Consider the following 72089-nt stretch of genomic DNA (forward strand, 5'->3'; position numbering starts at 1 on the left):
ACGGGGAGCCAGGGAGATAGAGGAGGGGGAGATGCCGCTGCAAACTTTTGCTATGACCCAGACACTTTGTCACTCTGCATAGAGACTTTGCTGTTTGGTTCGTCAAATCAACTTTGTCCTTACCTTGCCCGTTTTACTTTACCTCCTTATGAGGGGAGTACCTTTTACCCTGCCCAACCGAACGTTGCCGAATTCCTGGCTGATGGCAAATCAACTGATGTCCTGAGGACAAAGACTATACCTGTATGCTGACCTAATACGGAGGGTAACTATATGACCATGAAATTGTAATTGTCTGTTTGCTTTTCCTTTCTAGGTACCAACTGCTTCTTTTGACAGAGACCATAGTTAGATGTTTTCCAAATTGGTGTTACTAAATTGTTTTGCATGAAGCCCAACATGCCAGTGATAATGATACTCTGCTAAGGATAACCTATGTTGATGTCGTACTATGTTCTAATATTCGTGATTCTTGCTTTGATGAAATCTTATCAGAGTTGCCATATTGTGACTATGCTAATGTATTTCTTGGTTTTGAGATTAATAAACTTACTAGTAGAATTGTAATCAATAGGGAATAAATATCACAAACTCGTACTAAACTGGTGTGGTTATTCGTGACTGAAAGGTCATGGTGGTTTCTGAGTCCTATTAATGTCTTTGACTTATCAGAATTGTCTTATTATGGTAAACATTGATAACGATATTGACATACTGATTGACGTTGATTAGTTATCTCGTACTATGGTGTCTTCAATCAGGGTCAAAAGATTAATTGGTCTAAAACGAGTCCCAGAGTGAGTAAATTAGTCATAAAGGGAAGCGTTAACAATAATAAAATTCTCACTGCTTAACCAAGCATGTTCAGTATAATGAATAATGTTTGGATCAAAAGCTGTTTGTAAATTGAATTTCACATCCAGCATTTCTACTACATTTGTACAGAGTCAGTGCTCTTATGTTACTGTTCTAATGGTGCAACTTCATATTGTTAAGTAAAATTCAATACTGTGTGTTGTGTTGGTGGCCCTTCATCTAATGGTCTAAAGTGTTTTATTAATCATATAAAGTAGGAAGAATATTCAATAATTTAAAAAGCAGGTTATGTGTTCCTAAATTTGCCATCCACATGCCTAAGGTTTTAAAAGATGTTTTGTTAAATTCTGTAGCTCTTTCATTGAAAACCATCTATGATTTGTTCTTTTTTAAGTACATAGTTGTCACAGTTATGCCTGTCCAAGTCCTTTTTGGGATAAAGCAGAAGATGAAGCTTGTGAATTTACCAGTAACCACTCCTAAGAATTTGTACTTGATGGGTACGTAATACGGCAGAGGACCCATGTATGATTTTTTTATTTAATTTCAGCGATACTGTTTGTACTGCAATCAATATTTGCATCCTAGGCCAGACGAATGAGTTACTTACCTTCGGTAACGACTTTTCTGGTGGATACATTAGCTACCTGTGGATTCCTCACCTATTGAATACTCCCCTTGCGCCAGCATCCGACAGAAATCTTCTTCCTAACTTCTGCACGTCGACGAGGACGTCACAATTGCCCACACAACGGCGTCTAATGTCATACAGGCAATAAGAGGTCCTCGCCGACGTGCCGACGTCAGTACCAACATTTTTTACGTGCCTGAGACTAATAGGCCATTGAGACAACCAATCAAATAACAATATTTAATAATATCGAAGATAAACACATCATTCCAAAAACTCAAGATATATATATATATTTTTTTAAATAAATAAATACATAAATAAATATATACAGTATATGTACAAGCCCTCAAGTACCAAGAGGAGCACACCCAAGAACAACTTGGTTAGACCAGACAGGCAACGGGGAGGCGGGTGGGACCGTGAGGAATCCACAGGTAGCTAATGTATCCACCAGAAAAGTCGTTACCGAAGGTAAGTAACTCGTTCTTCTGATGGATACAACTACCTGTGGATTCCTCACCTATTGAATAGAGTCCCAAAGCAGTACCGCACTCGGTGGAGGGTGCCTGAATGGTCAAACCAAGAAATCCTGCAGCACTGACCGTGCAAAATGGCCATCCCTCTTAACCTCAGAATCCAAGCAGTAATGCTTCGCAAAAGTATGGAGGGATGACCAAGTTGCGGCCTTGCAGATGTCGACCACAGGAACACCCCTAGCCAAGGTCGGAGAGGCTGACTTAGCTCTGGTGGAATGAGCCCTTATACCATCAGGGGGTTCCTTCTTTGCTAGAGAGTAACACAGTTTAATGCAAAGAATGACCCACCTGGAGAGTGTTCTCTTGTGGACTGCCCTTCCTCTCCTCTTTCCCACGTACCCAATGAAGAGTTGATCCTCCAACCTGAAATCCTTTGTTCTGTTCACATAGAAGCTCAACGCTCTCCTCGGGTCTAAGCGGTGTAGTCTTTCTTCTTCTTTCAAAGGATGAGGCGGAGGATAAAACGAGGAAAGAGTAATTGTTTGGGCCATATGAAAGGGTGAAACAACCTTCGGTAGGAAAGCAGCCTTGGTCCTCAACACCACCTTATCCCCATAAAAAGAAGTGTAAGGGGGTTTAACAGATAGAGCCTGCAGCTCACTCACTCTCCTTGCGGAAGTAATTGCAACAAGGAAAACAGTCTTTAGAACCAATAACCTTAAAGGGCAAGAATGCATAGGCTCAAACGGAGAACCCATAAGAAAAGTCAAGACTAGGTTTAGATCCCACTGAGGCATAATGAAAGGAGTGGGAGGAAATTTGTTAACGAGACCTTTTAAAAATCTTAGTACTATAGGGGATTTAAATAGAGAAGGCTGGTCCGGAAGACACAGAAAGGCTGACAGGGCAGAGAAATATCCCTTGACTGTAGCCACTGCACAACCCCTCTGTGCCAGGGACAACGCAAAAGACAAGATATCTGATAAGTGGGCACGTAAGGGATCAATTTGCTTCTCTCCACACCAATTCACAAATTTAGCACACCTATTAGCGTAGATAGATTTAGTGGAGTGTCGCCTGGCCGATAAAATAACATCCACTATGTCAGGTGGGAGAGAAAAGGAACTCAGGTTGCCCCATTCAATCTCCAGGCATGAAGGTGCAGGCTCTGGAGGTGGGGGTGTAGAACCTGCCCCTGCGACTGTGAGAGGAGGTCTGCCCTGAGAGGGAGACGGAGCGGAGGGCACAGAGAGAGTTGGAGAAGGTCCGAATACCATACCCTCCTTGGCCAATCCGGAGCTATTAAGATGACTTGGGCCCGGTCTTGGCGAATTTTCCTCAAAACTCGAGGAATCAAGGGTATGGGGGGAAACGCGTAAAGCAACTGGTCGCACCACGTCATCTGAAACGCGTCCCCCAACGCTCCTTGTACAGGATACTGGAGGCTGCAGAATAACGGGCAGTGCGAGTTCTCCCGAGTGGCAAACAGATCTATTTGAGGGACCCCAACATCTGGAATATTAGACGGATTTGATCCGGGTGGAGACGCCACTCATGATCGGTCGAGAAATGACAATTGAGACTGTCCGCACGCACGTTCAAGACTCCGGCCAGATGATTTGCTACCAAGCAAATCTGATGGTCCTTTGCCCAGGACCAAAGCCGTAGAGCTTCTCTGCAGAGAAGATATGACCCTACACCTCCCTGTTTGTTTATATACCACATCGCAGTAGTATTGTCCGTCAGGACCTGAATCGACTGACCGCAAAGGGATAGTAGGAAGGCCTTGAGTGCAAGACGTACAGCCCGCAACTCCAACAGATTTATATAAAACATCTGTCCTACTGGAGACCAAAGACCTTTGATCTCCAGGTCCCCCAGATGAGCTCACCACCGTAGAGTGGAAGCATCCGTTATTACTGTGGCCACAGGAGGAGCTTGCGAGAACGGCCTTCCTCTGGAAAGATTGCCGTCCGCAATCCACCATTTTAAATCCGTGGCAGCATCTCTGGAGATCTTCACCGAACCCTCGAGATCCCCTTTGTGTTGAGACCACTGCTTTCGGAGGCACCACTGAAGAGCCCTCATGTGCCAGCGAGCGTGAGTGACCAGCAGAATGCAAGAAGCAAACAGACCGAGCAGGCGTAGGACCTTGATGACCGGAATGACCGCTCCACTTTGAAACATTGGAACCAATGCCTGAATGTCCTGAATCCGCTGAGGCGGAGGAAAGGCGCGACTCAATGTTGTATCCAGTACTGCCCCTATGAACAGGAGGCGCTGAGAGGGCTCTAGGTGAGATTTGGGTACATTCACTGAAAAACCCAGGTCGAACAACAACTGGGTTGTCGACTGAAGGTGATGCAACACGAGCTCCGGAGACTTGGCTTTGATCAACCAGTCGTCCAGGTAAGGGAATACTGCTATCCCCTTCCTTCTGAGCTCTGCCGCAACCACCGACATCACCTTTGTGAAGACTCAGGGTGCTGAAGTAAGACCAAATGGAAGGAAAGCAAACTGATAGTCCTGCGACCCCACTACAAACCGGAGATACTTCCTGTGCGACTTGAGTATCGGGATATGAAAGTAAGCATCCTGTAAGTCGACAGACACCATCCAATCTCCATCGTTCAGCGCCAAAAGCACCTGGGCTAGGGTCAGCATCTTGAACTTCTCCTGTTTGAGGAACCAATTAAAGATCCTCAGGTCCAGGATTGGCCTCAACCGACCATCCTTCTTGGGGATCAGGAAGTATCTTGAATAACAACCCTGACCCCTCTCCTGCTCTGGAACCAACTCCACTGCACCTTTTGAAAGGAGGACTTGAACCTCCTGTTCTAGCAACAGGAGATGCTCTTCCGAACAGTAGGATGGGCGGGGCGGGATGGGGGGAGGAAACTCCCGAAAGGGAAGGGCATAGCCTTTCCACACAATACTGATGACCCAGGAGTCTGATGTTATAACCTCCCACTTGCGGAGAAAGCCCAATAACCTCCCCCCTACAGGAGTGGTGTGAGAAGCAATTGGTGGAAGGCTAAGGCTGCTTCCCATGCTGCACCCCTCCAGAGGAAGAGGAAGAGGCAGAGTGCTGCTGGGCGGCTCCCCTGCTTCGGACCCTCCCCCTCCCCCTGTAAGATCTATAGGAGAGAGCAGAGGCGGGTTGTTGCTGAAATCTCCCTTGAAAGGAGGAGGAGGAACCACGACCAAATCCTCGAAACCTTCTAAAAAGTCTGGAGGAAACAGAGGAGGAGGCCTGCAAGCCTAAAGACTTCACCGTGGCCCTACTCTCCTTAAACCTCTCTAGTGCATAGTCCGTCTTGGAGCCAAAAAGTTTATCGCCATCAAAGGGAAGGTCCAAGAGGGTTGACTGTACATCGGACGAGAAACCAGAGCTACGAAGCCAGGCTTCCCTCCTTGTAGCAACAGCAGTACCCATAGCCTTGGCTACAGAGTCAGTCGTATCTAGTCCAGATTCAATAACTTGGGTTGCCGCTGCTTGAGCATCAGCAACTAGGCTCATAACCTCTTGGGGAACTTCAGTATGAGGCGACTTTATTTCGTCCATCAGGGCGTAAATGTATCTCCCTGAAATACAGGTAGCATTAGTGGATTTTAAAGCCATGCTACATGACGAAAAAGCCTTTTTTGATGAAATGTCCATTTTCTTAGAGTCTCTGTCCGAGGGCACAGCTGGAAATGATCCTGGGGCAGACCGGGCTGAACACGAAGCTTGAACCACCAGGCTTTCAGGAGTAGGGTGCCTGGAGAGGAAGCCTGGGTCAGTAGGAGCCACTCGATATCTTCGAGCCACAGATCTGTTCACTGCCGAAGACACTGCCGAAGACACCGGCTTCTTCCAAATTTCCAGGATTGGATCCAACAAAGCCTCATTAAAAGGCAGAAGTGGCTCTGCAGTAGTTGAGGCAGGATGCAACACTTCCGTTAAAATATTCGGCTTAGGCTCAGACACCGGCGAAGGGAGGTCTAAAAAGTCAGCTGCTTTCCTGATGACTGAATGAAATGTTGCAGCCTCCTCCGTATACTCTCCAGGTGATGACAAGTCCCATTCTGGAGAGGTGTCCAGACCACTAGCCGTGTCTAACCCATGGAGGTCTTCTCGAGATTCCTCAATCTCTCCTTCCTCTAACGCCTGTCTCCGATATTCTTGTTCCTCAAGGAGGCGAAGAGCAAGCCTCCTCGAGTGTAATCTTTCCTCAATCCTCGGCGTCGAAATGGCTTCAGCAGACGTCGAAGCTTGACGTCATTCCTCGGATCCATGATACACCGGATCCATCGGCGCCATGGATTTCTTCGGCGCCGAACGAGGAGAAGGGCGGACAGGAGACTGTTCCGGTGCCAGAGCCACAGGTCTACTCAGCGTCACTGGCTGAGATGCTGACGCCATAGGCGCCGGCGCCAAGCCCACATTTCCCATGGGAAGGAAGGGCATAAAAGGTTCCGGTCGTAACTGAGCCGGAGCACCCATATTGAAGGCCAAAGGGCCCGAAGGACCAGCTGGTCCACCACCTGGAGCCATGTGCTGAAAAATCGAGAACATCGCATTCAAGAATGTGGAACTGTCGGCTCCAGGGGCCGGGAAAGCCGGGTACTGAGGAGCCTGGGTTGTAGGCGACATCGACGCCGGTCCCGATGTCTGTAAAGCTGGAGAAAACTCCTGACGCCGAGGAACCTCGAATACAGAAGGAGGATTCACAGGCGACGTCGGCGAAGTCGGGGATGTCGGAGATGCCAACGGCGTCTACGGTTGGGGAGAGATGGTGGGACTCACTTCCCATGTCTTCCGGCGTCGAGTTGAAGGCGACCTCGAACGCGATCTCTCCCCACTCGACCAGCGTCGAGATTCTCGACGGCACCGGGAGTCACGATGACGCCGATGCGACTTCGGAGAAGATGACTTGTGATGATGTCTTTGCTCTTTTTTCTTCCATTTTTCCAAAAAGAGCTTTGCCTCACGCTCCTTTAAGGCCTTTGGATTCATTCGTTGACAAGAGTCACATTTGTCAACGTCGTGGTCGGAGCTAAGACACCACAAACAGTCAGAATGTGGGTCCGTAACCGACATTTTGCCACCACACTCATTGCAGGGCTTGAATCCAGATTTTCTTTGCAACATTTTAACTTGTCTCAAAGAGAAAACAGCAAAAATAACTGTAACTACGTGGAAGAGTAACAGTAGCTCCCTCGAAGAATAACCGTCGTTCGAATGGCACGGAAAAAAGGGAACTGACGTCGGCACGTCGGCGAGAACCTCTTATTGCCTGTATGACATCAGACGGCGTCACGTGGGCAATTGTGACGTCCTCGTCGACGTGCAGAAGCTAGGAAGAAGATTTCTGTCGGATGCTGGCGCAAGGGGAGTATTCAATAGGTGAGGAATCCACAGGTAGTTGTATCCATCAGAAACCTACATTGTTTGTATATTGTCAAGTGGATAACCCAACTGTTTTTGGTGCTTTTGCTGGAAAATGCAATAATAGATCCATTAGGTTTGCATTTAAGAGGGGCATAAATGGACAGTTTGCTTCAAAAACTGGTGGCATATCGTTTTTCATGAATTTAATTCTGCCTTTAAGTCTTCACACTTTTTCTTATTGGCCTTTGGTATCTATATTCCTTAAATCCTTATATCCTGGGTCTGTCCTCTGTATTCGATACAGTACAGCATGAACTGCTCCTGAGGCGGATGCGATCTATGGCCCATGTTTCTAACATGGCGCTCATGGACTTTACATCCTGGATCTTTCCGGTGTATTCAATAGTGCTCAGACAGTCGGGGTCTGCTGAGTATTAAGGAGACACTATCCATGACAAGCACAAACGTCGAGTATGGAACCTTGTAGATTACTATTGCTACGTGATTTGAACGGCATATGTTGCTATTGATTCACTCACTCTGTAAAGGTTTTGAAAAGGATCAGATTAAGGAGAATAAGAATACTACACAACCGATGTTCACAGTTACTGCTAGCTAAAAGCAGAATTATTATTTCCCTGAAAGTTTAAATTGAAAGGTGATTTGACTAAATTAGGGATGAACATAATCTTTGTGTACTGACATAGGGAAGTTTGTAGACCCCACCTTGAAACGTCCAAGAAAGGAATGATTGCTTCAATTTCAGCAATGGGTGACTTTCCTATTCCAGAAGTAGTTCTGAGGGGCTCATGAATAGGCGAGTTCCTGTAAGTTGTGATATTATGTTAGGTTCAGTTTCTTTCACTGGAATAACTGGATGAGAAACACCAGCAAACCCTATTTCTGGAGTCTTGAACTTTATTAACTGTAGGCCCATTCTCTGTATTTGGAAGCATAGTTAGGAACAGAGAGGCAGGGTCTTACCTGACTTCAATGGCCAACATAGTATTACTGCTATGAGTTCGCTCTAATAATACCCTACCAAATGTATTTGATATGGTGTTTATTGCTATGGTCTTGAGGAGTGCTTGCAACGAGACGTTTGATTCAATGATTGATTTTTCTGGTCTGCAAAATGAAGTCGATCAGAACAACAGTTGACTTTGTTTCTGCAAAAATACATGTAGAGGAGAAATAACATGAATAATGCTGTGAGAGGTTTACACAGAGTACAGCAGGAGACCTGTTTCAAGTTTTCAATTGTGCTGCACTGTGGTCGATGCCATACTCCTAAACTGAAAGGAGTTGATCCTGCTTGCATACAAAACACAAAAATTAGATTGATAAGCAAGACTAAAAGGGACCGGGCTGACAAAAAAAGATCCAAACAGGCGTATCACACTTCTCTGAGGGTTTGATTAGGCATGTAGCAAATAAGCTTAGCTTGAACATTCTGTGATCCATGCCCTTTGTATTCAATCAAATACGTACCATCACCAGTGGTGTGACTCACAGAGCCATTGAAACATTAATGTACCGTAATAAATGTACCACCATCCTAGATTCTTCATTATGGACTTTGGACAAGCTGGAGGTTTTGTACCCAAGAACTCTATTACATTCTATTAGAGTTCTAAGGAAACAAATGCATTGACTACTATGATGTGATTTGGAAGGATTAAGTAAGAAAAGAGCATTCTCAAAATTTGTGGTGTAGAAACCTCTCTTTGTTACTTCTTAACTTCGCACACGCTGTTAAGTTAGCATCAATGATGACTCTAAGGTTATGGATTTGTTTAAGAGTTCTTAGCTAGCACCCACAAATGGAAGGTCACAACTTGGATGCATGGTAGCCCACTGTGAAATTAAAAACCAGACCCTCCATTCTATTGAAATTGAGCTCTGGTATATATGATTCAGTTAGTCACAACCGAGGTTAATATGCCACATTATTGAAATCAAATCACTCTATCAGGTACGAGTTTTGTCCACATTCAAATGTCTTTTAAATACAAAAAATTATCATATCTGCCCCTTGTACATATATTTAATAAAGTGGTGAAAGGCTCGCTGGCTAAGGGATGCTAGGAACTGCACTGATGCATAACCAGGAAGAGCCATAGATTGACGAATTTCCTGGAAAGTATGGTTGATTCTAGTAGAGAGAGGTGTCAGGGATACCAATAACTTTCTCAGGGATACCAATAACTTTCCCCCCAGTTCAAAAGTGTAAGATTAGTGGAGCGAGAAGCCACCAATAAATGAAAGTAATTCAGCATACTATCCCTGCTTCACCCCCGAACCATCTTGTATCCCCAACCACAGCTCATTTTCCTGGACAAAATGCTAGTCTGAAAGCAATCCAGACTGTTATTAGATTATATAAAATACTGCACCTAAACATTTACTTACGTTCTGTCCACTCTTAAAGTAATTGAAGCCTTGACATTGGTCCGAAGTAAACTGGACCCATGCTCTGAAAAGATGGGTTTTTGTTAGTCAAAGAAATACTACTTTCTTTACTACATCAGACACAGATTCCGTCACAAAAAAAAATGTATGATTGCAAGCAGGAGTTGCTAAGAAGTGTCCGTAACCTGATTGGGGCAGATGGCTCTGGGTAAGCTAGTGGAGCACCTGATCATAAGTGCATCTTTGGTTCTGTGCAACAGAAGACTGGAATAACCGAGTGGCTGGTACAAAGTAGACTACAAAATGGGACAGGCCCTAACAAAGTGTGGCAGAGAAACTCCAAGAATACTGGAAAAGCTTATTGGGTGATTTGGAAGTGGTACTGAAATTGAAAATCCCTCTCATGCCTCAGTTTGTGGTCTTGGGTATTCCAAGTATTACAGTTGTCTCAAAGAAAATACTTCAGTTTTGTATATTGGGCCTTGTTGTTGCCAAGAGAGACATACATTGCAAGACAGTGGGGATCCTCACAAATGCCGACTACAAGAATGTAACAGGCGGGAAATGTATTGGTGCATGAGGGCTGAAAAATGTTGTATGAAACTAGAGGATGCCTAAGCAATTTTGAGAGGATTTGGGGAAGATGGAGAGATGTCTGGGGCCTGAGAGAGGATGATACAAATGCTGCTTGCTTGACTATGGGGGTAATTCTGACCCTGGCGGTAATTACCGCCAGGGCGGAGGTTGGCGGTAGCACCGCCAACAGGCTGGCGGTGCTCCGCCGGGCATTCTGACTGCGGCGGTACAGCCGCGGCCAGAAGCGGAAAGCCGGCGGTGTACCGCCGACTTTCCGCTGCCCATGGGAATCCGCCATGGCGGCACAGCTTGCTGCGCCGCCATGAGGATTCTGACACCCCATACCGCCATCCTGTTCCTGGCGGTTCGCCCGCCAGGAACAGGATGGCGGTATGGGGTGTCGAGGGGCCCCTGGGGGCCCATGCAGTGCCCATGCCAGTGGCATGGGCACTGCAGGGGCCCCCGTAAGAGGGCCCCACAAAGATTTTCACTGTCTGCTGTGCAGACAGTGAAAATCGCGACGGGTGCCACTGCACCCGTCGCACCCCTTCAACTCCGCGGCTCAATTCTGAGCCGGCTTCCTTGTTGATGGGGCTTTCCCGCTGGGCCGGCCGGCGGTCTTCTGGCGGTCGCCCGCCGGCCCCGCGGGAAAGCCAGAATGACCGCCGCGGTCTTTCGGCGGGAACCGCTTGGCGGGCGGCGACCGCCGACCGCCGCGGTCAGAATCACCCCCTATATGTTTTGACTGTATTTCCAATGCTTTCTGCACTACATTTGATAAAATGTAACAAAATGCAGATATTCTTCTAAATAAACAGAGGACACAGCCTCTGAGTACAATACCATGGACATTTGTAGTGCTAGGAGGACACAGAGAGCTTGTTTCGCTGTATCAGTAGATTAAAAAATGTGTGTGGATGATCACTTTTTGCAGTTGCTCTAGTTGCTGTTACATACAGTCTGACTAGTCTTAGAGCCTCACGGGAATTTTTACATAATTCAGTTTTTTGTGAACCACTTAAATGAATTACACACTATTTTCCATAATTTACACTGCGTTTATGGCACTGAAACTTTAGCTGTTTTCTAGAACAAAGAAATCTAGATGTTTAGTTTTAGCGGGTCAGTCTTTGGGCAAGCCCTTTGGGCCTGCTGTTTTTAAACAACACACAATCCTCAGAGTCAATTATCTTTTTAGGTCTGAGATTTGTGATTGAGGGGCACCAGCCTCGAGGATAAGCTAAGGGGGTGGGTAACTCATGTATCATAACAAATGCCTTGTGGTTAGGTAGCAGTTAATCCTGATTTAAAAAAAGAAGAGGGCGAGTACTTTGGATTGCAAGCAGCGTTGCTGAGTATTTGTATTTGTCTTTCATGATTATGCATTAAAATATGTCATTTAGATTTTTTTTAAATATATTAGCATGGCATTTCTAACCAACTTCGCATGGAACTTGAACTTCACCCTTTATGTAAACTTTAAACCATTCAAAATACCACAGTGACTCTTCTTTTAGATTAGTGTGGTTTCTTTCAAATAAACTAACATGAAAAAACCCCACATCCCCCACAGTGTATAACTTACTACATTCAGATTCTATGTTTATCTACTCTTGCCCAAGTGATGAGATTATAATAAAGAAATTGGGGCACACAGACCACATACAGGGCATGCAACCACATCCATAAAATATATTCACCACAACATTCTAATCATGTTCTAAGGCTTCAGAAAGATCAATTTGGTAAACCATTTCACTCTGTGTTTTGAACTGAGGTTTCCCAGCTAGAAGGCCCAATCTTTGCTTACAGTTGCTGGCAGGCTTCAGCATAATCTTCAAATTTCTTCTCATATTTTCTACTGTAGGTTTTACTGCATGATCCCTGAAGAGTTAAATAAAAAAGAATCCTGCTTCTTCTGGACTCTGTCTGGGATGTTTCCCAATGTTAAACCACAGTGAGGCAGAGTTATAGTAGCACTTTCATTTCTCTGTCAAAAGTTCACTTGTGGACTTAATTTAGTTTTTTTCTTTTGACTTTTGTATCTTCTGAGCCCAATCAAAATTACTTTCAAGTCATGGTGGCACAAAGTTTCAATACTGTTCTCCCTCTAAATCACCTCAAATGTCCTATCATCTACTGAAGTGCAGTTTTCATTTTATTTTCAGCTTACGTATTGTAACCCTCCATCAGTTTATTCTACTTAATTAGGGCATGGATCCGTTTTTTTCTAAGATTTAATTTTTCTTAGCTTTCTTTTTTCTTTTTTTCCTTTTCTTTTTTTGTTTCTTTTTTCTTTTTCTTGTTTTCATGTTTTACTTTTCACATAAAACCATATACCCAAAAGTAAACCAAAATTCTAGCAAACTTTAACCCAACATCAATATCCCCTTGGACTTCAAATATCACGTTATTTGGAAGAGCGAACATCACCCCATAGTTAATACGAGTGTTCACACAATTCCCAATACCAATTGATTATATGTACAAAATCTTAAAATCTTATTCAAATTCTCCTTTCATACTAATAATTGACCTTGCATTACTTACTAAGATACATATTCAGTAATCTTCATCATAAATCTTTCGTTACCACATCATATTGGGTTCATCCACATTAACATTGTAGAAAGGAATGAATGCATTCAATCTTGCTGTCCGAGCCCTTTCATTTAAAACATATGTGTCATTATACATATTCTCCATAGTTCATCACATTAGTAAATGGAGTAAAGACCCGTCATGACTATACCCATAGACGACTCCTACCCAAATCCTAGATCTTTTATCCTGAATATTTACCGTTGCTAATTAGTCTGAACATTATAAAAAACATTTTTTCATAGGGAAATCATATTTTCATAGCTCATTCTGAACCAAATGTAATGTGACCCTGCTACTTTTTCTCAACACATCACTATCCTGTCTTATATTTACAGATCTTATTCAGTAGTCCTCAGTTTCCCCCATATACTACACACAAATAATCAGTTCCTTCCTTCGAGATATTCAATCCTCTTGAGGCCTTAGTCTTCTCTTTTTACCCAGTGCTAGCTCAGTAAAATACTTCCAGTGCTTCTGATAGCTGCCCTTCACAATCAAGCTCTTAACACCGCTTGCTAAGACTCTTCCAAGTTACCACGAATGTCACAGTCACTCATTCACTATTAACTTAAGCGACTCATGCGTGACTCCCCATGTACAAATGCTAGGCCGTCACTCACCTATAGTAATCTGCAGTGTTATGTTGAGCAACAGCACAGCATTTCCACACCCTACTCTTCTAAAGAAAGCAAGGTGAACGCTCTGGTTAAAAGCTTCTTGGTAGCTTGGCACAAGCAGTCAGGCTTATCTCAGAGGCAATGTGTAAAGTACTTGGATAAACACATACAGTAACACTCTAAACACAGATGACAGCGGGGTACAGGTCACCACACCTGACCTCTGTTTCCTACTTTATAACTAAGTCTAAATTTCTTTTGTGTGCAATCATTACCAACACCTGCTGTCAAGGTGCAACCCTTAATGAAAGAAACCAAGAACGCAACTTTAAATAGGAACGGTGCACCACAAATAACCATATGAATGTCCCATTCATTCATGCAGATTTTTTTTATCTTCTCTTTATTTTATTTTCTTAAATCAGCACACATTTACAACTGAAACCGCCAATACGTTCAGTCCTTAAAAGAGGACGTCAGGGATGCAATACAATAAATGCAAAAACCTTATAGTGTGCATAACTACAAAGGAATATATAGACATACACAACCAAACCTAACTTTTCTTTTTATATATAACTTTGATTTAATCTAAATCAAACTAGACCAAAACGGCAAAAATGTAACATACACAAGTAAAGAGATCACATTTTAAAATAAAAAGAGTCTTAACCTCTTTGCTGCTTGGCCTTTCCCCCCCCCCCAGTGCTGAGCCCTTTTTTGGCTATTAAGGGGTAGTTCGCGCTTAGGCCTTCATAACTTTTTGTCCACATAAGCTATCCACGCCAAATTTTCGTCCTTTTTTTCCAACATCCTAGGGATTCTAATAGTACCCAGGGTATGTGGTTTCCCCTTGAGGAGACCAAGAAATTTGCCAAAATACAGTGAAAATTTCGTTTTTTTAAAACAAATGGGAAAAAAGGGCTGCCGAAGAAGGCTTCTGGTTTTTTCCCTGAAAATGGCACCAACAAAGGGTTTCTGGTGCTAAAATCACCATCTTCCCACCTTTCAGGAACGGGCAGACTTGAATCAGAAAACCACATTTTTCAACACAATTTTGGCATTTTACTGGATCATACCCCATTTTTACTATTTTGGTGCTTTCAGCCTCCTTCCAGTTAGTGACAGGAATGGGTGTGAAACCAATGCTGGATCCCAGAAAGCTAAACATTTCTGAAAAGTAGACACATTTCTGAATTCAGCAAGGGGTCATTTGTGTAGATCCTACAAGGTTTTCCTACAGAATATAACAGCTGAAATAAAAACATATTGAAAGTGAGCTGAAAAAAACAGCCATTTTACTCTGTAACTTTTTCCTGCAATGTCAGATTTTTTAAAGCAATATACCGTTACGTGTGCTGGACTCTTCTGGTTGCGAGGATATATAGGGCTTGTAGGTTCATCAAGATCCCTAGGTACCCAGAGCCAATAAATGAGCTGCACCTTTCAATGGGTTTTCATTCTATACCAGGTATACAGCAATTCATTTGCTGAAAAATACAGAGTGAAAAATAGGTATCAAGCAAACCTTTGTATTTCCAAAATGGGTATAAGATAAGGTGTTGAGAAGCAGTGGTTATTTGCCCATACTAGCATGTGAATTACAGGCCATTTCTCAAATAGACGTCTTTTTTACACACTCTCTTACATTTGGAAGGAAAAAATGTAGAAAAAGACAAGGGGCAATAACACTTGTTTTGCTATTCTGTGTTCCCCCAAGTCTTCCGATAAAAATGGTACCTCACTTGCGTGGGTAGGCCTAATGCCAGCGACAGGAAACGCAACATGGACACATCACATTTTTACATTGAAATCTGACGTGTTTTTTGCAAAGTGCCTACCTGTAGATTTTGGCGTCTAGCTCACCCGGCACCTAGGGAAACCTAGCAAACCTTGGCATTTTTGAAAACTAGACACCTAGGGGAATCCAAGATGAGGTGACTTGTGGTGCTCTGACCAGGTTCTGTTACCCAGAATCATTTGCAAACTTCAATATTTGGCTAAAAAAACACATTTTCCTCACATTTTGGTGACAGAAAGTTCTGGAATCTGAGAGGAGCCACAAATTTCCTTCCACCCAGCGTTCCCTCAAGTCTCCCGATAAAAAAATTGATACCTCACTTGTGTGGGCAGGCCTAGCGCCCGCAACAGGAAATGCCCCAAAACACAACGTAGACACAACCCATTTTTTGACAGAAAACAGAGGTGTTTTTTGCAGAGTGCCTACCTGTAGATTTTGGCCTCTAGCTCAGCCGGCACCTAGGGAAACCTACCAAACCTGTGCATTTTTGAAAACTAGAGACCTAGGGGAATCCAAGATGGGGTGACTTGAGGGGCTCTGACCAGGTTCTGTTACCCAGAATCCTTTGCAAACCTCAAAATTTGGCCCAAAAAACACTTTTCCTCACATTTCGGTGACAGAAAGTTCTGTAATCTGACAGGATTCACAAATTTCCTTCCACCCAGCATTCCCCCAAGTCTCATGATAAAAACGGTCAATGTTGGTCCTTACATGAGGCAGCTGTTGACCCTGGGGTGACGCAGGCACTAGGTGTAGGCACTCAAGTGGGGTAGTGTTTTTATCAGGACAGGTGAGGAATCACTGGGTGGAAGGAATTTTGTGGATCCCAGCATATTCCTGTAGTTTGTGTGACAGAAATGCGAGAAAAATAGAGTTTTTATTCAACATTTCAGCTTTGCAGGGTATTCTGGGTAAGAAACCTTTGGGGAATCCACACAAGTCACACCTCTGTGGACTCCCCTGAATGTCTAGTTTCCAGAAATGGTTGGGTTTAGTGTGTTTCTCTATATGGCCTCCGAACCCAGGACCAAAAACATAGGTGCCTGCCTTACAAAACCAGTTTGTTTTGCGATAGATAATTTTGATGTCTCCACAATACGATTTGGGCGGTGGAATTTGGGGCTGAACTAAATTGGGGAGCTCCCAAGAGAGCACTCTCTCTCTCTGCTTGCCACCGCATTCACCTGCTCTCTGGGTTGGGCTAACCCACTATTACCCCGTTGCACAGACTGCTTGCGAAAGGACAGCAGGACTGTCCTCATCACCTCCCTCATAATGTACTGGAAGAGGAGTTATCGAATGGGACTCCTCCGACTGAAAAATCACTCCCAGAGTCTGCGCCATTGTCCTATCCCTCAGATGCTGTCTCAGTATCTGATGTCTCAGTCTCTGATCCTATGTCAGAGCTGTCCTCTATAACCCGAGTGACGGCAGCAGTCATCCATCAAGATGCCATCTCTGCTATTGGCTAAACTGTTGCTCTAAAACACTAGCCTACGTAGACAGTCACAAAATCAATGGTGTGTGTGAGATACGTGCAACAGTAGAGGCCACCTTACCTGCGCTTCTTCCCTCAATCAGCACGTTCTTTCAAGACACTCAAAAAACACCTTGTCACATATCATTCGTCACAGTCTTTACCACCTCCTGCGCCCAGTCCAACAATCATTATTGGTGCTCCCACTCCCTCCTCCTCGAATTCCCTCATTACCACCCAGCAAAAGTGCCCTTCATCTCTCCATAGCCGCCCTCCACCCCGCACATACATTTCATTTGTATTATAGTGCAGGTAATGGCTGACTTTACTAATGTACTCAGCTATTTACATAAAAAACAGATTTGCTCTTTGCAGTAGGCATATAAACCTTCTGCGCTTCTTTATGGCACTAAAACTGCCACTAGACAAGTCTGACCCTTTTGTAGCAGAAACATAATCACAATACTTACTTGACTTTTTTATTGCTGCCTAAAAGCTACAGTTGAAAAGCGTCAGTTGAAGTATGTGCATTGCTTTGAAGACGCAAGCTGCAACTGCAAGACAACTGGTGGCAAATATATATATATATATATATATATATATATATATATATATATATATATATCACTTTTATATGTGGGTCTGGTTTTCCTGGGGGCCGATCGCAGCCCCCAGGGAAACCACACACGTGTTGACAAAAGTGATATATATATATATTGTAGGAAGTTGGCTCTGTATGTGCTATTTCAAAGTAAGGAATAGCATGCACAGAGTCCAAGGGTTCCCCTTAGAGGTAAAATAGTGGTAAAAAGAGATAATACTAATGCTCTATTTTGTGGTAGTGTGGTCGAGCAGTAGGCTTATCCAAGGAGTAGTGTTAAGCATTTGTTGTACATACACATAGACAATAAATGAGGTACACACACTCAGAGACAAATCCAGCCAATAGGTTTTGTTATAGAAAAATATCTTTTCTTAGTTTATTTTAAGAACCACAGGTTCAAATTTCACATGTAATAGCTTGTTTGGAAGGTATTGCAGGTAAGTACTCTAGGAACTTTGAATCATTACATTAGCATGAATACTTTTGTCATAAAACACAATAAGCTGTTTTAAAAGTGGACACAGTGCAATTTTCACAGTTCCTGGGGGAGGTAAGTTATTGTTAGTTTTCACAGGTAAGTAAGTCACTTACAGTTCTCAGTTTTTGGTCCAAGGTAGCCCACCGTTGGGGGTTCAGAGCAACCCCAAAGTTATCACACCAGCAGCTCAGGGCCGGTCAGGTGCAAAGGTCAAAGAGGTGCCCAAAACACATAGGCTATAATGGAGAGAAGGGGGTGCCCCGGTTCCAGTCTGCCAGCAGGTAAGTACCCGCGTCTTCGGAGGGCAGACCAGGGGGGTTTTGTAGGGCACCTGGGGGGACACAAAGTAGCACAGAAAGTACACCCTCAGCAGCGCGGGGGCGGCCGGGTGCAATGTGCAAACACGCGTCGGGTTTCCTTCAGGTTTCAATGGGAGACCAAGGGGTCTCTTCAGCGATGCAGGCAGGCAAGGGGGGGGCTCCTCGGGGTAGCCACCACCTGGGCAAGGGAGAGGGCCTCCTGGGGGTCACTCCTGCACAGAAGTTCCGTTTCTTTAGGGGCTGGGGGCTGCGGGTGCAGGGCCTTTTCCAGCCGTCGGGAAATGGAGTTCAGACAGTCGCGGTCAGGGGGAGCCTGGGGATTCCCTCTGCAGGCGTCGCTGTGGGGGCTCAGGGGGGACAGCTTTGGTTACTCACAGTCGTAGAGTCGCCGGAGGGTCCTCCCTGAGTTGGTTGTTCTCCACCAGTCGAGTCGGGGTCGCCGGGTGCAGTGTTGCAAGTCTCACGCTTCTTGCGGGGAATTGCAGGGGTCTTTAAATCTGCTCCTTGTAACAAAGTTGCAGTTCTTTTGGAGCAGTGCCGCTGTCCTCGGGAGTTTCTTGTCTTTTTCGAAGCAGGGCAGTCCTCAGAGGATTCAGAGGTCGCTGGTCCCTTGGAAAGCGTCGCTGGAGCAGGTTCTTTGGAAGGCAGGAGACAGGCCGGTAAGTCTGGGGCCAAGGCAGTTGGTGTCTTCTGGTCTTCCTCTGCAGGGGTCTTTCAGCTCGGCAGTCCTTCTTCTTGTAGTTGCAGGAATCTAAATCTTTAGGTTCAGGGAAGCCCTTAAATACTAAATTTAAGGGCGTGTTTAGGTCTGGGGGGTTAGTAGCCAATGGCTACTAGCCCTGAGGGTGGGTACACCCTCTTTGTGCCTCCTCCCAAGGGGAGGGGGTCACATCCCTAATCCTATTGGGGGAATCCTCCATCTGCAAGATGGAGGATTTCTAAAAGTTAGAGTCACCTCAGCTCAGGACACCTTAGGGGCTGTCCTGACTGGCCAGTGACTCCTCCTTGTTATTCTCATTATTTTCTCCGGCCTTGCCGCCAAAAGTGGGGGCCGGGGCCGGAGGGGGCGGGCAACTCCACTAGCTGGAGTGTCCTGCGGGGCTGTGACAAAGGGGTGAGCCTTTGAGGCCCACCGCCAGGTGTTACAGCTCCTGCCTGGGGGAGGTGTTAGCATCTCCACCCAGTGCAGGCTTTGTTACTGGCCTCAGAGTGACAAAGGCACTCTCCCCATGGGGCCAGCAACATGTCTCTAGTGTGGCAGGCTGCTGGAACCAGTCAGCCTACACAGATAGTCGGTTAAGTTTCAGGGGGCACCTCTAAGGTGCCCTCTGTGGTGTATTTTACAATAAAATGTACACTGGCATCAGTGTGCATTTATTGTGCTGAGAAGTTTGATACCAAACTTCCCAGTTTTCAGTGTAGCCATTATGGTGCTGTGGAGTTCGTGTAAAACAGACTCCCAGACCATATACTCTTATGGCTACCCTGCACTTACAATGTCTAAGGTTTTGCTTAGACACTGTAAGGGCACAGTGCTCATGCACTGGTACCCTCACCTATGGTATAGTGCACCCTGCCTTAGGGCTGTAAGGCCTGCTAGAGGGGTGACTTACCCATACTGCATAGGCAGTGAGAGGCTGGCATGGCACCCTGAGGGGAGTGCCATGTCGTCTTACTCATTTTGTTCTCACTAGCACACACAAGCTGGTAAGCAGTGTGTCTGTGCTGAGTGAGGGGTCTCTTAGGGTGGCATAATACATGCTGCACCCCTTAGAGACCTTCCCTGGCATCAGGGCCCTTGGTACCAGAGGTACCAGTTACAAGGGACTTATCTGGATGCCAGGGTGTGCCAATTGTGGAATCAATGGTACATTTTAGGTGAAAGAACACTGGTGCTGGGGCCTGGTTAGCAGGGTCCCAGCACACTTCTCAGTCAAGTCAGCATCAGTATCAGGCAAAAAGTGGGGGGTAACTGCAACAGGGAGCCATTTCTTTACATATATATATATATATATAGATCTATCTATCTATCTATATTTTTATATATATATATATATATATACACATAGATATATCTATAGATAGATCTATACATATATATATACATATATCTATATATATCTACAGATCTATCTATAGATATATCCATGTAGATAGATATATCTACATAGATATATATATATATATATATATATATATATATATATATATATATATATATATATATATTGATTTTTTTAGTTGTTGTATGGTTTCCTTGAGGGCCAAAAAAAATATGCCCGGGGGGAGGGGCGGCCCGTTTTCCGAGGGGGCCGACCCCCCCCAAGTGAAATCCCTGGTGTCTAGTGGTGTGCTGCACAGCTGCGATCAGGGGCCAGGAAACACTTTCAGGAAGGCCTCGTAAGAAAGGGGAGACTCTCCCCTTTCTTACGAGGCCTTCCCGAACGTGGGGAAGGCTGTTTGTTGCCGTTTTCTGGACACTTCCTACTCCGATGGGGAAATCCACAAAGTGACGGCGCGCTGAAGTCACAAAGGGGCGGGTGGGAGGCAGGGGGAGACACGGAAAAGCTTGTATGTCTCCCGGGGAACAAAAAATAAATAAATAAATCCCCCTCCCTGGTGTCGGCCACTGGTCGTGACCCGCACCAGGGAGGTAGTGCGGGCGTCAGGCAGTGTCCGACGCCCGCATCCAAGGGGTTAATCCATAAGATTAAATGGATGTGTTGTTTTAGCACAAAGTACCTGGTATTCGTAAAAAATAAAGCCTCAGGTGCGTGTCAGAAAAGCAAGCAATGCCTCCATTACTTACTCTCAAGTGGGGCCATGCGTCGATTATTTTCCCGCCGGGTAAGCAATGCGTCAATTCTTTCCACGCAGGGAAGGGATGTGTCTATTTCTGGACAATCAACCTCGGGTCCGTGAGGTGATGGTGAAGACTTTGACGCCCGGGGACGATGTGTGGAAAATCTGGACGCAAGGCAGCGCTGAAGTCGCACTGAGCTGGCAATGTGTTGATTTCTGCAGCAGCGAGGTATGTCCGCATCGATTTTTACAGCTGCAAGGCGGGTGCCTCGTGTTTTTTTTTTTATGTTGCTTGGCTCCGGTGAGTGGATTTTCAATCCGGTTCTGCCAGCTTCTCCTTCCAGGCGCCAGGGGACGAGTTGTGGCACCACTTGGCAAGTCAGGGGATCTCAGCAAGAGAGCTCAGGTGCTGGCAGAAGACGTCTCTGATGTCCCTGAGACTTCTTAACAGGAGACAAGCTCAGTCTAAGCCCTTGGAGAAACTTCACAAGCAAGATACCTAGCAAAGTCCAGTCTTTGTCCTCGGGCAGAAGCAGCAACTGCAGGCCAACCCAGCAAAGCACACACAGCAAAGGGGCAGTACTCCTCATAACAGCTCTTCAGCTTTTCTCCTTGGCAGAGGTTCATCTTGATCCAGAAGTGTTCTAAAGTTTGTGGGGTCAGCATACGTATACTCATTTCTGCCTTTGAAGTAGGCAAGCTTTTAAGGAAAGTCTTTGTAGTACACAAGACCCTACCTCTTTCTTGCCCTGACCCAGATACACTCTCAGAAGTTGGAGACTGTATTGTGTGAGGGCAGGCAGAGCCCTTTCAAGTGCAAGTCCCAGCTCCTTCCTCCCACTATAGCCCAGGAAGACCCATGAGGATATGCAGGACACACCTCGGCTCCCTTTATGTCACTGTCTAGAGTGAATTCACAAACAGCCAAACTGTCAGTCTGACTCCGATGTGGGTTCAGCAACCAAGAAAAGGTACAGAATGGTTAAGCAAGAAAATGCCCAATTTCTAAAAGTGGCATTTCAAACTAACAATCTAAAAACAACTTCACCAAAACATGTATGGCAAACAAACTCCACATCTCTATCTGCTCCCAATGGGAAACCGCGCTTACAAATAATTCAAGGCAATCCCAATGTTAACCTATAGGAGAGATAGGCCTTGTAATAGTGAAAACCGAATTTGGCAGTATTTTAGGACATGTAAAACACATCAGTACATGTCCTGCCACCTTCTAAATACACTGAACCCTGCCCGTGGGGCTGCCTTGGGCCTATCTTAGGGGTGACTTGCATGTAGTAAAAGGGATAGTTGGGGCCAGGTAAGTGAGTGTATTTGCCAGTTCGAATTGGTAGTGCAAGACTGCTTACACAGACACTGCAATGGCAGGTCTGAGAAATGTTTAGCGGACTACCCATTTGGGTGGCAGAATCAGTGCTGCAGGCCCACTAGTAGCATTTAATTTACAGGCCCTGGGCACCTCTAGAGCACTTTACTAGGGACTTACCAGTAAATCAGAAATGCCAATCAGGGATAACCAATAATAATCACAATTTAGACACAGGGCATATGTACTTTAACACTGGTTAGCAGTGGTAAAGTGCCCGGATCCCTAAAGCCAACAAAAACAAGTTAGACAAAATAGGAGGAAGGAGACAAAAAGTTTGGGAATGACCCTGCAAAAAGGGGCTGGTCCAACAATACCTGACATCAATTCTAGTCATTCCTGACCGGCACCATCTTGTAAGAGGTTTTTTGAAATTGTTTGCTAATATCGGACCACCAAAACACTTATCCTATAAGACTATCACGTCCTATCTTCCAAACTTAAAAAAGCCTTCACCTATATATATTTTTACTCCATGATTCCACTAGTCAGCCATCTGTGTACATACTATCCCACACATGGTCATATTACGAATGTGTGAAGATTGAACTATAAACCCTATGTTCTTCATGGGTGTCATCTTGAAATGACTCAATATATTTTCATCTATTATTTATATGGAGTATATTCCTTAATTTACCTTCAAAACATTTACCAAATATAATCCCCTCGGGTTCGGTCTAATTTTTTGTATTCCACGAAAACAAAAGGTCACATTTTCCTGGTGTCTCACTTGCATATGTTGAAAAATAGGGCTTCTCACTTCACCATTTCTGATTGCCCTGCAGTGCTCTTGAATCCTCAGGAAAATGAGACCTTTTCTTTTCAAGGAATACAAAAAAGGGGGGGAGATCCGAAACTAATACTGTGACATCAAGAAGCAAAGTGGATAGCCAGATTTAGGGCAGTAGAGAGAGGTCTGAACACTGAAAATGTGTGTTTGATGAGATTGCCACTTGCGTAGGAAAATGCCTAAACAATCAGTCTTTCAAGCATTTTATTGCTCAATAGATTAGTTCCTATTTCTCAAATGTTACTTTATCCAGATTATTATGCATACTCCTCCAGACATACTCAACTATTGACACACCAATATAATTTATTTCCCAGAGCATTGATCTTATTTCAGGCTTTGTACTACTTTGTATGTGTGAGGCATGATGCCGTTTTTTACTGGTGTTATAGTGCTTGTGGTAGGTGGATTTATTTGTTATTTTTATTTTGTACTCCTCTTGGGCACATATCTTTACAATTAGTTTTTTTGAGTTCTATGTAAACAAAAGCATAGTATAACCTTTGTACGGCCCTTTTGGTCCTTTTTGCTGTATGATACAGTACATATATTTTATTACTGATTGTACATCGTGCTTAGTGTACAGGTAGTCTTGTTGCTAATTATGTGGATTCCTTTAGCCCGATTAGTAATTTATTTAAGAAACCAATTAGTTTAATCTATTTGAGTGCACTTTAATTCCTAATAGTTCCTTCTTGTATTTTCTGCAAATGCATTCGGCACAGATCTGATGGCTGTAATTTCCGCTCCTCAGTTTAGCTGTTACAAATGCATTTATAAAATATTCAGAATACCTATTGATATTTGCAGTTGTGGGCTATCAAGTCTCTGTTCCTTAGACGGAATAGCACAGCTTTTAATATTCCGTATTCATTATCGGGTACAAGATGGCGTTTTTAGATTGCGTCGATTTTATGCATTTTTCCACTTCACCCACTTCCCTACCTCTGCCCAGAGTGAGCAAAAGGGCGCCTGCTTCAAGTCTTCGTTTATCTGCATATGGACAGTGATAATATGAGTTCCTTAGGTGTCCCTTAGGTTTATGTCAGGGATGGGAGCTGTTACCCCTAGCTAGCTCTTGCTAACTCTTGCAGTGCCCGTGCTGTCCATGGTATCAGGGTGTTATCTCAGTAGCTGCCGAAACAATAAGCATTTTAAAGTCAATAGGTCTGACTTTGGCTGGCTGGTGCAATGGGTACTTTTTTATTTTTATTGAGAGTATATAAAAAAAAGAAGAAAACCTTCCGGCAGGTAAAAGTGGCCACCGTAGGTTGGCACTAAAATGTTAAATCTAAAAAAACATTCACAGAAGTAACTGTTTTGCTTGTGAATTTTTTTTTTAAATAAAAGATATTTTAGTTGTGCCAAGTATTTTCGTTTTTATTGTTTCTGGGGAAGACAATAGAGCACTAAATTCACAGGCCGCTACTAGCTTAGTCTCACTTAAACACTCTATAATAGCAATTATAAAGTGAGACAGAAAACAAATCCCCACGTAGCTGTGCACCTTACGTGCAGCCAAAATCAATAGCCAGAATTAAAAGCCAATAAAAAAAAAATTATAAAATAAAAAAGCACACTTTGAACCAGCTTTGTTGCTCAGGAGAAGGGAGCTATTTTTTAGGGGGATGTGAATAATGTGCTTAGAATTTGTGCTGTCGCTCAAAGTTAAGGGAGCCAATCGTGAATTGAGCTGACCGATTGTCATATGTTGTAAGTCTGAAACAACAGATTTCAAGCCTATTGCAACTGCAGGAAGCAGGTGTGAGTCACAGACCTGGATGAGGTGTGTTTTTGGTGTCTGGGCTCAGGCCAAAACTTTTAAGTCATGCGATAAATGTTTCCTTCTGCGCCAGAGCATATGAGAGCATGAGGCAAAGCTGTAAGTCGCTGAGCACAAGAAGTCATGGCCTTCGTGTAAGTCCTACTCCCAATCCAAGTCACAGATATGGACCCTATCCTGGTCCCAGAGCCGTTGCTGCAACCACTCAGCGTCGTGCACAAAGTCCTTCAATAAGTCCAAGCAGGACAAGATCCCATACCAACACTCTGACTTCAAAGAGAAAGTTCAGAAGCATCAAAATGTTATTCACACCCCTGTGACATCTTCGGCAACGGAACTAATTCCTTAGCTGATCTCTGCATCTCAAATTTCCTAGGCCATCATTGACCCTATACTTTTTGCCACACTTCCAGCTCCCTCTGGCATGCCTTTCGACCCCATAAAACTGCAGAGGTCCACAGTCTGTTTACTACCAGGGGCAGCTCCATGCCTGATGATGTATCCTCCCATGGGACCCCTTACAGGTCCCATACCGACTCTGGTGCAAATTTCTACTCTAGCCCTGAGATCCATACCAGTCCAATCTACACCAACACCACCACCAATAGTACTGGAGGAGGACCCATTGTAATGCTGGTGTCAGACCTTGAGTCATCTTCAGCTCATTACATTACAAAGCACAACTGGTCATTATGCAACCTGACTCTTACCCAATACCTCCTCCATGTAGCACATATCAACAGAGGCTCCCTTATCTTTTTGTTTCTGACTCTGATCGTAGGCCAGAGTAGGGGGAGTCACAAGATGATGATAATGGTGCTGGCGATGGCTTACTCCCCCTCTTCACTACTATATTCGTGAAGCATTATTCATTAGATAACAGAATGGCAGTGGGCTTGACACACTCACCTGAGATAGAACAGACTCACCACTTGGGCCGCAAACTGAAGAGAATGCCTCCTTTGTGGTCTGTAGGGACTAGATATGGCGCTACACTCCATTGTTATAAAAATAAATATCCGTACAGCTGGGGCCAACTACTTTTGAACCTTTGTTTCCCTTTAACAAATGCCCTCCCTGGTAGTCCTTCTGACAGAGGTTCAGTCACAGTTCCAAAAGTACTCTCTAAATGTGGGTGATAGCCCCCTATACTTAAAGTCATTTTGCGCAGCCTCCACAAAAGGGGATAGGGGTTCCAACCAGCACCAACCGGTTCCAGGAATGTCCCCTCTCTCCTCCAGCACTGGCTCCAGACATCAGTGGGGGATAAGCTAGCCCTTTGTGTGAGGCCTGGGCACAGCCTTTACAAATGCAGGTGTGCCCCACCTCTCCTTCTCCCAGCTCAGGAGGACCATTCTGCATGCAGATGCACTCTTGTGACACCTCCACCCTCCCTGTGTACAGGCTGTCTGAAAAGTATGCACAAAGGCCAGCTGTCATTCTGCCTCAAACGTGGATTGGGGGCTAGCTGCAAAACACCAGTCATAAGCACAGAGAAATGTTCACTTTCTAAAAGTGGCATTTATATAATGGTAACATAAATCAACCTACACCATTCCAACCATACCAAACATGCCCATGCCACCCCTCAGAGATCAGACAATACCGATTAGACATATGTTAGGGCATTTCCAAGACAATCATATGCAGGAGGAAGCACCCACGGTAGTGAGAAACTAGATAGGCTGTTTGTCACTACCAGGACATGTAGTAAATAAAGACATATGTCCTACCTTTTACATACACAGTACCTTGCCCATAGGGCTAGGTAGGGTCTACCTCAGGGGTGACATATGTAGTTAGAGGGGAGTTCCAGGCTTGGCAAGTAAATTTAGATGTCAGGTTCCTGTGGCAGTAAACGGTGCAGTAGCAGGCCTGAGACAGGTTTGAAAGGCTACTTCTGTGGGTGGTGTGAGCTGCGCTGCAGGCCCACTAGTAGCATTTAAAGTACAGGCCCTGGCTATAGGGATACCACTGTACAAGGAAATTACAGCTAAATTAAATGTGCCAATCAGGTGTAAGCCAATCATACCAAGTTTAGAACGGAGAGCACATGCACTTTAGCACTGATCAGCAGGTGTAATGTGCTCAGAATAATAAAGCCAACAAAAGGAGGTCAGAAAAAATACGAGAAGGAAGGCAAAACGTTTGGGGATGACCCTGTAAAAAGGGCCAGATCCAACATCTATTTTGAACCTCTGGCCTCTGAGTGCCTTCCTACGCAAGAACAGATTCAAAATGCTTATGTTGGCTCAGTTCCTGTCTACTTTGGACCCGGGCAACTTGATGATGCCTTTTAGCCTGCAGACACGTATTTTCATATACCCATCCTGCAGTCCCACAGACATCTGTGGTTCAAGGTAGGCCAGAAGCATTTTCAGTATGCTGTGCTTCCTTTCGGCCTCACCAGTGCCCCCCCAGGTGTTCTCAAAACTAGTGGTGGTGGTTGCAGCCCATTTTCAGAGGTCACGAATATCAGTATTCCTGTACCTAGACGACTGGCTGTTGAAGGCAGGCTTGCCATAGTTAGTTGTGCATCACCTACTTATCACACCAAACCACTTGAGATTGTTAGGGTTCACTATTAACAAGCCAAAGTTTCACCAGATTCCTTTGCAGATTGCAGTAATCCTGGATGCTGTGGATGCTGCGGAATTCATGTTTCAGGCTCGATCATGGTGAGAGCAGCTCTGAGGCTTCTTGGCTTTTTGGCCTCCTACCTCCTCGTTAGCTATGCCAGGTGGCACATGCATGGTGTTCAATGGAATTTGAAGTTTCAACTGGCCCGGCATCAAGGCAATCTGGGCGATGCCATCCAGGCCTAGAAGGAGATATCTCAAAGTTTGCAGGTTTGGCTACTTGAATACATTTGATCCAGGGGCAGGCCCCACTCAGAGTAGACAGCGGTAACAGACATGTCCCTGCTGGGCTGGGGAGGCCATCTGGGGAAAGGTAGAGCTCAGAAATTCTAGTGTACGCAGTGGATTGGCTCCACATTGGTCTGCTGTAGTTGTACAATTCATCTGGCATTTAAGGCCTTCCTATCATCTATGAAGTAGAAGCTGGTGCAGGTTCTGATGGGAAACACCACAGCTATGTGGTACTGCAACAAGCAGGGTGGAATGGGGCACAGGGTCCTGTATCAGGAGGCTCTGCAACTCTGGGTTGGTTGGAGTGCCATGGCATTTTTCTGATCACAAACCACCTAGAAGGGCCCCTGAATGCCAGAGTGCCTTAACTCAGCAGTCAGCGTCTGGCAGTTCACAGGTGGTGTATTCAATCTAAGGTGGCTCAGGATATTTTTCAATAGTGGGAAGAACCTTGGCTAGATCTTTTTGCCGCTGTTAATAACATGCAGTGTCGAAAGTTTTGCACATTGGAGTTTTCACAAGAACATTTGTTATGAGATGTAGTTGGGCTGGAATGGAAAACAGGAATCTGGTACACATTCCTGCTACGGTCTCTTCTGCCCAGAAGTCTGAAAAATATCAGGTACGATCAGGCCTGAGTCATCCTAGTTGCTCTGTATTGGGCCAGGAGAGTGTGGTAGCAGGACCGTCTCTGCCTTAGCATTTGTTCTCCAATCAGGCTGACACTTTGTGAGGACCTACTGTCCCAGCAACAAGGCAGGGTCCTTCACCTGAATTTGTGCAATCTACACCTCCATGTGTAGAGATTAAGGGGTGGTAATTGACTGTGTTTGATCTGCCACCTGAAGTGACAAATGCCATAGTCTCCCCACGGTGCCCTTAAGCAAAATCTGTTTATGCCAGGCACTGGGACAAATTTGTGGCCTCCTTTGGCGTATGCCCTTGAAAAACAAAGCTAGCAGACACCCTTATATTTGTTTTATCTTTGGCCCGCAGGGCCTTGAGTGGGCACTTTTAAAGGTTATTTGTCAGCCCGTTCAGCCCTCCTGCATTTGCTGGATCAACTATCCTTGTTTAAATAACCTTCTGCAATAAGGTTTTTTTTTTAAAATATATTTTTTAGCAGTTTGTCAATATATATTACTGTTCAATGTACAAGTAATATTGCAGAGCAAAACTCCATCCATTAGCTGAACATCCCACATTAAGAACTTCTTCACTGGGGGGTATGGGTTGGGGCTTCAAGATGGCGGCAGCACTTTGAGAGTGCTCCGGACCTCTCTGTCATCCGCTGCCATCCACGGCATGCAGGCCTATCTCCCTGAGCCCCTGGGGCCCTGTTGAGGTCAGGAGAGCTGGGGAGCAGAGAAGACTTGCCGGACCACCAGCGGCCAGAAATTCCAGACCTTGAAGCTGGTACCCTCTGAACTCGGCGCATCAGCTGGATCGCTTGTCGGGCGTGTGGCCGCCGCACGGAGGAGGACTGGGCCTGCTCCCCGCCCTGGTGAATGCGGCCGCCCTTGGGACTTCGGCGGGCCATGGAAGGGCCGGGCCACTGGGAAGTTAAAGATGGGTGTCCAGGAGACGGACGCCTGTTGTGATCGGCGCAGCAGGCGAATCACCTCCTGAGCAGGGGCATGGCGACGCGGCGATGCAGGACTGGGTCTGCGGAATATCGTCCGGTCGCGGATGACCCTGGGACTTCGGCGGGCCTTGTGCGGCCCAGACCTACACGACCAGAGGCCGGGGCGCCCAGGAGATGGGCGCCCATTGCGATTGACAGCGGCCGGATCGTGGCCTGCGTGGGGGTGCCGCGGTGCAGCAGAGGACTGGGCCCACACCTGGCACGGCTGTCCGCGGCTGCCGAGTTGAATAAAGACGGGCTGCGGATTGGCAGCCGGGGACAGGACAATTCTGGAGATTCTGCCGCTGGACGCGCCGAGGGATGGAGAAGGTGGTGGAGTGGTGAGTAGCCTGTGACGGAGGCTCATTCGGTGCTGGGTCCCCCGCGATTGTCAGATCGCGGGGGAGACTATTTGGGCCCTTTCCGGGCTTGTTCCCTCCCGGGGGTGCCCTGGACTGGGAGGGCCGCCGCCCCTTGAAGCCTGGAGACTGACTGCACGGACTCATGACCACTGGGACCGCGTGGTTGAAGGGCCCCTGGAAGCAAAGCTGGAGGGGTGCCTCCCAGGATCTCCAGCTGGCCCTGTTGATCTGGAACGGACTGGGGCTTGTTCTGCTGGGCCAGTGGGGCACGTGGTCCCACGGAGGAGGAGAGGGCCAACTCTGAAGGGAAGGCCGGGGTCTGGTCCTGGCCCAGCGCTCCCTGACGCGGGGAATGCGGTGGGGCGCGCCTGCGGGCCGATCCTGCGAGGTGAATGGGCCCTCTGTAGCTGGATTCCGTTGGGCCGGGCTGGACGAGTCCGGGCCCCCGGTGCTCTGCAAGCATAAGTACGCCTGTGGAAACTGACTATTGGAGCTTTTGGAAAAGATAAGCAGGACAAGCTGTCCTCCTCCCAACCTCGTATTGACAAGTTCACTACCCCATCCGGACTGACCGAGGGTGGGGCCGTGGGGACTCCCGCCCTGGCTGGACAGACCAAAGGGCTGACTGACAAGATCCTGCACGCCATACAGTCCTCTCAGACGGTGGTGGAGAACAAGATTGGAGACATCAGAGTGCTGCTGCCCCAAGACCTTAAGAACGCTACAGCACGGCTCACAGAGACTGAGACCCATCTGTTGACAGTAGAAGATGAGGTCTGGGATCTTAAAACGAAGGTCTCTTGCCTTCTCACCCGCACGCATGAATTACAGCAGCGAGCGGAGGACGCAGAAACCAGCTCGAGACGGAATAACCTGCACTTCATGGGGTTCCTGGAGGCCGTCGAAGGTTCCGGCCCTGTGGAGCTCTTAGAGACCTGGACCAAGACACGGGTGCCCTCGGACAAGCTGTCTGTGTGGTTTGCTATTGAGCTTGCCCATAGGGCTCTTTCTGCAAAGCCTCCCCCAGGCGTCGCCCAGGGTGTTGATTGCCCGTTTCCCTTAACTTGCGGGACCGGGACGCCGTGCTTTGGGAGGCACGTGCTCAACCAGATCTTCGCTATCAGAACTCGAGGATCCTGATCTTCCTGGACTACTCTCGGGAGGTCCAAATGAGGCAGGGCACATTTTTTGGACACGCCTGGGAATGGGTGACGGAGGAGCGGCCGCTTCGGGGGGGGTGCTGGGAGGCCCCCTTCTCATCCTGATGGATCACTGGACGCAGTGCCTGGAGAGGTCTCCAGGCTTCCCGACCGCTCAGGATGCCCTCGTGCTGACTCCCACCGCCGGAGACGCCGGTCCCGGAAGACCTCCGGGGTCCGTGGAGCGGGCGCCCCCTCACCGTCGCCGCCTCAAAGGAGAGAGGACTTCCGGGACTCGATCTCGCCTGGGCGACCCGCTCTGGGGGAGGGAGAAAGACTGAGTCAGACTCCGCTCATTTGATGTCCCTGGGGCGGCGATCGACTCAGCATGGCTTACTAATGGAACGTAGCTGAAATCCAAAGCATTGGAGGGGTCCACCACTCCACACCACTAAGGGGTTTACCTTACCTTTCCGTTGACTTGCTGGGAGTTTTCCAGGGCAACAGATGCTTCTTCAGTTTGGAAGGGGAAGTATAGGGAGGGGGGAGTTGGGAGGTATTCATCACTGTAAGATGATATTATTATGTTGTTGTTTGTTCCTAGTCCTCAGTACCTGGAGGTGGCATATGAAGGGATGTACCCAGATACCAGACGAATGTAGGGCCCATTACCCACCGCACCACACCCAGATCCATGTTATGCTTCTCCAACTGTCCAAGAGGTACTGGGGGGGTGCCCTGTTTCAAGACATCACATGACACACACGATGATAGTCTCCTGGAACGTTAATGTCTCCTCGACAAGGTTAGGCAGACAGCAGTGCTGCATCACGCGCAACGCCTCCGACCTTCTATTCTACTTCTCCAGGAGACCCACCTACTAGGGTCCACGTGCCTGTTCTTAGCCCACTATGGCTTTGATCGGGCCTACCATTTGGGGTACACTCGGGGGTCCGGGTGTGGCGATACTTCTACACAGGGGCTATCCTTTGACGGTGCAGCAGACCTGGGAGGATCCACAGAGGAGGTATGTGGCCCTGACAGGACGGTTGGATGGACGTAACATAAACCTACTTTGCATATATGCCCATCCTGCCGGGCTCGAGGGGTTCTTTGGCGCCCTCACCGCCCTCCTAGCCCAAATGCCCATGGGATTTACAGCTTGGGCAGTGACATGAACTCGGTCTTGGACTTGATTTTGGACATCATGGGCCCCTTGTCAGATGTTCGCCAGAGACGCTCGCGGGTTCTTACCCAATGGCTGACGACCATGGGCCTTACTGATGCCTCCCGAGTGTGGCACCCTCGCCATCAGCACTACACCCACACTTCGGCGGCGCACCACACCCAGGCCCATATAGATATGATCCTTCCCCCTAGTCACCCATATCCAGATACATGCCCGGGAACTCTCTGCTCATGCTCCTATCTCGCTGGCTATTGGCTATCCGGAGCAGCACCGGAGACCTATATGGCATCTCAGCGCTTGGTTCCTCCAAGACGAGACCTACTCTGCGGACCTCCATAGACAGATCAAACTCTACTTTAGCGAAAACACCGGATCAGTTCAATCCTTTATTGCTCTTTGGGCAGCGGGTAAGGCCGCAGTCCACGCCATGCGAAGGGTCTCCTTTAAAGACGGGAGAAGGAGGAATGCTGCGTGTTTGACGGCGGTCTGGCTATGTCGAATCTATACCTCTACTACCTGGCAGTACAGGCACTCACTATCAATGAATGGCTCACTGGGGGGTGGGACGGCCCAGCCTATCGGTTGAAACTGTCAACAATGGGATTCTGAAATTACCAGCCAGGTTCTACATGGATGGCACACAGCCCAGAAGCTGACGGGGTGGTGGGGTCGGGTCACCCAGCACACCCCGCTATGGCGGGGAGCGTGGATGCATGAAGTTCAACTCTCGAGGGCTTTGCGCACTGGGATGCCATAGGCATCACAGTAGAGTGAGATGTCTGGGAGGGTACACACATGATGTCTTTCTAGCAACTCCAGGAGACATATACCCTGAATCAGACACAATTCCACAAATTCATACAGCTCCGACATGCATTACATGCCCATATAAGCAATGGTACCCAGGTTCCTAACTTCAGTCCTATGGAGGCAAAGACGATGATGGGAGCCCTGGGTGTAGGAGGGGTGTCACAGATTTACCGCTCTCTGGTGTTGAACGCCTCTCCGCCCCTTCTGTCTTTGCGGGCCCGCTGGGAAGCCTGGATCGGCCACCTGGAAGAGGAGGATTGGGGAGACGCCCTCTTGCAATATCCGCGAGGCTGCGAATGGTCCAAGTGCATTTTTTGCATTGTGCTTATCTGACACCAGCTCGACTGTTTTGTGCCGGACTCAAACCAAACTCTCAATGTGGTGGATGCCTCAACTCGCTGCCAGACTTCTTTCACATGGTGTAGTCATGCCCCAAGTTCCAACGGTACTTGACATGCATCCTAAGTGAACTTTCCACTTTGTTGAACATAAGCTTGATGGTTTCCCACAGAGTTGCCTTACTGGGGTGATGGAGGACGTTGGGGGTACCCAGACGACTCGCACACTAGTGGGCACAGCATTGCTTATTGCAAAAAGGGACATTGCTGGATGCTGGTCGTCTAAGACCCCTCCCTTGCTACAACAATGGAGAAGGGGGATGGATTGGTGTGCTCAAATGAAATGTTTACCAGGCAAGGGGTTGTGAAAGTAAATACCCTAGGATTTGGGACGTATGGTTGGGCACTGCTCACCCATGAATATGTAAACTTTCCCAAGTGCTGTACAGTCTTGTTCATCTGAGAGTCTATTAGTGAATGTATTAATGTGATAATGAACTGTACCTTCTACTTTGCGACCCAGTGTTATGTTTATAAATCAATAAAAATTGTTAATAAAAAAAAACTCTTTCCCTATGCCATTAGGCAGGGCTCCCGCCCCGTGTGTCTCACTCAATTGCACCTCACCAGTGCATTAAACCAAAATGAAGCAACAATCAATGAACAAATGAACTGTACCCTCCCCCTCTGCTCTTCTCAGTGTCTAAAACGCTAGGAGAACTGAACATACTGCAAAGGACTTGCTACCCTCCCCTTAGCCAACATGCCCAGCGCAAGCTCAATGTTCATCCCCGCAACCTTCTTATCATCATCATTTTTTGGTCTTTGCCTCTAGGGGCTCCCTCCAGTGTGATGAGGTTTTATTAAAGGTTTGACAAACATTTCCTTCCAAACCATTTCTTATGCCACAGTGGGACCTCAACTTGATCTTGACTCTTATAATGTGTATGCCCTTAAAGCTAATGCACAACTTCTCAACTCCTCACTGTTCTCCTGACTCTAAAGGCCATCTTTTTCATTGTGATTAAATCAGCTCATTTTGATCACCTAATTCAACATGCTGGCTATCATATGTAATTTAACAACTGCATAGCCATCACTGAAAGAAACAAATTCAGTACACTTATGATCACATGATTTATATCATTCCATTAACTCACTGTCAATAAAAATGGAAGCTCAAAATTGCACCAAATTAACAGGGAAGTGGTAGCGTAGAGTTTGACAGAGTTATGTCCTAACTTGAATCCAAGGGGGAATAGGATTGGAAACTTGCAGCGAATGGAAATTTGCCAAGGTCCCACCAGCTCATATAGAATGCCTACAACATATACACAGCATATAGGCCCTCATTATGTCATTGGCGGTAATGACTGCCTACCGGCGTGGCGACGGCTGCCAAAGCACTGTCGCCCCGGCTACCTACCGTCTGCCATATTATGACATAGCTGGAATTCCGCCAGAAGGCTGGCGGAATTCCGGCTGCGGCCATGGAGGCGGACTGCGGTAAGGTAGCGCTGCTGCCAGGAGCAGCGCCACGCCAATAGACTGCCGCAGACCGTATCATGATCCGTGATACGGCCTGGCGGTGTTCTGCTGGCGGACACTGCTGCTGGCAGCAGCGCAATGTCCCATCCCCTGCCGGAGGAACCCCTGCAAGCAGGTAAGTCAGGTGCTCCGACAGGGGAGGGGGTGTTGTGTGTGTGTGTGCAGGGTGTGGGTGTATGTTAGTGTGTGCATGCCTGGGTGTGTGTGGCGTGTGGAATGCGTGTGTGCATGAATGGATGTGAGTGTGCGTGTATGTTGTGTTGTGTGACTGCGTGTGTCAACTTTTCACCGGGATACTCTTGCTGGGTGACTCGAGGCACGGAGCCTGGAGCTGGTTTGAGTGGCTCCTTCCAGACGGCGGCTCGTCACAAAGTCCGCGGTTCCTCACCGGCGCGCTCCCCCAGCGCGAGACCCTCTCTCTGCTGCTTCACACGCCTGGCCCGCCTGGTCGACCCCAGGGGCCCGGAGGCAGCCCGGAGACAGCTGAAGGACGACCCCGGGAGGGATAAGGAGCAGCCGAGGGGCGAGGGAGAGGCAGAGGCTCCTCAGGACCCAGGACCCAGAGTCAGGCGCAGAAAACTCGGGGTGGCGATCCGCCCTCTGACATCCTGTTGTCTCCCGGACTGAGACCATTGGAGACCATTGGAGGAGAGCCGAGAGCGCCCCCGAAGAGACTGCTGACCGCAGACCCGCAGACCCGCAGTGTGCAGTGTGCAGGGGCAGCCGGTGTTCTGCGCCCTCTACCGGTCCTCAAGGGCGCCATATTAGACCCCATCGCACACACTCCTCGCCCACTCCTCGCACTCCTCCACTTTGAGGGACCCGAGGAATCAGCGACCCCCTCACCACAGACTGACCCAGGGCGCCAGAGTCTGATACGGCCACAGAGGACCAGAGAGAGCCCCCGGAGACTGACCCCGGCCACAGGGGCATTAGAGACTGACCCCGGCCACCAGAGACTGACCTCGGGTACCTGAGAGAGTCCACAGAGACCACAGAGACCGCAGAGTCTGACCCCGGGTACCAGAGAGAGAGATCGGGTACCAGAATCTGACCCCGAGCACCTGAGACAGGACCCTCATCAGAGTCTGACCCCGGGTACCACTCCCCGGGCACAAGAGGCAGACCCCAGGCACCAGAGACAACCGGCCGTGCACCCCTGCAGGACACAGGGCCGCTGGTTCGGACTGCCATCACCGCTGTAGGCTCCCTGCTAATTCACGCCAGGAGGACTACAATACCCAGAATCCTCTGGGTTTCCTGAGCGCCAAGTGCTGTTACGCCCCCCCGGGATCTTAAATTGCAACAAGGTACACCGCACTGCCGTGGCCGGGTGGCGCCGGGCAAGGGGTGGGCCCTCTGTGGCCTGAAGAGACTGGACTGGGCACGGGACTCTGCCTAAATTGCAAATTAGTTGTATTACATCCTGATTACGCGGTTTTGTGTTTTGTGTTGCTGAAATTATAGCTGGTGGTACTTACCGCAACCAACCTATGATGGCTAACTGTAATAACTCCGCTAAAAATCTAGGGGCTACTACGCTTGATAACTACCTGGTTAAGGTGGTTAAAAAGATTAATAGTGATCGCAGAGTCTCCCTAGGGAAAGGAGGTTCCCCCGTTCAGACACACCCTAGTTCCTCCCCTCATACAGTGTCTACCCTTGAGGATCTGGTCACCAACACTGATAAGGATATGATATTAACTGAGGCACATATATATTCTAATCCCTCAGACTCAATGGGTTTAATTGGCGAGAGCCCACTCAGCCCCCTGGTTATGGCAGAGACTCCCCCCCAACCAGCAAGAACAGTTAGGGCTTGTAGAAAGTCATTGGGCAATAGAGGAGTGGGGAAGGTCAGCAATTCTCGAAAGCCCCTCGAAGCAAAAATTCATACTATTAAAACAAAGGGAGTAGACGGGGGATCTGATAAGCCAGTGGGTTGCTGTCATAATAGGCAGTATATAGAAAATATGCTGACAACAGTAGAGGATAAGTTAGCGACAAAAATGGCTGAAATGTTTAGCACATTATTGTTGAAAATTGAAGTACTCACCCAAGAGGTTCATAGTCTAAGGGTACAAGTAACTTCGACACCAGCAGATGTTCTAACGGTACCTCTAGATTTACCATCTGGAAACTGTGTTGAGCAGGCAATACTCGCGGGTAGAACCCCATGTAACGAAACAAGTTTGGAGGCGGAGCCCACTATACCTAGGGAAGTGATCCGAGGGTCCCTAGAGGGTAGGTCTCAACCAACTCGAGTCCATAAGGAAGCAAGAGAGTACAACAATAATTATAATGTTAGGATTGATCTCCCACCGGAGGCCGCTCCATTTGTATGTATATTGTCAGGAGTCCCAGAACTTAGTTCAGGTAAAAAAGAAGGTTACAATGACTTAAAAAATAAAGTAGCCTTCTGGCTTACTAAGAATAGACCCCTCCTCCCTTCCATTGATGGTAAAATCTTAAATGTGAGAAGGGTGGGTTGGCTTGGCCACATGACTAAAGATATTCCAGGTGATCTGGTAATAGTTAATTTTAGGAGTACAAATGTGGTCCCATTTTTGAGAGGCTGGTGCCCACAACTTGCAGATGGACCAATAGTCACGTGGGAACTCCCTGATTTTTATCCTACGGTGTATCCCGAGGTGAAGGTGCCATCCCAGATTAACAAAAATGTCATTAAGCCTCCCAGGGGTTGGTTCGCACCAGAAAGCATTGAACCCTTGATTACTGCCGGGAAATATGGGCCGTTATCCTGCCTAGATGAGAATGATTGACTCACTGGTAGAGAAGAAATAGATAATTTAACTTTATTGAAATCCCCCCACATAGAAGATATAAGTTGGAAGGCTATTGCCACAGATCAAAGTAATAACCCTGACATTATCCCCGTTGGTACATTGTCTGCATTACCCAATTTTAGTACGGACTCACCCTCTGCTTTTGCTGAGCCTGTTGATATGGTATCAAGGTATATATCCTGGAATATAGCCGGTCTGGAGTCCAGCCAGTGTATTCCTGATTGGAGGGACTTCATAGATCAGGGCGATATAATTGCATTCCAGGAAACATGGGCTATCACACCGATATTTCGGGTGGGGTATCTGAACTTTAGCAAGCCAGCAATTAGAGGCCAGAAAGGGCGTCCTGTTGGAGGTCTTACAATTTGGGTCCGCCAAAGTGCGGGTGTAAGAGTTGAAGAAGTGACAACTGATAGTCCAGACATAATTGCCTTAAAGATAAAGTCCAACCAAGGTTTAAGCATCCTGTTGGTTAATATTTATGTCAGGGGCCTCCAGGGAGGAAGGGTTTCTCCGACCCTCCTCCTGTTGGATGACATTTTATCTGGATCAACGACCGATGGCCACAAGATTGTGATGGGGGATTTTAATACTTGTTTTGAGCCTTTGGGTATTGAGGACGGCCCGCTCACGGAGGATGAGGATCTATCCTGGGGTATTCCCCAACTCGAGTTACCCTCGATTGCTAAGTGGTCGAGCTCAGCCACCTATATCAAGGGGCTATGCCTGGATATGGGTCTGAGAGCTGTTAATGGAAGGGTCAAGTCTGATAGGAAGGGTAGGCATACGTTCAACAACGGCCGACACAGTAGTCGTATCGACTATATTTTGGTCGATGTGAGGCAGTGGTTTGCAGTTGTTGATATGCTAGTTACGGAACGCCCAGAGAGCGATCATGACCCGCTGGTTTTGACCCTAAGGGATTCCAGCTTTCAGAGGTCTGTGGGCAGTGGTCCTAATATAACAGGAAAAGAGGTCATTGTGAGCAATGATATGCGCAGGGTACGCTGGTCCAAAATAGCTGTGGACGCTGGGGCCCGTAGGGCGATAAGAACCTTAGTGTCTAGTTCTGTGGAGCTTTTAAACAATTGTGGCTCACAGGACGAGATTAACAGCGAACTTATACGTACCCATTCTGACCTGTTTCAGGAACTTAAAAAGTTGTTCATCAAATTTATCCCTAAACAACCTAGGACCAAGAAATACTCATCCACTACCTGGTTTGATAAAGAGTGTAGTAAGACAAAAAGAGTTCTCTTTGAGGCCATTAAAAACAAAAATCATAGCCAGATTAGACCTTGTAGAAAACTCTATAATGAGGCAAAACGCAAAGCAAAACAAAAGTGGGACGAGGAACGCTGGCTTATGCTGTCAGAAGCCTGTGGTAAACGCAATATGCAACAGTTTTGGTACCTCATAAAATGGGGTATCTCGCAGGACGCCCACTATAGCCCAGCATCTGTCTCTAATCACCAGTGGGTAAAAATTTTTGAGGATCAGTTTAAGTGTCATACAGTAGAAGAGACTATACCCCACTGTCTTGAGCCCGCCGAGCCGTTAATATTCTCAGTTACTGAAGTCATCAATTGCCTGCACAACATTCCCAAAGGGAGGGCCCCTGGCCCTGATGGTATTCCAGCTGACATTTTTTTGGAAGACCAGGACCTGTGGGTACCTTATATACTCCACCTGGTGAATGCAGTTGCAGCAGGCGCTAAAATTCCTGACTCATGGTACGGGGCAGAAATCCTGCCTATATACAAGAAAGGCGATCGCTCAGTACCCTCAAATTATCGGCCTATCAGCCTTATTGATGCGATCCAAAAAATTATAGCGCGCCTCATTTTAGGGAGGATACAGGAATGGATAATAGACTCAGATATTTTGACTCCGTTGCAGGCGGGTTTTAGACCTCACGTAAGCACCCTTGATCAAGCTTTTCGTTTTGCCCTATTATATTGGAAAACAGTTTTTTTGGGTAAGGGCAAGTTGTATGCAGCTTTTGTGGACCTAAGATCTGCATTCGACTTGGTCCCTAGGACTAAATTATGGGATTGCTTACTGGAACAGGGAATGCCCAGGGCTCTAGTGCGACTCTTAATGAATCTTCATGCATACACTTATGCCCAAGTCCGCTGGGGTAAGCCTGGCGAGGTTACGGACAGGTTCCATGTTTTGAAAGGTGTTAGACAAGGATGTGTTCTGGCTCCCACTTTGTTTTCCCTGTTTATTAACGGAGTTACCAAATATTTTGCAACACATCCCACGGATGCTCCCCAGATAGCGGGAATGAAAGTACCATTGCTCATGTTCGCGGATGATACCTTGCTATTATCAAAGACAAGGCAAGGGCTCCAGCAGGCCCTACTCAGATTTGAGTTATTTTGTGACGAGCATGAGCTAGAAATAAATGTCTCTAAAACAAAATTTATGGTACTAAGAGGTCGAACACAAACTGTGGCAAGGGTCAAAATGGGTGGTGCTATTCTTGAGCAAACTAATGAATTTACATATCTGGGTGTGCATTTTAGTGATAATTTTAGTTGGAAACCCCAGATTGATATCCAAGCACTCAAACATGTTCAACTAGGCGGTGCCCTTCTTAAGGAACATAAAAGATCATTTACCCGCCCGATGTCCCCACTTATGGAAATCTATGGGTCAAAAATTCTTCCCTCAGTCTTGTATGGGGCAGAGCTTTGGGGTTATAGCAATCTGGACCGACTGACGTTGGCCCAAAACAGATTTACAAGAGGGGCGGTTGGTCTTCCGAGATCATCCCCACGTATCCCGCTCCTTTAAGACCTTGGGCTCCAACCGGTGGAAGATCAAGCCAGATTTCGGCCCTTGGCCTTCTGGCGGAGGTTGTGGTCTACCCCAGAGCTGTTATTATATGCAAAAGCATGCCTCGAGGTAAGGGACACCCTAGGATCCGATAAGATTGGTTGGTTTAAGGGTGTTAGAACCACCCTTTGTGCCATGGATCTAGGTGCCCTTTGGCTCAACCCAGACTCAGTTACTTTTCCTTCAAAAAAAGAGCTGAAACAACTATATTGGGAATGGGTGGTAGGCATAAGACACTCATCCCCTATAGGTAGTTCCCTTACAACAACATTTGTACACGTGAAAGATGCCTCTGCAATTGAAAAGTACTGGGATGTTATCACAAAACCTATGGACCGCAAATTATATCACCAAGTTAGAGTGGGCTCAATACCATTAAGGTGTTTAACCTCAACCTGGGGCACTGGAGGCCCAGATAAATGCCCATTGTGTACAGAAATGCGGGAAAATGTGAGCCATTTGTTTTTTGTCTGTCCATTATATGTTGCCCCAAGGAAGAAGTGGTTGGTACCCCTATGCAAAAGTCTGGGCACACAATCGGCTGAGACTGCTTGTAGGATCCTTAAAACTGATCTTTCCCCTACTATATCTATAGGGGTGGCCAAATTCCTGGGGTGGGCATGGATAATCCGTTCTGAATTACTAAAACAGCTACATGTTTTAGATAAGTAAACTATCTTGAATTTTAGAACTGAGTTTTTAAAGTAATGTACTCCCTTTTTTTTAATTTGTCATAATATTTAACAAATGATGCATTAGATAGATTTAATACGTTCTTAGTAGCTTTTATGAAATATTGTATTTATTGTTATAATCATTAGCACTGATAATTTTATAAGTATTAAGATGTGTAGCATGTCTTTTATGATGAAATATCGAATAAAGACTTCATTGAATTGAATTGAATTGAATTGAATTCAGACTGCGTGTGTGCTTGTATGTATGTCGGTTTGTGTGGATGTGTGTGTGAATGTATGTATGCATGAGTGGGTGAATGTGGGTATGAGTGTGTGTATGCGTGTGTATGTTGGTGTGTGAATGTGCATGTATGTTGTGGGGGGGCAACTGGGGGAGGACTCTGGGAAGGGGGAGGGGGGCAGGGGAGACCCCTATCAGTGTCAGGGAAGTAATTCCCTGGCACTGATAGTGCCTACCGCCATGGTTTTCGTGGCGGTAAACAAGCCACCAAAACCATGGCAGTAGGCGGGGTCATAATCCCGCGGATGGGACAGTGACGGCCGCCTGGCTGGAGACTGTAGGCGGACGGGGTGGTACATTGGCGGTTTGGCTTGAGCCAAACCGCCAATGTCATATATTGGGGAAAGGTACCGCCAGCCTATTGGCAGTACCTTTCTCCAAAATACCGCCGTCCGCCAGGGTCGTAATGAGGGCCATAGTTTGACTAGTCAAGATGCCAGCTAATGTAAAGTAATGGAAGGAGGATAATATTCTATTTTTTTGTTGTCTTTCTCTAGTGTCACCAGCTGAGGCACAATGGTGGTTCTCCCAGTTTAGTGATGAATTCTTGCCATATAGTATGCATCCATAGCAAAATGGTGGTAATTCCTGAAAATATGAAGGTAAATACTTTTGAAAACATTAAGGCTCTACCAGGCTTTGAGAAGAGAGGCACCAGTGTAAATAAATATATGGAGCTTACAAGCTGGTGTTTTTGCATATCCAACCCTTTCCAAAACCCAGATCAGATGAGTTTTGCATGTGCCTGTTTTGGAGAGAAGGTTGAGCAAGACAAAACCTATTGCATTTGTAAATGATTGTTTCAGATTATGATAACAGTTAATGCAATAAAGTTCTAAATGCCGAAAAGTAAAATTACAAAAAAATCAATAAATTATAGTGTAGAACACTAAAACAAATGCAAGATATTGACTTTGGGAGTCCAAGTAAAGGATGAGCAAGAGTAAACTCGGCGATATCAGATTGAAAAAGCAGACCCCAATCTTTAATACTTGTTTTGGGTAATGTGATTTGCAGAGAATAACAATGAGTATGACACCACGTAAGCTACTATACTTAGTATGTTGCTTCAGTATGATAAAGTTTTAAGTGCCACACTCCATTTTATTGTCAGTGGGAGGCTATTGTTTTATTATTCTTGTATTTTTTATTTCTATGCTTATTACATAATTTAATGTACTGAATAATTGATACTGTTGTGCATGACACATGGGTTAAATAAGTATGCGATTTTGTCCGTTGCCAGAAGAACCTTAATAAAATGACAGCTAACCTGTAATTATGCTTTGTTTTTATGTGATGCAAACTGTGTTTACCAGGTTGCCTCTTTCAGAAATGGAACTGTTTGAAGAGGCGCTACGCCACTGGAAACATGCACTGACCTTTTGCAACAGAAAAGCAGAAGATGAAGCAAGCTGTAGTTCTATTAAAATTGGTGCAGGAGATGCCATAGCTCAAGAAAGTTTGGAAGTGAGATCTTCTCTTTATGTAAATGTGATTCAATATTTTTAGATATTTATAGTGTGGACATGACCCTTGGGTGCAAGTGATATAAATCAAACCTCTAATGGAGCAGGTTGCCAATACATGTCAACCACAAAGCCACACACAATGAATTGTCTTATTTAATTTACTTGTAAGTCCCTAGTAAAGTGCACTACATGTGCCCAGGGCCTGTAAATTAAATGCTATTTGTGGGCATGCAGCACTGATAGTGCCACCCACTACAGTAGCCCTTTGAACATGTCTCAGGCCTGCCACTGCAGAGCCTTTGGGTACACAGCCTGTGCGTACAGTTTTAAACTGCCATTTCGATCTGACTGATGTACCCACTTGTCAGGCCCAAACCTTATTTTTATTACATGTAAGTCACCACTATAAGGTAGGCACTAGTTAGCCCCAGGGGCAGGGTGCAGAATATTGAAAAAATTGGACATATGCTTTTAAGTTTAACATGTCCTAGTAGTGAAAAACTATTAAATTAGTTTTTCACTACTGCAAGGCCTATCTCTCCCAGAGGTTAACATCAGGGTTCTCTTGAAGCAGCCTTTAACTGTAACTTCCAATTTGGAAGAGATAGGAATGTGTAGTCTTGAGTCTGTGGACTCGCAATTTAAAATCACAATTTTTTGCGAAGTAGGATTTTAAACTGTAAGTCTCAAAATGCTACTTTTAGAAAGTTGGCATTTTCCTGCATTTGACCACTCTGTGCCCTTCCTCTCTCTAAATACATGTCAGGGGTTGGTTAAAGCTGGGCTTTGCGCATTTTCTAAACAGTCACACACAAAGGGAGCTGAGGTGTGACATTTGCGTCCTTTTGGCTCATCACCAGGTTGTCAAGAGCAGTGATATGTGATGTGTCTATACTGCCTTACCTTCCTGCTTCATTAGTGCCTCTATAATATGTGCTTTGTTGCCAGATGTGTTTATTGCCTTCAAACTGTGTACATCCGATTCTAGAACCAAATAAATACATTTTGTGAAAAAATCTTTATGGTCTTAAAATGTACATAAGGATTGTATGTTTGATCATGCCAAAAGCCGATGACAGATCAAATATTATTAAATAAAATGGGTAAGGAAATAAAAATGTAAAAAAGAGGAAAGCACACGATTGAAAATAATTATATCATCATCTTTATTATTGTTCCATGAGACAAGATTGGCTTTCTAGAGTCTCAGAAGTCGTCATGTGTGCCTTATTTGTTTTGTCCTTGAGGTAGATGTCTATTATTTCAATTTTGCAACCAGGGGGGATTTGACAGAGGTGTCTGTGTTGTGGCACTCTGCTTATTTCATTGACCTTGACTGCACTAAACAGTTTGAATAGGATTTATGTCTTTCAACATTGAGAATGAATAAATTATAAACAACCCTAATGTTAAACTTTCATTAATTAAATGGATATTAAAGCAGCCATAGCCATTTTATATAAATTGCTTGCAGTTGTTTCAGGACCGAATTCTTTCACTGTGTAGGTATATCATTTATTAGTTTAACCAGGTGTGTTGCTCAAATTCAAAAAGGTTCTGGTCTGTTTAACATCAATCATTCGTGAATTAAGTAGGTTTCTTTGGCTACTCTGTAATTGCTCCTGCAACTGCATGTAATTGCAATCCACTGGGAATCTGCAAAATATTGTTTGGAGATGTGAAACCATAGTAATACTGACAATATTGTCCTAGAAAAATATTGTGTTGGATCCACGCCAACCCTTACTTTGAGAGTAGAAATTGGGATCTGTGACTTTGAGTAGATTGCCTGACTCTGTCCTTTATCGTATAGGTTTTCAAAGCAAAATAATATTTACGTCCAAAACCATACAGTTCACAATTTGTTAGTAAGGGACGGTGGGCTATTTTAACAGAGTCTATGTTGCACTTATCTATAGATACCTAAAGCCCTCACCCTAATAGTGTAGCAGCTTCATCAAAGGATTCTCCATCTAACACTGGGATGAGCACTCATAAGGAGGTTAAGGGTCCAGTAGCATTCCATAGCATGTTGGTAGTATGTCGGGTAGTAATGAAAGAAAATCAGGTGCTCAGCTATAATAGTTTATCTCCCTCCCTGGGACATCTACTCTGTATTTGTTACTGGATCATGGTATATCCACTTCAATACCATCAATCTAAAAATGCATGAGATGGGCAAAGAAAAGTTTATTAACAGCACCTTTCCTCATGAATAGCTATTACTGCATATGTTTCATGTCAAGAAACCAAGGCAAAATGTTTCAGTCTCTTCAAACGTGTTGACACTTTCATTAGGAAGGACTAAACAATCATGTATATTTTTAGAGAATGCACCAGCAATCTCTGTTGCTTGCGCCATTCTTAGAGTTATACTGATACCTCCTGAAATTTGAACCCCTTATTTATTCTGTTCAAAGGTGTCCATTTTAATGGTGCTCCAATCTAGAAGGCCCTAATAAGTTGTGGTGTTGAAATGCATGCTTGTACAAGGACCTTGAGAACAGGTGTGATTCTTCTTAGTGCGTCTAAATAACACAATATTTGCCTGTCCTGTTAATATGAAGCAATAGCACTATGCATTAATGAAGTTGCCAGGCATATACTGTGATAGAGGCTCCTGTGCTTGGGTGTGTTCATACTTGATGTGTAAGCATTTCACTTACAGATGCCTTATAGCAGTAAAACCTGAACTAGATTAGATACTGTTCATGAGAACCTGAAGATGATGAACAATGGGATGCACAGATTTATGTAATCATTCTTAGCAATCTAGGTGATAAACTAAATAGATTTAAAATGGCAGTCTGTTAATAACATATCAACTTTGTCCCATGCACTTGATGAACATAGGCTTACTGAGGGCCTACGCAAGGCCCATCATAAGGTGGATTTCTTATGTCAATCATATTTCATCTTATTAATGGTACTTATTTGAGAATAGCTCAGTGGGGTAATATCCTAGTTGAATTAGTAAAATGATGTCCACAAAATGGCTAAGTCACATCATATTGATAGTGGAGGGAAGTGAAATAGATTTTGATTTCACCCAATAGTGCCAAACTAAAAGCAGTCTGCCACTCCATATTCCCAGTTAATCCATTATTTGGTTTGAGAAATGGAAAAATCCATCTAGGCTCTCTTTTTTTAGGGTCTTTTTGTAACAACTTCTGATTTCTCTAATTGGAACATTTTGGCCAGTATGGTCTAATGAAAATTAGCCTTGTTTATGTTCTGTGTATGACAATCCTGACTTCTCTTATTCACTACCTAAGTGCTAAGATAAGATGGTCTCATCCTCAGAGCAGCCAGTTCCAATGGCTTTGAGGATGAGTCTGTCATCCTTAGCACTCAGAGGGGTAACAAGGACTGCACTGAATCTTCTGGACTACTTTTTCTTTCTGGTGTTATAAATATATAGTTGGGAGGGTGAGTAACTGTTCCAGATATTCTAGGCAGCCTTGGTGCTTTTTAAGTGAGTTGCAATCTTACTGTAATGGATCACTTTTTAGAGTAACCCAGGTTTTCAAGAAAGAAAGATGCAAATTCAGTACCATGGATAGTATAGTTGGGGTTTTCTAGGCTAGAGCTTGAGAGAAAGAGGATTCATCTAGAGAAATCTCTAAGATTCCTCCCCTGCCACACTGTATGTTGTATTGAATATTTTGATTACAAATTCCCATGGAACTCATCTCTTCCAAGAAAGATAATTCAAGTCTGTGTTTTTTGCATTCCATTTAGATATATGTGTCATTGGCGAAATTCAATAACAAAATGATATCTCAACCTCAACAAACTACTTTCTTTTATTTAACACTTTTTTATTAAGCAATAAAACACACTAGGCATCAAAGTTGTCCTAATGAGGGCTCTCACATTAAAGAACGTATAATGTTGAGAGCAGTTGTGTGTTCCATCCAATCCAAGCACAGCATGCACACAGAACATCCTTAGAGTGCGCAGTGACTTGAGAATGTAAGCTCCATCTTATTGTACTGTGATTAAACACCCACACCTGGTTCCCTGTGAACATTAGCAAAGACCAAAATGTGCCTTCCATTGGCCACAAACGTTTTCAAACATACATGTGTACCATAAATTTGTGTTCTTAACCATCTCAAAAGGTGTACATTAATCCATATATGTCCCTGAATTCATCTGGCTGCCCTACATTCTAACACTGTCTCAGCACCTTACTGCCAGTATTAAAATCCTTAGAATTGTAGTCTTTTTTAGGTGGAAATGGTTGCCCAAAATACCAGGGACCAATTCATTGACTTGTGGTCATGAACAGTGCCTCAAAAGTTCTGGACCTGAAGGCAGTGCCAGAGAGTGTTTTTGAAAGATTTCCTCTACCCCTTAAGCATAAACCATAATTCGTCCTCCCAAATTTGGGAAGCCAGGTGCTTGTGTAAACAAAAATAGCTTTCTTCTTTGGGTAAGATTTGTGATTCCTCACAATTTGAGTTGGGCAGTTAATCTAGGTCATCAAACCAATCGTTCTTGGTAAAAACAAACTTAGTAATCATATCAACAATCCCATCGTTGGTAAAAGTTGATTACAAATATCAAAAAACGGTATGTAAAATTGCCATGTTGTGCAGATCTGAGCACCTCCACTCACATTTAATCCAAACTTTGGGCAATACATTGTACACAATCAGTCCACTGTCATCATATATGAACCTTGTTTGTTAGCTGCATTTTTGCTGTACTGTGAACTGGAATGCCTGCTTAATATCTCAATGTGTTTACCGGCTTACCTTCTTTATCAATTGGGTGTTCACCAATTCTCACTTCCCGTGAGCTGACAGAACAGATGAAGCAATTCCATGTCACAAAGTGCCTGCCTCAAAGTTGGGAATTTATAATTTCAGGTATATTTGCATGAAACAGAACAGATGCCAGGGGACACTATGGTTACATTGTTTTGAAATTCACTGTTGCAGTTTAACAGTGACAGCAACACCACCATCAAAATGTTTAATATTGCGTCAGAAACAGTTTGCAAGTGTAGGACAAAAGTGAAACCCAAGGTATTGTGTCTAAGGCTCACATTTTTTGTGAGCTGGGGTCCTTTGTAATTGTTTTTCAGTTTAACCGTTAAACATAATTTTGACCCTGTTTACATCTGAAAGAATTTTGAAAGGCCATACCCTTCTGAGAAGTTCAAGATTCTGCTTCTCTTTGCTGCAAAAAAGCCAGAGCAAGTAAAGAATCTGTATATAACAATAGCTGTAACTGCACTGTAAAAGACAAAAGACAGACGTTTGATTTAGCACCAGAATGAGTGCGGAATGAACTTCCTCACAAAATTGTTTTATGCTATGATACTCCCTACCTCTCTATACGACCTTTTCCTCACCTGTACCACAACGAATAGAGACCAGGGAATTCAGCCTTGCACTCAAATATAGTTACACTAATTTAACATGTACGTATTTACACTGAACATACTCTGGGCTTCTAAGAATTATGGCTTCTCTCTGGAAGGTTACAGTTTACCTTTCTTAATCTCACACTATGCACAGTCTGCCTGTTTGCTTTCAATTATTGTAACAAGTCCATTATTGACATAATTTAAACTGCATGGAGTATGGTGATTGCCTGACACTCAGTTTCTCCTCTTAGAACTCCATAGTATGACACATGTCTAAAAACTTGTAGACATCCGAGTTAGGAAAGTTTACAGTGGTAAGTAGCTACTCCAGTGTCTATAGTTCCCTATTGGAACAAATATCTGCTAGCTCTTACACCATTCATTAACCCCTTAGCTGCTGGGCCTTTCCCCCCCCAGTGCTGAGCCCTTTTTTGGCTATTTGGGGTAGTTCGCGCTTAGGGCTTCATAACTTTTTGTCCACATAAGCTAACCACGCCAAATTTGCGTCCTTTTTTTCCAACATCCTAGGGATTCTAATGGTACCCAGAGTTGGTGGTTTCCCCTGGAGGAGACCAAGAAAATAGCCAAAATACAGTGAAAATTTAGTTTTTTCCCAAAAAATTGGAAAAAAGGGCTGCCGAAGAAGGCTTGTGGTTTTTTCCCTGAAAATGCCATCAACAAAGGGTTTCTGGTGCTGAAATCACTATCTTCCCACCTTTCAGGAACGGGCAGACTTGAATCAGAAAACCAAATTTTTCAACACAAATTTGGCATTTTACTGGGACATACCCCATTTCTACTATATTTGGTGCTTTCAGCCTCCTTCCAGTTAGTGACAGGAATGGGTGTGAAACCAATGCTGGATCCCGGAATGCTAAACATTTCTGAAAACTAGACAAAATTCTGAATTCAGCAAGGGGTCATTTGTGTAGATCCTACAAGGTTTTCCTACAGAAAATAACAGCTGAAATAAAAAAATATTGAAATTGAGCTGAAAACAACAGCCATTTTTCTTTATGTTTTACTCTGTAACTTTTTCCTGCGATGTCAGATTTCTGAAAGCAATATACCGTTTTGTCTGCTGGACTCTTCTGGTTGCGGGGATATAAAGGGCTTGTAGGTTCATCAAGAACCCTAGGTACCCAGAGCCAATAAATGAGCTGCACCCTGCAGTTGGTTTTCATTCTATACTAGGTATACAGCAATTCATTTGCTGAAATATGAAGAGTGAAAAAGAGGTATCAAGAAAACCTTTGCATTTCCAAAATGGGATCAAGATAAGGTTTTGAGGAGCAGTGGTTATTTGCACATCGCTGAATTCCGAGGTGCCCATACTAGCATGTGAATTGCAGGGCATTTCTCAAATAGATGTCTTTTTTACACACTCTCTTATATTTGGAAGGAAAAAATGTAGAGAAAGATAAGGGGCAATAACACTTGTTTTGCTATTCTGTGTTCCCCCAAGTCTCCCGATAAAAATGATACCTCACTTGTGTGGGTAGGCCTAGTGCCCGCGACAGGAAATGCCCCAAAACACAACATGGACACATCCTATTTTTTTTTATAGAAAACACAGCTGTTTTTTCCAAAGTGCCTACCTGTAGATTTTGGCCTCTAGCTCAGCCGGCACATAGGGAAACCTACCAAACCTGTGCATTTCTGAAAACTAGAGACCTAGGGGAATCCAAGGAGGGGTGACTTGCGGGGCTCGGACCAGGTTCTGTTACCCAGAATCCTTTGCAAACCTCAAAAAGTGGCTAAAAAAACAAGTTTTCCTCACATTTCGGTGACAGAAAGTTCTGGAATCTGAGAGGAGCCACAAATTTCCTTCCACCCGGCGTTCCCCCAAGTCTCCCGATAAAAATGATACCTCACTTGTGTGGGTAGGCCTAGCGCCCGCGACAGGAAACGCCCCAAAGCGCAACGTGGACACATCCAAATTTTTGGAAGAAAACAGAGGTGTTTTTTGAGAAGTGCCTACCTGTAGATTTTGGCCTCTAGCTCAGCCGGCACCTAGGGAAACCTACCAAACCTGTGCATTTCTGAAAACTAGAGACCTAGGGCAATCCAAGGAGGGGTGACTCGCGGGGCTCGGACCAGGTTCTGTTACCCAGAATCCTTTGCAAACCTCAAAAAGTGGCTAAAAAAACAAGTTTTCCTCACATTTCGGTGACAGAAAGTTCTGGAATCTGAGAGGAGCCACAAATTTCCTTCCACCCGGCGTTCCCCCAAGTCTCCCGATAAAAATGATACCTCACTTGTGTGGGTAGGCCTAGCGCCCGCGACAGGAAACGCCCCAAAGCGCAACGTGGACACATCAAAATTTTTGGAAGAAAACAGAGGTGTTTTTTGAGAAGTGCCTACCTGTAGATTTTGGCCTCTAGCTCAGCCGGCACCTAGGGAAACCTACCAAACCTGTGCATTTCTGAAAACTAGAGACCTAGGGCAATCCAAGGAGGGGTGACTCGCGGGGCTCGGACCAGGTTCTGTTACCCAGAATCCTTTGCAAACCTCCAAAAGTGGCTAAAAAAACAAGTTTTCCTCACATTTCGGTGACAGAAAGTTCTGGAATCTGAGAGGAGCCACAAATGTCCTTCCACCCGGCGTTCCCCCAAGTCTCCCGATAAAAATGATACCTCACTTGTGTGGGTAGGCCTAGCGCCCGCGACAGGAAACGCCCCAAAGCGCAACGTGGACACATCAAACTTTTTGGAAGAAAACAGAGGTGTTTTTTGAGAAGTGCCTACCTGTAGATTTTGGCCTCTAGCTCAGCCGGCACCTAGGGAAACCTACCAAACCTGTGCATTTCTGAAAACTAGAGACCTAGGGCAATCCAAGGAGGGGTGACTCGCGGGGCTCGGACCAGGTTCTGTTACCCAGAATCCTTTGCAAACCTCAAAAAGTGGCTAAAAAAACAAGTTTTCCTCACATTTCGGTGACAGAAAGTTCTGGAATCTGAGAGGAGCCACAAATTTCCTTCCACCCGGCGTTCCCCCAAGTCTCCCGATAAAAATGATACCTCACTTGTGTGGGTAGGCCTAGCGCCCGCGACAGGAAACGCCCCAAAGCGCAACGTGGACACATCAAAATTTTTGGAAGAAAACAGAGGTGTTTTTTGAGAAGTGCCTACCTGTAGATTTTGGCCTCTAGCTCAGCCGGCACATAGGGAAACCTACCAAACCTGTGCATTTCTGAAAACTAGAGACCTAGGGGAATCCAAGGAGGGGTGACTTGCGGGGCTCAGACCAGGTTCTGTTACCCAGAATCCTTTGCAAACCTCAAAAAGTGGCCAAAAAAACAAGTTTTCCTCACATTTCGGTGACAGAAAGTTCTGGAATCTGAGAGGAGCCACAAATTTCCTTCCACCCGGCGTTCCCCTAAGTCTCCCGATAAAAATGATACCTCACTTGTGTGGGTAGGCCTAGCGCCCGCGACAGGAAATGCCCCAAAACAGAACGTGGACACATCAAATTTTTTCATAGAAAACAGTGCCTACCTGTGGATTTTGGCCTCTAGCTCAGCCGGCACCTGGGGAAACCTAGCAAACCAGCACATTTTTGAAAACTGGAAACCCAGGGGAATCCAAGATGAGGTGACTTGTGGGGCTCGGACCAGGTTCTGTTACCCAGAATCCTTTGCAAACCTCAAAATGTGGCTAAAATACCACGTTTTCCACACATTTCGGTGACAGAAAGTTCTGGAATCTGAGGGGAGCCACAAATTTACTTCCACCCAGCGTTCCCCCAAGTCTCCCGATAAATATGATACCTCACTTGTGTGGTTAGGCCTGGTGCCTGCGACAAGAATAGATCACACAACGGTCAATGTTGGTCCTTACGTGAGGCAGCTGTTGACCCTGGGGGGATCCATTCCTGACACAGGCACTAGGTGTAGGCACTCAAGTGGGGTAGTGTTTTTATCAGGACAGGTGAGGAGTCACTGGGTGGTAGGAATGTTGTGGATCCCAGCATATTCCTGTAGTTTGTGTGACAGAAATGCGAGAAAAATAGAGGTTTTTTTCAACATTTCAGCTTTGCAGGGTATTCTGGGTAAGAAAACTTTGGGGAATCCACACAAGTCACACCTCTGTGGACTCCCCCGAATGTCTAGTTTCCAGAAATGTTTGGGTTTAGTGTGTTTCTCTATATGGCCGCCGAATCCAGGACCAAAAACACAGGTGCCTGCCTTACAAAACCAGTTTGTTTTGCCATAGACAATGTTGATGTCTCCACAATATGATTTGGGTGGTGGAATTTGGGGCTGAACTAAATTGGTGAGCTCCCAAGAGAGCACTCTCTCTCTGCTTGCCGCCGCATTCACCTGCTCTCTGGGTTGGCCTAACCCACTATTACCCAGTTGCACGAACAGCTTGCGAAGGGACAGCAGGACTGTCCTCATCACCTCCCTCATAATGTACTGGAAGAGGAGTTTTCGAATGGGACTCCTCTGACTGAAAAATCACTCCCAGAGTCTGCGCCATTGTCCTATCCCTCAGATGCTGTCTCAGTATCTGATGTCTCAGTCTCTGATCCTATGTCAGAGCGGTCCTCTATAACCCGAGTGCAGGCAGCAGTCATCCATCAAGATGCCATCTCTGCTATTGGCTAAACTGTTGCTCTAAAACACTAGCCTACGTAGACAGTCACAAAATCGATGGTGTGTGTGAGATACGTGCAACAGTAGAGGCCACCTTACCTGCGCTTCTTCCCTCAATCAGCACGTACTTTCAAGACACTCAAAAAACACCTTGTCACATACCATTCGTCACAGTCTTTAGCACCTCCTGCGCCCAGTCCAACAATCATTATTGGTGCTCCCACTCCCTCCTCCTCGGATTCCCTCATTAGCACCCAGCAAAAGTGCCCTTCATCTCTCCATAGACTTTACTAATGTACTCAGCTATTTACATAAAATACAGATGTGCTCTTTGCAGTAGGCATATAAACCTTCTGCGCTTCTTTATGGCACTAAAACTGCCACTAGACAAGTCAGACCCTTTTCCCCCCAGGGAAACCACACACATATTGACAAAAGTGATGTATATATGACAGCCAACCACCTGAAACTCAACTCAAGCAAAACTGAAATAATCCTCTTTGGCCCTCACCAAAAAAACCTGGGACCCCCCATGGTGGCCCACCACGCTAGGCCCTGCACCCACCCCCGCCAACTACGCACGCAACCTCAGCATCATCCTAGACTCCTCCCTCTCTATGACCCAACTTTTTTTTTTTTTAAGAAAATTATGCCGGGGGGGGGCGGCCCGTTTTCCGGGGGGGGCCGCCCCCCAAAAGTGAAATCCCTGGTGTCTAGTGGGGTTTCCTGGCCCCCGATCGCAGCTGTGCTGCGATCGGGGGCCAGGAAACCGTTTCAGAAGGCCTCATAAGAAAGGGGAGACTCTCCCCTTTCTTACGAGGCCTTCTGAAACTGTTTCTGGCCCCCGATCGCAGCACAGCTGCGATCGGGGGCCAGAAACAGTTTCAGAAGGCCTCGTAAGAAAGGGGAGAGTCTCCCCTTTCTTACGAGGCCTTTTCAAAATGTTTCCTGACCCCCCCGATCGCAGCTGTGCTGCGATCGGGGGAGCCAGGAAACCTGAAAGTGTTTCCTGGCCCCCGATCGCAGCACAGCTGCGACCGGGGGCCAGGAAACACTTTCAGGAAGGCCTCGTAAGAAAGGGGAGACTCTCCCCTTTCTTACGAGGCCTTCCCGAACGTGTAAAAGGCCGTTTTCCCCATGAAAGCAGGAAGGCTGCTTCCTGCTTTCATGGGGAAAACACCTTTGCAACGTCAGCGCGCCTCGCGGCGCGCTGACGTCACAAAGGGGCGGGTGGGGGGCGGGGGGAGACACGGTAGCTTCCGTGTCTCCCGGGGGGGAAAAAAAAATAAAAAAAAAATCCTCGGGTGCGACGCACCCGAGGATTTATTAATGCCCTTCCTGGTGTCGGCCACTGGTCGTGACCCGCACCAGGGAGGGTGTGTGGGCGTCGGCCAGTGGCCGACGCCCGCACTTAAGAGGTTAAACCCTGAAAGCACAGACCCAATCCAGAGTTTGCAACCCTCTCACAATGAACGCTGTTGCATCAGCCTTTACTCCCTTCCTTTCAACTTGCTTGCCCATACACTGCTATGCCTCACAGGTTGTTCATGTGATATCCTGTAGCCATTTATGAGCCCCTGGGCATTGTATGATTCAGTGGCAGAGGTACAAGCTGGATCACTGAGTCATCCGAACTGTTCCCAACAGCTAAGTCTGAGTACCAGTAATCATTGGTTTATTTGCATGTAGTGTTCCGGAAGTACAACCCACAACATACCCATCCTGTGTGGTAGCCTCCTCAGTTTGCCCTTAACCTTTTTACAAAAATCCTTTTCTGTCAGTCTATGAGGAGCTTATTGAAAACCTACAGAAATTTCTTGCTTGGCTATACGAATTGGGACTCTCTTTAAATAAGCAATGTGAGAAACTTGTGAACACCCTGAAAATTAGAACTCATTTATGGACATTGTTAGACTTGGCATCCATGGTCTCCCCTAACTTTTTGCCTCTGCTTCCCAGGTTGTTTCTGTGTGCTGTTTTTGCAGTTTTGTTTGCTCTGGACACTTTACCACTGCTGACCAGTGCTAACGTGTAAGTGTTCCTTGTGTACATTATATGTGTAATTGGCTTTCCATGATTGGCATATTTGATTTACTAGTAAGTACCTAGTAAAGTGCACTAGAGGTTCCTAGGGCCTGTAAATCAAATGCGACTAGTGGGCCCGCAGCACTGGCTGTGCCACCAACATGAGTAGCCCAGTAAACATGGCTCAGACCTGCCACTGCAGTGTCTGTGTGTGCAGTTGTAAACTGCCAATTCGACTTGGCAAGTGTACCCACTTGCCAGGCCTAAACCTTCCCTTTTTGTACATGTAAGGCACCCCTAAGGTAGGCCCTAGGTAGCCCCGTGGGCAAGGGTGCAGTGTATGTTAAAGGTGGGACATGTACTGATGAGTGTTACATGTCCTAACAGTGAAATACTGCTAAATTCAGTCTTCACTATTGCAAGGCCTAACACTCTCATAGTTTAACATGGAGGATGCCTTTAAATAACTTTAAAGTGCAGATTCCCTTTGAGAGCAGGTTGAAATATGGAGTTTAGGGTCTCTGAACTCACACTTTAAAAATATATATTTTAGTGAAGTTTGTTTTTAGATTGTGTGTTTCAAAATGCCACTTTTAGAAAGTAGGCATTTTCCTGTTTGAACCATTCTGTGACTCTGCCTGTTTGTGGATTCCCTGTCTGGGTCAGTTTGACAGTTGGGCTGTTTGCACCTCTCCTCTTGATAGTGACACAAAGGGAGCTCAGGTTTTAGCCTGCATGTCCTGATGAGCCATCTGTGCTAGGAGGGGAGGGAGGAGTGGTCACTCACACCTGAAAGGGATGTGCCTGCCCTCACACAATGCAGTCTCCAACCCCCTGGTGTGTGTTTGGGGCCTGTCCTAGGCAAGGCAGGATCTTGTGAACAAGAGCGCCTTTCCTTTGAAGTAGGCCTACTTCAAAGGCAAAAAGGGGTATATGTATTGGACCCAAACCGCCTGAAAATTAGATTACTTCGGGAACCAAGAGGAACCTCTGCTAAGGAGAAGAGCTGGAGGAGGAGTACTGCCCCTTTGCCTGTGACTGGGCTTCACTGGTTTGGCCTGCAGTAGCTGCTTCTAGCTGAACGAGGACAAAGACTGACTTTTGAGTGACTTCCCACTGGTGAAGAATCTCCAAGGGCTTGTACTGAGTTTGCCTCCTGTTGTTGAAGTCTAAGGGACATCAAGGACTGACTTCTCTCTGCCAGTACCTGGACTCCCTGCTGAGACTTCTGCCCGGCCGGTGGTGCCCTAACCTGTGTTTGGGCCCTTTAAAGGTGAAGCTGGTGGAAAAGGACAGAAATCCATGCACAGACCGATGTGCGGGGAAACTTTCGACGTACCATCTGCAACACGGCTGATAAGCGATGCGCCACCGGCCTTGCGGCTAAAATCGATGCTCCACCTGCACAACATGCAACACCGGCTACAGGCTTCTGATAACGACGCAAGTTCCACGCAGCATTGTTTCTAGACACCGTGCGACCGGAATTCGAACGCAACATTGCTGGTCTAGAAAAACATACGCAAAGCTTGTCTGGACCCGAGGTGCGCGTCTGGGAATCGACACATCGCTCTCTTGCGAAAGAGATGAAACGGCGCACGCCGACCCGACTGGAGAAAAAACGATACAGGGTCTTGCTTGCGAGTTAGAAATCAATGCATTGCTGGCCTTTTTTGACGCACGCTTGCCCGTGCAGCTTTACTTTTGACGCTAACCAGGTACTTTGTGTAACAACAGCGTTCTCACTGTTTTCTATGGATTAAGACTCTTATTATTTTTTTTATTTATTTCTTGAGTTGTGTATGTTGATTTTTTGTCGTTCTGGTCTTGTTTGATTTACCTATTTTTCTAAACTGGTGTGGTGTCCATTGTGTAGTGTTTTCATTGTGTTACTGTATGAGTTGGTACAAATACTTTACACATCGCTTCTGGAGTTAAGCCTGACTGCTCGTGCCAAGCTACCAAGGGGATGAGTGGGGGTTAACTGAGGGTGATTCTCCTTTATCCTGACTAGAGTGAGCGTCCTTGCTCGTCCCTGTCTGGCAGGGGACTGGACGGGGCGCTGCTACAGCCAGCAGCGCCCGCCAGCAGAACACCGCCAGGCCGTATTATTTTTCAGTAAGGTGGCGCTGCTATCACCAGCAGCGCCACGCCAGTGATAGCAGCGCCACCTTACTGACATTCGCCAGTATGGCCACAGACGGATTTCCACCATTCTTGTAGTGGAAATCCATCTGTGGTCATATTATGGCGGATGGCTAGTTTAACATAGCATTTTACCGCCAATGTTATAATGAGGGCCTATATATTAAATTGACTTGCACAGTTTAAAGTGTTGAGTTCTAACTCGGGGAACAATCATAAAGCCTTACCCTGTGGCTCTCTTGCAAGAAGTTTTTCCTATCTCACACTGTTCAGAATGAAATTCAATTATTGCTCCTCCTTGGACAGCAGTTCTAGCTCTATTAACATTTTAGGAATCTGCTCAGGACTACCTCTATACTTATTCACCTGTTTGAGTAAAGTTATTATCCTATAAAATAATTTTACAGTCCATGCACCACCATTAAGTAGCAGTTGTGCAAGTATGCTTACTGGTGCAATTTTCACAACTGAGACAGGACTTCAACATCTCACCTCACCTGAAAGAGAAACGCAGTGGAAGATCACAATTAAAGAGCAGCTTGAAGGTAAAACAATATGAATTCTAGAGTGCTTCCACATCTTCCCTCAATGTTCAGGCAATTCCACTCAATTGATAAAATTTGAGGTGGTTTCTTGTAATTTAGACGTTACTTCAAGACATTAGAAAGACTACTACAGCCCAATCAATGTAAGTAATTTGACACGTTAAGTACCATGAAGTCTGGACCCAGCTGCACGAGCAGCTTCAAGGAGAACAGAGAAGTTTGGTTCTCCAAGGGCGAAAACGTACTCAGCATCTCATGACTAGCTATCTTCATGTCCTTGTCAATCTTTTGTCACAGTCACCTGCTATTGCTGCTCACTAACAGCACTGATTGTTTCAACGTAAGTACTGGCCTTGAACTTCCAATCAGTAAAATTCCAATAGTGGATACAATCACCTCATCAGTAGTATCTTCCAGGTTTTCAACACTGTAGGAAAGTACAATCTTTCTTGGCATGCTACCCCCATTTTCTACCTGTATGTCAGTATGTTTTGCCTGTCTCACTGGGATCCTGCTGGTCATGACCCCAGTGCTCAAAGTTTATGGCCTAATGTGTGTGTTGTCAATAGTGCTTAACTGTGTCACTAAAGTTCTGCTAACCAGAACTTCAGTGCTTATGCTCTCTCTGCTTCCAAATTAGTCACTATAGTTTAGTGACTTCATTTACCAATTCCAATTGGCACATTGGACCCCCCATATAAGTCCCTAGTATATAGGACGAAGGTACCCAGGGCATTCAGGTTCCAGGAGATCCTTATGGGCTAAAACATTTCTTTTGCCACCCATACGGAGCTCAGACAACCCTTTTCACAGGACTGCCACTGCAGCCTGCGTGAAATAGTGCACACACTATTTCACAGCCATTTTCACTGCACTTAAGTAACTTATAAGTCACCTATATGTCTAACCTTCATTTACTGAATGCTATGTGCAAAGTTACTAAGTGTGAGGGCACCCTTGCACTAGCAAAGGTGCCCCCATGCTGTCCAGGGCCAAATCCCTGGACTTTGTGAGTGCGGGGACATCATTACACGCGTGCACTACATATAGGTCAATACCTATAAGTAGCTTCACAATGGTAACTCCGAATATGGCCATGTAACATGTCTAAGATCATGGAATTGTCCCCCCATGCCAAATCTGGTATTGGGGAGCCAATTCAATGCATTCTGGGGGCTCCACCATGGACCCCCAGTACTGCTAAACCAGCTCTCTGTGGCTTGCACTGCAGCTACAGCTGCTGCCACCTCACAGACAGGGTTCTGACCTCCTGGGGTCTGAGCAGCTCAGTCCCAGGAAGGCAGAACAACGTATTTCCTTTGAGAGTAGAGTGTTACACCCTCTCCCTTTGGAAATAGGTGTTACAGGCCTGGAAGGGGTAGCCTCCCTGCACTTCATCTCCTGAGGCCTCTGTGCACTATTTGCAAGAATCCTTCATGCCAGCCTGGCCCAGGTTCCCAGTACTCTATCCTGCGATGCTCAATTCGCTGAGTTGTTCTCCAGTGGTGTGGGACCTTATTTTGTAGTGCTGCAGCAACTGCAATTTGCACCTTCTTTGTCCCCGTGTCCTGGGACCTCCGTGAGTGCTGCCTGGTCATCTGTGGGTTCCCTGCAGTATTGGGAGCCCCCACTGCCTCCTCAGTCTGAGTTGAGTCCCCCAGGTCCCTCCTGGGTCCAGGCAGCGCCATTTTGATGCAAACCGCAACATTACTTGAACCAAGGCTTGTTGGATGAATCCAGCACTGCAACTTGCCTGCATCCATCATCTCCAGGTGGGACATCCTTTGCATCATGCAGGAACCCACAGCAATCTTCTTTGGTACACTACTGCAGACTTCTTCCAACCGGAGAATCCTCTTTTGCACCATCTTCTAGGTTGGCAGGGGCTCCTGTCCATACTGGAATCTTCTACGACTTCTGGACTTGGTCTCCTCTCTTTTCAGGTCTTCAGGTCCAGGAATCCACCATTTGTTGCTGGCAGTCTTGCTTGGTTCTTGCATTAACTCTAATCATGACTTGTAGTGTGTCCTAAGGAAACTTGCAGTACTTTACTCCTCCTTTCCTGGGCTCTGGGATGGGGTATTGTACTCACCTTTGTGGTTTTCTTACACTCCCAGAGATTCTCTACACACTACACTTGTATAGGGGGAAATTTGTGATTCGCATTCCACTTTCTTAGTATATGGTTTGTGTTGCCTCTAGACCTATTTCTTCCTATTGCATTCTATGGTATTTTCTATTGTTTGCACTATCCTATGATTATTTACTTACCTTATTTTGATGTCTAGTGTATATATTGTGTATAATACTTACCTCCAGAAGGAGTATTGCCTCTAAGATATTTTTTGCCTTGTGTCACTTAAATAAAGTACCTTTATTTTTGGTAACACTGAGTATTGTCTTTTAGTGTGTATAAGTACTGTGTAACTATAGTGGTATTGCATGAGCTTTGCATGTCTCCTAGTTCAGCCTAAACTGCTCTGCTACAGCTACCTCTATCAGCCTAAGCTGCTAGAACACTACTACATTTCACTAATAATGGATAACTGGACCTGTTATAAGGTGTAAGTACCCAAGGTACCCAATACAAACCAGGCCACCCTCCTACAAACACCACCATGCACATCAGGGTTGCTATTGTAGAGGTTATAAAGAGATAAATCGATGAGGTGGAAAGGAAACCGTCAAGCAAACCGATGTGTAAAGGACTTTAGATACCATTATCACAACAGTCAAAGCATTAGGGCTAGGCTTATTGCATAGCCAATCGGTGTGTAGCTGAGAAAATCTGAAATCGCATCAGAATCCATGCCTATTTAGTATAACACCCATATATCCTCATCAATATAGACTTTTCTGCTACCACGGATACCATACAAATATCCATTACAGCTCTTCCCTTTAGAAACACCTGATCCTTAAATGTTGGTTACAAATTTGCTTTTGATATAGCAATTGCTTCTCTTTCTTCATGTAAACTGGAAACCACTGTACAATGTCCATGTACACGTGTACACACACTATGGCCCTCATTACAACCCTGGCAGTCGGTGTTAATGCGGCGATAAAACCGACAACAGGCCGTCAGTAAAAAAAATGGAATCACGACTGTGGCGGAAACCGCCAACATAGACAGCCACTTTAACACTCCGACCGCCACAGCGGTACAAGCAAACAGCATGGCGGTCACCGCCAACAGACAGGCGGAAGACAATGTACCACCCACAGTATCATGAGAGGCCAATCTGCCACCTTTTCCGGGGCAGATTCACCGCGAACAAAAACACGGCAGAAACAGGACTTGTAAGGGGAAACGCTCACCTCTACACACCCCACGAGGAACCAGGACACCATGGAGCCGGAACTCCATATTCTACCAGCCATTGTCTTCCTGCTCCTCTACCAGGAGCACGACCGCCGGCGGCAAAGACCACGGTGAGTACTGCACCGACGACACAGGGGAGGGGCGAGGGAAAAGAGAGTGACACACACATGCAACACGCAACACCCCCACCCTCACCCACTACAACACACACACAAATACATGTTGATACATTACATTTACACCCCCTCGGAGGACAAAAGGAAATTATTGCAACGATTGTAATCAATAAAAATCCAGTACTCAAAAATATATGTACACTATTAACAAATATATACACCAAGAATTCAAGTCCATGTACTGTACATACATAGTCTGTGGACCACTGGGCCCAAAATGCATGGGCGAGGCCCACACAAGATACCCGATCAAAACGGAGAGAACACTGCAGGGGCATCAGATCGAAATAAAACAGGCACCTCAGGGGGAAGGGAAGAGGGGCACCTCAGCCAGATGAGTGCACAACGCCAGATCCACGAGGGGGCTCCATGCCCATTGATGTATCCTGGGGAGTGCAAAGCCACAGTCTCACAAGTCTTTACAGTGGGTGGTTTGCCCACTGCTGCATCCTGGGGAGTGCAAAGCCACAGTCTGACATGTCTTTTCAGTGGGTGGTTTGCCCACTGTTGCCTCCTGGGGAGTGCAAAGCCACAGTCTCACTAGTCTTTTCAGTGGCTGGTTTGCCCACTGCTGCATCCTGGGGAGTGCAAAGCCACAGTCTCACAAGTCTTTACAGTGGGTGGTTTGCCCACTGCTGCATCCAGGGGAGTGCAAAGCCACAGTCTCACAAGTCTTTACAGTGGGTGGTTTGCCCACCGCTGCATCCTGGGGAGTGCAAAGCCACAGTCTCACAAGTGAATAACAGTCTCCACTGGTTCTGGAGGGGGCTTTGTGCCCAGAGTGCTTCATCCTGCCAAGGACTGAGGTAGTGGACGCCTTTCTCACTGGTTCTGGAGGGGGCTTTGTGCCCAGAGTGCTTCATCCTGCCAAGGACTGAGGTAGTGAATGCCTTTCTCCACTGGTTCTGGAGGGGGCTTTGTGCCCAGAGTGCTTCATCCTGCCAAGGACAGAGGTAGTGGATGCCTTTCTCCACTGGTTCTGGAGGGGGCTTTGTGCCCAGAGTGCTTCATCCTGCCAAGGACTGAGGTAGTGGATGCCTTTCTCCACTAGTTCTGGAGGGGGCTTTGTGCCCAGAGTGCTTCATCCTGCCAAGGACTGAGGTAGTGGATGTGAATCTCCACTGGTTCTGGAGGGGGCCTTGTGCCCAGAGTGCTTCATCCTGCCAAGGACTGAGGTAGTGGATGTGAATCTCCACTGGTTCTGGAGGGGGCCTTGTGCCCAGAGTGCTTCATCCTGCCAAGGACTGAGGTAGTGGATGTGAATCTCCACTCACGGTGGGCCTATATGGATGCTGACCACCAGCTTCGTACGACTGACCACTGGGGATGGCAGCCGTGTCTGCGGTGTTGCCACTGGCACATGATATGGCGTGGCCGCTGGCGGTGCTTGTGGCGGCCTCAGTAGCGGCAGTGCTTGCGGCGCTCATTGGCCTGCGGTGCTGGTGGGTGGCTAAGTGAACGTGCTGGTGGCGGCGGTGTCCTGGGAAGCGGTGCTGGTGGCGGTGGTGTCCTGGGACACGGTGCTGGCGGCGGCGGCGTCCTTGGCAGCGGTGCTGGTGGCGGCAGTGTCCTTAGCAGCAGTGCTGGTGGCGGCGGTGTCCTCAGCAGCGGTGCTGGTTGCGGCGGTGTCCTTGGCAGCAGTAGTGGTGGCGGCGGTGTCCTTGGCAGCAGTGGTGGTGGCGGCGGTGTCCTGGGACGCGGTGCTGGTGGTGGCGGTGTCCTTGGCAGCGGTGCTGGTGGCGGCGGTGTCCTGGGACGCGGTGCTGGTGGCGGCGGTGTCCTTAGCAGCGGTGCTGGTGGCGGTGGTGTCCTGGGATGCGGTGATGGTGGCGGCAGTGTCCTGGGACGCGGTGTTGGCGGCGGCGGTGTCCTGGGACGCGGTGCTGGTGGCGGTGATGTCCTTGGCAGCAGTGCTGGTGGCAGAGGTGTCCTTGGCAGCAGTGGTGGTGGCGGCGGTGTCCTTGGCAGCAGTGGTGGTGGCGGCGGTGTCCTGGGACGCGGTGCTGGTGGTGGCGGTGTCCTTGGCAGCGGTGCTGGTGGCGGCGGTGTCCTGGGACGCGGTGCTGGTGGCGGCGGTGTCCTTAGCAGCGGTGCTGGTGGCGGTGGTGTCCTGGGATGCGGTGATGGTGGCGGCAGTGTCCTGGGACGCGGTGTTGGCGGCGGCGGTGTCCTGGGACGCGGTGCTGGTGGCGGTGATGTCCTTGGTAGCAGTGCTGGTGGCAGAGGTGTCCTTGGCAGCAGTGGTGGTGGCGGCGGTGTCCTTGGCAGCAGTGGTGGTGGCGGCGGTGTCCTGGGACGCGGTGCTGGTGGTGGCGGTGTCCTTGGCAGCGGTGCTGGTGGCGGCGGTGTCCTGGGACGCGGTGCTGGTGGCGGCGGTGTCCTTAGCAGCGGTGCTGGTGGCGGTGGTGTCCTGGGATGCGGTGATGGTGGCGGCAGTGTCCTGGGACGCGGTGTTGGTGGCGGCGGTGTCCTGGGACGCGGTGCTGGTGGCGGTGATGTCCTTGGCAGCAGTGCTGGTGGCAGAGGTGCTCTTGGCAGCGGTGCTGGTGGCGGTCTTGTCCGCCGTGCAGGTTGGCGGCAACTTCTGTTTCTTTCTGTGCCCCTTCCCCACCTTGGATGGTGGCTGGGTTGGGACCTGGAAAGGCGTGCCCTAGGGGACGGAAGGGGTGGGGGAGGTGAGGGGAAGAGGTCATGGTTTGACAAGAAAAGTTTTTTAGACACACTGGGACGGGTAGATGGAGGGGGTTTGGGAGTGGAGGAAGAGGTAGTGGTTGTAGGTGTACATTGGCTGACTTTGGGTGAAGGTGCATGGGCTGGAGGCTGTCGTGAGGTGGATGGCTGTTGGGTGGGTGTGTGACTGCGTTTGTGTACCTTGGGAGGTGGGCTCACAGACACACTGGGAGAGAACACAGGGGATGTGTGAATGGTAGTGGGGGTGGTGAGTGCACGTGAGTGGTGTGTGGTGATGGGCGTGCTGGTGATGGGCGTAGTGGCTGAAGATGTAGTGCATGCAGGTGTGAGTGGAGAAGTGACAGGGAGGGAGGAGGGAGACAAGGAGGAGGGGGACACAGTGGCGGCAGTGGATGTTGGTATGTGTGCATGTGAATGATGCTTGTGTGAGTACCTGTGGGATGTGTGGTGCTTATGTTTGCCAGAGCTACCCTTGTGTGTTGAGGTGTGTGCATGCTGGTCTGCTGGTGTGCTTGGGATAGGCTGAGGTACAGGGGATTGGGGCTGGGTGGAGGAAGTTGGAGGGGGGAAGCTGGACACAGGGACAATGGCTGTCATCAGTGCTGAGGCCAGAGTCTGAAAAGCTTGCTGTTGAGCTGCCTGACCAGAATGAATGCCGTCCAGGTATGCATTTGTCTGTTGCAACTGCCTCTCTACACCGTGGATGGCATTCAGAATGATAGACTGCCCAACAGTGAGGGATCTGAGGAGGTCAATGGCCTCCTCACTGAGGGCAGCAGGGCTGGCAGGGGCTGAGGTGCCTGAGGCGAAGGAGATGCCCACCCTCCTGGGTGAGCGGCCACCGCATGGGAGCTCCCATCAGAGGAGGAGTGCGTGTTGCTGATCTCAGCTCATGTCCCCGCCGTGGAGCTCCCCTCACCCTCCGTCCCACTGGTGCCTTCAGAATCAGTTGTCTCGCCCTCCAGGGCCATGTGGGATGCAGCTCCCTCCTGCTCCGGTGGCACTGCTCCTCCGCCTGATGATGCTATTGCACACAAGAACAGGTAGACCACAAAAAGGGGGGGAAGACAGAAGAAAGACATGTTCAGTGCATGCAATACCGCTACATTTGGCGGACACTACAGACACAGCAGCCCTCTGCCCCACGCCATGCACTTAGAGTTCCCTAATTAATCACAGGGGCATGGGGTACAAGGCCTATGCCCGATTGCTGCACACATGTAAGTCACAGGAGCCTAACTAGGTGTAGTTGGCTCTTAACACTGGTGGAGTGGGGTGCCACATAGCCTTCCTTATGAAGGGACCTTGCCTACAAAACTCGCCCTGGCCTAGGGGTACCCACAGCCCACCTCCCCCACCCAGACACCTCCAATGCACGCTGATTCAGCTGAATGAGAGTGTACTCACCCCCTTGTGGCTGCTGTAGGTCCTCTCCTGTCGAAGATCAGGTATCAAGTGAGTGAACAGATAGAAAATGGCGGTCACATCCGCGGCGGAGCGTACTGTCACCGCCAGCATACATCGTCATTGGCTCCTGGGACCCATAGGGCCCAATGTTAACCAATGGAGGATTGTGCGCGGTCTCCGACCGCCTACCGAAACGGGGTACAACGCCAGCGCAGTTACCTCATATCCTATTGTCCCACCTTACAGGTCAGGCAGCCGCCATTTCAGGGGGCCACAAGGCATTATTTTTAAATGCATCACACACATCTAGGCCTTGCATACACACTAAGACAGGCACATAGCGGATTGAAAAATGTGTGCAATAAAGTTGTGTTTTCATGCCTCAGTGTTAGCTGACCCTCTGCTCGCTGTTCTCCTCCATAGAGCATGTCCGATGGGCAGGTGAGGAGATGGCGGCATCCTCCGGTGTACAGACCACTGGTGGACCTGTCGACAATGGAACAGCGACATGTAATTGTCACCTCCAGAGTGGACCGTGCCACAATCCATGAACTGTGTGCCCAGTTGGAGCCGGACCTGATGTCAGCTATCCGCCATCCCACAGGTATCTCCCCCTAGTGCAGGTGCTGTCAGTACTTCATTTCCTGGCAAGTGGGTCTTTTCAGACGACAGTGGCCATAGCATCAGGGATGTCCCAGCCTATGGTCTCCAAAGTGTTGTCCAGAGTGTTGTCTGCCCTGCTGAAACACATGCAGAGCTACATCGTGTTCCCTCAGGTGGAGGATTTGCATACAGTGAAAGGTGACTTCTATGCTTTGGGACATATCCCCAACATCATAGGTGCCATTGATGGGACACATGCGGCCTTGCCCCCCCCGCAGGAGTGAACAGGTGTACAGAAACCGGAAGAGTTACCATTCAATGAATGTGCAGATGGTGGATTTGGCCGACCAGTACATCTCCCATGTGAATGCCAAGTTTCCTGGCTCAGTGCATGACGCTTACATTCTGAGGAATAGTAGCATCCCTTATGTGATGGGGCAACTCCAGAGGCACCATGTGTGGCTATTAGGTGAGGACATGGACCCTATACAGTGTGACCAGGTGTCTGGGTAAGGGGTTGTCCCTAAGGTTTAGTGTGTGTCTAACAGTTGTCACTCGACATTTGCAGGTGACTCTGGCTACCCCAACCTGTCATGGCTACTGACCCCAGTGAGGAATCCCAGTACAAGGGCAGAGGAACGCTACAATGAGGCACATGGGTGAACTAGGAGGGTTATAGAGAGGACCTTCGGCCTCCTGAAGGCCAGGTTCAGGTGCCTACATATGACGGGTGGTTCTCTATTCTACTCACCAAAGAAGGTGTGCCAGAACATCGTGGCCTGCTGTATGCTGCACAACTTGGCTTTGCGACAACAGGTGCCTTTTCTGCAGGAGGATGGTCCTGAAGGTGGTCTTGTGGCAGCTGTGGAGCCTGTGGACAATGAAGACGAGGAAGCAGAAGGAGAGGATATCGACAACAGAAACACAGTGATTCATTAAATACTTTCAGTGAGACACAGGTAAGAAGACATCACTGCCTGCTACATCTGATACACTTGTTCTACCTCTCATCTGTCTGTCACTTTCACCCAGTGTATGGACCCTGATTTGCCACTTTCCCTTTCAATTTCACAGATGTGGGTCCCACTGTGTGACCTCTGCTATGTTTCCTCATGAACTAGAGCTGTGTGACATAGGTATGTTGACAATACAATGGATATTGCATTTTTCCTCAGTTATTGCAAATACACATTGTGAAAGCACAGACTGACTCCAGATAGTTTTGTGATTTAAGGGTGTTTATTTAAGTGCTAAATAGTGGAGGGGGTTGTAAAATGGTCAGGGGTGATGGTGGAGGAATGTCCATGGCAGAGTCCAGTCTATTTGTTTCACAGGTGCATTGTCCAAAGGGGCATAGGAAGTGGAGCTGGGGCAGTTGATGGATGGACAGGGTGACAAAGTGGGACAGAAGGATGACAATCAGTGTGGTCTTATTTCTTGGCGGGGTCTTGGCATTGTTCTCTGTCTTTGTCCTGGATCTCAGGGACTGCTTGCGGGGTGGTCCTCCATCTGCAGGGGGTGGGGTGCTGGTGTCGAGGTCCTGTGGGGGTGCCTCCTGTCCACTAGCGCCGGCAGAGGTGGTGGGCAGTTCATCGTCCAGGCTAGTGTCAGGGGCCCCTTGTTGTGCCACAGTGTCCCTCCTGGTGTTCATGAGTTCCTTCAGCACCCCTACAATGGTGCCCAGGGTGGTATTGATGGTTTGGAGTTCCTCCCTGAACCCCAAATACTGTTCCTCCTGCAGCCGCTGGGTCTCCTGAAACTTGGCCAGTACCCTTGCCATCGTCTCCTGGGAATGGTGGTAGGCTCCCATGATGTTGGAGAGGGCCTCGTGGAGAGTGGGTTCCCTACGCCTGTCCTCCCCCTGTCACAAAGCAGCCCTCCCAGTTCCTCTGTGTTCCTGGGCCGCTGTCCCCTGAACCGTGTGCCCACTGCCACTGCCCCCAGGTCCCTACTGTTATTGGGGTGGTGGGTTAGCCTGGGTTCCCTGTAGTGGTGGACACACTGCTGCTTGACGTGTCCTGGGGACAGAGGTATGGGCCCGCTGGGTGGGTGCTGTGCTGGTGTTTCCAGAGGGGGGATGCTCTGTTGTGGCTTGTGCCAGTGTGAGGGGAACCGACTGTCCCGAGGTCCTAGATGGGCCGGGCTGGTCATCTAGATCCAGTTGGACAGAGCTGCTGTCATCACTGTGGGCCTCTTATGTGGGGGGAGTGGACATGTCTGGAACCTCCTGTCCGGTGACGTTGGGTAGAGGTCCTGCAGGGGTGTAAAGGCATAGTTTTAGTATCTGTGTGAGCCATGGTGTGCAATGGGTGGGTGACCCTGTACCCCAGTACTTGCATTCCTGTGTAGGACCTTGTGTGCTAATTGTTTACGGGTCTGTGTGGGTATGTGCAGTGGACATGCATTGGTGATGGGTGTCCATGCTTTGTTGTTGCATGCAGGGCCTGGTGTTGGGATGTGTGGTTTGTGATAGTGGGACATCTGTGAGGAGTTGGAGTGATGGGGGTGAGGGCGAGGGTGGGGGTATGTGATAGCATGCTGGTAGGGTGGGGGATGAAGTAGTGAAAGATTTGACTTACCAGAGTCCATTCCTCCAGCTACTCCTGCGAGGCCCTCAGGATGAAGTATAGCCAAGACCTGCTCCTCCCATGTTGTTAGTTGTTAGTTGTGGCGGAGGAGGTGGGGGTCCGCCGCCAGTCCTCTGAACCATGATGTGGTGTCTTGAGACCACGGAACGCACCTTCCCCCGTAGGTCGTTCCACCTCTTCCTGATGTCATCCCGTGTTCTTTGGTGCTGTCCCACTGCGTTGACCCTGTCCACGATTCTGCGCCATAGCTCCATCTTTCTAGCTATGGTGGTGTGCTGCACCTGTGATCCGAATAGCTGTGGCTCTACCCGGATGATTTCCTCCACCATGACCATGAGCTCCTCCTCAGAAAACCTGGGGTGTCTTTGCGGTGCCATTGGGTGGTGTGCGTGATGTGTGAGGTGGTGTGTGTTGTGATGTGTGCGGTGATGTTTAGGGGTGTGTGGTGTTTTGTGCGTGGATGTGTATGTGTGATGGTGTTGTGTGCCTCTGTATGGTGGTGTTGTCTTTGCTGTGCTGTCTCTCTGGCCTTCGTCAATATTTTAGGTAGTAAGGGTTTGTGGGTGATGTGGGTGGGTGTTTTATAGTGGTGTGGGTGTGTGGGAGTGGTGTGTGTATGTGTCTCAGGTGTGTGTATTTCGATTTGTCCAATGTGGTTGTGTTTTGTAAATGTGTGTGTATTTTGAGCGCAGCGGTGTGTACCGCCAGTGGTTAACCGCGGTTGAAAGACTGCCACATGGATTCGTGGGTCGTGATAGTGTGGACGTATTCCTGTTGACGTGACGGTGGAGGTTTTGTTATCGCCAGTTTATCACTGATCATTGGTGTGGCTGACTTGTGTGGGTGTCTGGATATTGGCAGATTCCGAGCTGTGGGTCGTAATAGCTGTGGCGGTGTTCTGCGGCCGCGGCGGTGTGTTGGAGGTCTTCTGCACGGCAGTAAGCAGCATTTACCGCCAATGTTGTAATGAGGCCTATGTTCCGTTATCACACTCCCTTTCTTTTTTTTTAAGTTCAAAGTTGTTGTAATATTATTCTGCATGTGTGCTGTCAGAGTTTGTACAGTGTCCCATATTGCACTAGTCGAGAAAGCTGCTCTACATGCTGGTGGTGAGGCCAGCACACCAGCTACGCGTCACTTCTACATTTTACTCTTTGGTGATTTATTGTTGATTGTACAAGTATTAAAAGTTCACTTCGTTGTTTAAACCATCCATTATTTTGAAGCTCATGACATTTCCTCTTGGACATTGGAAATTAATATTGCTTCCTGACAGGAGCAGTCCCTAAACCCAGTGCTTTTCGGGTGGACTGACCTGAAAACAGAAATACTCGACGGCACCTGGAGGAACTTCTGCACATAATCCCCACACCTTGCCACCTTAGTTACATACATGCTCTTTAATGAAAATAATGTTTAAAGAAACTACTACCTCAAGGCATGCTTAAACCGAAAATTCATGCTCAGGTGTCTGTGCAAGATCTCATCCAAGACCCAATGTAAAACTACCACTTTACTGGCATTGTGAGTAATCCGCTTGTTACTGAGAAGCGTCAAATGAGAGTGATGAGAAGAGAGAAATCCGAACTCCAACATACACCCACAACTATTCTGATTCCGAGCCAAAAGCCTCTTCATGTTGTTACAAATGTGATAAAAGACTCGCTGTCAAGAGAGCCTAAAGTCAAAACTGCCGTGAAAGGAGACATTTCATGAGCTTTAAAATAATGGATGGTGAAAGCAATCAAGTTGACGTTTAATATTTGTGCATGTTTCAAGCTGTATAGCAACAGGTAGTGCATTATGTTTAGTGATGTTCTGTCAGCCCTTTTCTATGTTAATCACAATATGCTTTGCTTTAGTTCTACCTCTGTGTTGCAGCACAGAGGCAAAATGTTAAAAGGATATCTTGTAGTTTTGCAATGGCATCTCTGAAGCATACCATCAAAAGGACACCGATTGGACAGCCTCTGATGAAACATCAGTTTTGGCTTGTTGAGTAACTCCAGAGCACCAGGTTTAAGTTTAATTGAAAATGTAATCCAGGTATTGTGAGATCCTGCAAACTTTTATGAAGTCTGAAATAAAATAAGAATACATTTTTCAGCACCAATCTATCACATTTACATGCAGGAAATCATCAGTGCAGACTTCATTCATAAACTAGAATCATTACTTCAGCGAGCCTATCGCCTCCAGGAGTTCGAGGCCACCCTTGGAGCTTCCGATCCAGCTTCTCTAGCTAATGACCTAGGTAAGGGGTTTGCTTTAAAAGAAGTCTTCTTCATTGTCTTTTAAAACATCCATTTTATTTTTGTGCTTGAATCTGTACATTGGAGAAACTTGAATTTGAGTGCCTTGCATCCGAAATGTTTTCAAAGCCGAATGATATACAGTAGGGCATAACTATGAATTTGAATCCTTAAATACGTCAAAATGTGCATCTTGTTTAGCATTTGATTATTTACTATTGCAGTGCATCTGCCACTAACCACATTTGGGGTTAACCTGGTTAAAACAAATTGAGAGCTGTTGATTTTTTTATAAATTTTAATACGGATTATTGCAGTTTTTGCTAATATTTTGACAACGAATTCCCTCTTTTGAGGGCACTTTGAACTCTGTTGTTAGAGTAGTGGCCATTGGTTTTCAGAGGGTGTCAAACGTATTTACAGGGGCATCCTGTCCTTTCCTGTTTTTATTGATCGAAGGGAACAGTTCTTTAAGAGATTTGTTTTCTGTTTTTTTTCCATGTTTTTTTTTAAGTTGGAAAGATGGGCTGACTTTTCAGGTATGGATACAGAACTTTATAGAGCTCTGATCCCACAATGCGGATTGACTTTGCACCCCGGTCTTTCAGGTGTTTGGACCTTTACAAGTCGGTTTGTAATGCTATATCTAAGATTTTGCTTTGGAGCTTAATTTACAAATACAGTTTGAAGGTATTTTGAGATGATTCCCACCCAAGCTTAGAATGTAATGCAGACAATTTTAAATTTAATTTATGTTCTGTGCAACTGTGCACTAATTAAGTCCTTTAGAGGCCTATGCATTATGAGAAAAATTATTCTAGCTGCGTGACTTAGGCCCTCATTACAACCCTTGCTGTTGGTGATAAAGAGGCGGTAATACTTCCAACAGGCTGGCGGTAAATACTGCCAAATTATGACCATGGCGGAAACAGCTCAGACAGACAGCCACTTTAAAACACCGACCGGCAGGGCGGAATCAACAGGCACCACAGCGGTAACCTCCTACAGCCAGGCAGAAGCCAATGGTCTGCCCACTGTATTATGAAAGTCCAATCTGCCACCTTTTCCGGGACGGTACCGACATCAAAATCCTGGTGGAAACAGATCTCAGAAGTCAAAGGACTCATCTGTGGAGACTTAGGGAAGAACCACGCCGCCATGGAGCCCGAGCTGCACATATTCCCAGTGTTGTTTTACGTCCTGCTCCACCACGAACACCATCGACAGCGAAGATGACCACGGTAGCAGGGAGGAAAAGGAGAGTGACACACACACGCAACATGCAACACCCCCACCCGCAACACCATACACACAAGCAGATGCAGTAACATAACATATTGACCCCGTACCCCTCAGGAATAATGCAAGGACAACTCCAATAGATCAAAGTGAGTGTGATAAGATAAATATAGTAGCAATACGTG

The sequence above is a fragment of the Pleurodeles waltl genome, chromosome 4_2 (assembly GCF_031143425.1).
Source record: "Pleurodeles waltl isolate 20211129_DDA chromosome 4_2, aPleWal1.hap1.20221129, whole genome shotgun sequence".
NCBI lineage: Eukaryota > Metazoa > Chordata > Amphibia > Caudata > Salamandridae > Pleurodeles > Pleurodeles waltl.